We start from the raw sequence: 53,871 nt of genomic DNA on the forward strand, positions 1-53,871 counted from the left end.
AAAAGGATCCTAAAGTAAAGGAACAGTTTTATAATGAGTGGAGATACCTTTGCTTCTGGCCTCTAGAGCTCCACAACAACACTCCTGCTCTTAGGCTTCTTTTTAAAAACCACTCCTAAAAGTTACAAAATGACACAGGTGTGCCTGCATGCAGGAACTCACACAAACACACCCCACTGCTTGCTATTGATGTCGCCAGCTCTCGGGTATCATACAGCTGCATTTTGCACAGCATGCAGTTAAGAGTAAGAAATGTCTTCTCCCCTGAGGAACAAAAATATTACCGTTTGGAGTGCTGGAAAAAAAGTGGGACATCCATGCAGTGAAGGGAAAGACCCTTGAACCCCCTACAACAAATTACTGTGTTAACTGTATGGGGGCAGGGGGAGCTCCTCTGCTAAGGCTGTTGTAATGTGCCCTCCCTTGCGTGCACTGAATAAAAGAAAATAAAAAGATTTCCTGAAGGGTTGTTCAAGGGCACCTGCAAGACCTGGATAGAGGAAAATGTAATTTATTTGGAGAGAGCCCTCCCTTCCCCGTGAATGCTTTAAGGGATTAACTAGGTTAGGATTAAATTACTATACTTGGTCATCAGGATCCTGTAGGGTTGCATTGCTATGCTTCCTTTGATGGCGGTTCTCTGTTTTGCCTCCCATTGTTCTCTGTTTTGCCTCCCATTGTTCTCTGTTTTGCCTCCCAGTGGCTGGGAATTTGCAAGGGAAGGGTGATGGCCAGAAGGGCTTCCCGGAAGTCTTTGGTAAAGGCTCTAAAACCCCTTCTTTCAAACATGGGTAGATATATTAGTGCTTCAGAGCATGAGCAGAGTGTCTTTCCATCCCTACTCTTGAGGCAGGGGGACAGGCCATTGGCCCATGTGTGCACTTTATACTTTGGAGGGGAGTTGTGCTCTTTTGCTAGAGGCATTTGAGCATAGGCTGGACAGCCACTTGTCAGGATGCTGCAGCAGCATCCTCTATGAGAGGCCTTCCACTGGGCAATGGGTTGAAGTAGATGACCTCTGGAGGTCCCTTCAAGCTCTGTGATTCTCCTGAATTGCTGCAGCCAGCTGCCCCACATCTATATGGGATCCAGGGACCTGAAGATGTGCTCTCTTCCTCCCCTCCCCCCCCCCCGAGCCTTGGTGTTCCCTTTTCAACATACTGATTTCTTGGTGTTCCCCTCTCTCTATATATAGAGCTCCACTCATGTACAAAATTTTCAGTTTGTTCCTGATTGAACCCTGAAGAGGGTGAAGGGGACTCTGGCTATTTAAGAGCAGCCCCGCTAGATCTCATCAAAGTTCCACCTAGTCCCTCCCATCCCCTTCCACAGTGCGATTGGAAGGTCAGCAGTTCGAATCTGCATGATGGGGTGAGCTCTCATCGCTCTGTCCCAGCTTCTGCCAACCTAGCAGTTCGAATGCATAACCTAGCAGTTCGAATGCATGCCAGTGCACGTAGATAAATAGGTACCACTGCAGTGGGAAGGTAAATGGTGTTTCTGTGTGCTCTGGCACTCATCAGAGTCCTCTGTGCTCCAGTAGCGGTTCAGTCATGCTGGCCACATGACCTGGAAAGCTGTCTGTGGACAAATGCAGGCTCCCTTGGCCTGAAAAGTGAGATGAGCGCAACACCCCATAGTCGCCTTTGACTGGACCTAACTGTCCATGGGTCGTTTACCTTTTTATCTTACCCACTCCCTTCCACAGTGAACAATTGGATGCATTTTCTTTTTTAAGTCGCTTTCTGCATGTGCTTGGAGACATTTTTTAAAAATGGCACTCTCTGCATGCACCCAGAGGCGTTTTTTAAAATAAAAGGCAACTTTCTGCGTGCTCTCAAGGGCACTTTTTAGTAGCCGCATGCGCTCAGAGGCCATTTTTTTTTTTTTACAAAGCCACTCTCTGCATGCGCTCAGAAGCACTGCTTCGAAGCACTTCAGGGCAGAGGCTTGGCGTTGAACCTCTGTGCCGGAGCTGAGCCGAGCGTGGGAGAGGGCGCCCTCGGCTTTTTTGTCCTCCGCAGGGCGGAGCCGGGCGCGGGCCCGCGGGGCGTGTCTCCCCACCTCCTGGCCGCACCTGGCCCCTCCATAGGCTGCGGCTGCGGGGCTCCCTCCTCGGCGGGCTGGGCCGGAGGGATGACAAAGCAGCCGTGGCGGCGGCCAGCCCAGCTCAGCCCTCCCCTTCCTTGTCCTCTTCCTCAGGCTGCCCAGCAGCGCCGCTGTTATGGCAACCAGCCCGCCTCGCCGGAGGAGCCGATGATGGAGCAGCGGCCATGGCCCGAGCGGCGGCAGGAGCAGCGGCGGCGGGAACCGAGGGCGGCGGCGGCGGCGGGAGCGGCGCGGGGGCCGCGGTGGCGGCGTCCGAGGAGCGGCCGTCGGGGGAGCCGGCGGAGCTGTCCCTGGAGGAGGTGCTGAAGTCTTACGAGCAGCCCATCAACGAGGAGCAGGCCTGGGCCGTGTGCTTCCAGTGCTGCCGCGGGCTGCTGCAGCCCGGCCCCGTCGAGGAAGGCGCGCCCGAGCAGGAGGCGCGCCGCTGGGGGCCCGCCGGGCGCATCCGCGACACCGCCGACATCCGCCTGCACCGGGACGGCGCCGTCTCCGCCTGCGGAGAGTACGGCGTGGCCGGTGAGTGGGGCGGCACCACGGAGCCGGGCCGAACGACCCACAAGGGCGGCGGCGGCGGCGGGGCTGGAGCGAGGGGAGCGCCCCCCCCCCGACTCGGGCAAAGCAACCTTCTCGTCGGTTTCTGCTGGGCTGTCCGGGAAAAAGCTTTAGGGACGGAGGCGCTTTGGAGGGACTGCGGCTGAGCGCTCGGCCCCTCCCCCGTCTTCTCAGCCCGCAGGGATTAAGTTGGGGGGGGGGAGCTTTTAGCTAAGAGCTAAACGCACGGCGAGTGCTTGGGGGGGGGGGAGAAGCAAAGAGGGCTTCTGTGTCCCGCAGTCCCGTAGCCACCCCCTCTTCACCTGCTGGTCCCTACCTGAGAGGCTAGTGGGCGGGTGTGTCCAGAGCTCTAGACATAACGGGGAGGTGGGGTGGGGGCGATTCCTTGGCAAGGGAAGAGCCTGCAACTGAACTGCCGGGCTAATACCCTCCGTTCCTTCTACCCTCATTTCCTTAAAAAAAAAAAAGGCTGGAAGTATTCATTGGTGATTTGCTTTTGTGATTCCTGTTTTAGAATCTACTAATATAATAGTGAAGCCCTCCAAGTACATCTAAGCAGGAAACAAATATATTGGGGGGGGGGGATAACCTTTGGTGTGCAGAGGTAGATTTAAGGGGTGTGTGTGTGTGTGTGTGTGTGTGTGTGTGTGTGTGTGTTTCCTTTCTGAGCCTGAGATGTGTTCCAGAAGTAAACAAAAAAGTGTTATGGTGGGAAGTGAAATCTTGCTTCAGCCAGATAAGGGGCATGTAAAGACTCTCCATTAAAAAACCTGGACTTGTTGTTTCTGAAGGGCAAAAGGTTTTAACAATTTGGTTGGTTCTGAATATCCCAAGGGAAGAACTGAAGGTGAATTGTGGCTGGGGCCAGCCTCTCCCCATGTGCTGACTTAAAGCTGTTTTCTTGGAGCCTGAAAGCAGCCTGTTCCCAAGTAGACAGAGGGAATCCTAAAGGCATCAATCTGTCAGATGTGATGGCATTTGAGGACGTCCTGTTTTGTAGGAGTTGGTCTCTGTGCATTTTGTGTTCCTGCCGATCCTTGCATATAAACAGACAAAACTTAATTCTTTGCAAAGGAAATTGAGAAGCAGAGAAGAATTAATTCAGGTTAAGTAAGCTGAAGGAACTGTTTTCTACATGCTCTCACTTCTGTGAATCAAAAGATTGTGTGTGTGTGGTCTCCACTTGAAGGTGAAAGGCACTTAAACTGCAGGAAGATAGATACAATATCATCATGCTTTAAAACCAAATCAAACAAGCCTCCTAATGGAAGACCCGCCAGGTATGTTGCGATTGCCTTAAGCACTGCAAGGCTGTCCCAGGGCCAGCGCTAACATGAGGGAAGATGAAGCAACTACCGCAGGTGGTAAATGCTATGGAGTGGGTGGGGAGTGGGCAGAACTGTGTGTGCCCTACAGCCTGCTTAAACTAACCTGCTGCCTTTGAGTGCAATTGTGGAAATCTAAGAAAGCTGTCAGTCTGGTTGACTTTTGTACGTGGGGGCGGGGAGGTGCAATCCTGGCCATCTCAGGCAGCAAAATGTCTTGGACCGCCCACACGTTGCTGTAGAAGAACATTTTCCTTTTTAAAAGTTTTAACACTGTTTTATTTGGAAATTAAAGCTATACGTATTGTGATAACATGACAATATAGCAGCATATTAACAAATCCTTATCCAAATTAATTATATAATTTTATTATGTGTTACCCAACCTATTTGCATGCTTTTCTTTTAAAGCAAACCTCTTTCCTGCCCCACCCCTCCCCCACTTGCCTGCTGTCACGCAAGTCCAAAGTCTAAGCTTCCCTGTACACCTGCAAACTGGGTGGGGATCCTGGATTGTAGTAAGTCCTGGATTATCTTTCATGTGTGAGCAAAGAGATCAAAGTATCTCCCAAGGACACACTTCACATCCTTGGTATGTTTATGATGTGTGTAATTACACCAACGACCAATTTGCAGAGTGTTCTCATGTGCTAGCGTAAACAGAAGCCATTGAGTGCTTGAGTCACGCTGCTTGCCTTCATCATTTAGTACATCCATGCAAGGCAGGTGTAGATGTTTAAGAGCTATAGATTCTGCCTTGTTATCTGTCCCCTGGGTAGGGCAGTGTTTTGGCCCCAAGGGGTGAGCCAGGCCCTGTGTGGCCTCAGGGACATCAGTGTTTGGGTGCTTAGCATCTCACAGTTACCAGCCACACAGCAGGTGATGAGAGAATTGTGTATTGAATCACTGCAAAGCTGCTCCCTTTGTGGCTTCTCTGAAATGCAGCAGAGGAAACATTCCCACCAGCGATGCACATAACTAATGCACACACACATTCATTTATGCTCTTGCATGCATCTCAAGGCTTGGGACAGGCAGGAAGAGCTGCACTAGACATTTTACCTGTAAACCCACAGAAGGGTTTTGGGAATCAAATGTGAAAGCTACAATACGTATAAAACATTAAATACAACACGATATGAAAGCTATCAGAACTAAAAGAGACAGGATGTGTGAGACATGAAAGTGGCATGAAAGGGAATTAAAAAGCCCAGGGGGAAAGGGGGGTGCTTTGACTGGCAGCACTGAAATGATGTCAGTGAAGCCTGTGGAGAGCACTTGCACAGTCAAGAGGCCACCAGCAAGAAGGCCCTTTCCCCTGCAGCCTGTTGACATACCTTAGATGATGGGGAAGCCAAAGGACAGCCTCTGCTGAAGGTCTTAGAGTGGGGTATCTAGTGTGGTGTCCTCCAAATGTTGTGGGACTTAAACTCTGAGCAGCCAGCTGACCAATGATCAGAGCTGATGGGAGCTGTAGTCCAACATCTGGAGCATCACAGGTTCCCAATTCCTGTCTTGGAGTATGGGCAGGCAGGTGTTGAGATGAGGTTTTAGACTACAACTCCCATCACCCTGTCCATTGTCTGCTGACTGAGGTTGATAACAGTTGCAGTCCAAAAATTCTGGAGGGCACCAGGTTAGCGATGGATGATGTTAGATTTACCAGGGAAATGAATGGAGGAAACTGACATGCATGTACCCTGGGTTCTCTTTCAGCTGCTTATCTCTCTCAATGGAAAAAAAATGCACTTCTTGCCTAGTTCAAACAAGCTGGGGACTTACAGGTTCTGGGCAGGTTGGCATCCTGCCATGTTTCCTGTTGGAGGCAAATTGCTGCTCTTATATGAAATTCAACAAAAACAAGGAGGTTCCATCTCCTCAAACAGCTACTGCTCTTTATCTCAGCCATGCCAGTAATTATTTGTATTTTTGAAGAATGTGTCCTGAAGTTAGGCTCCAGCTATCAGGCAGCAACTTGTTCCTTTGGGCATCCTGAGTTCTTACGTTGTTAACTTGGTGTTCTCAGCCCATAAGCAGAGGGTCTCTAATGAAGCTGAATGTTGGAAGATTCGAAACAGACAAAAGGAAGTGCCTCTTCACACAGCACATGGTTAAATAATGGAAATCGCTCCCACCAAGGCCAACAATGGCCACCAACTTGGATGACTTTGAAAGAGGATTAGACAAATTCATAGATGTAAAGACTATCAATGCCTGTTAGTCACGATGGCTATGTTCTGCTTGCACTGTTGGTGGGTGCAGTATTGCTCTAGATACCAGTTGTTGGGAATCACAAGTTGTGAGGCTGCTATTGCACTCAGGTCCTGCTTAGAAGCTTCCCAGAGGCATCAGCCTGGCCACTGTGAGAACAGGATACTGGATTAGACGGGCTATTGCCCTGATCCAGCAGGATCTTATTATGTTCTTATGTGTGCGCTGCACATACATATATTTACCACCCCCTCGGTTCCCTTTATGCATCGGATGAATCCTGTTGTCCACAAAAGCTCTTGACTTCACAGCTTTATTCTGTGCCCCATTCCCCACTTAAGGTAGGTCTGTGGTGGATGGAAACAAGAGGCAGGATGAGCATGTCTGTCTGACACTCATGTGCTTTGTACAGAGCTTGTGTCAAGAGGGAAGGGCCATGGCCCAGTGGAAGAACATCTGCCTTGCATGCAGAAGGCCCCAGGTCCCATCCTCTCCCCACCATCCCCAGGTAGGGCTGGGAATGTCCTCTGCCTGAAACCCCGGAGAACCAGGTCTATGTAGATTATCCTGAGCTAGATGGACCAATGCCATGGTCTGATTCAGCATAAGGCAGCTTCCTAAGAGTAATTCACAAAGAATTGAGGCAGCAATATCATGACTTCCTCTGTGTGTATGTGTGCGTTTGTGTGTGTGTGTATGTCCCTTTTGTGTGTGACTCTCCTGTTGCGCAGCTGAAGAAATGAGGATGTGCCTACATGCAAAGAATTGAGATGTTCTCAACTTCAAAGCCACTGTCCTGTTGTCTAAATTTGACGACCTTCTTGTCCTAAGCTTCATGTATCTGAATCAGTTTGGCTGCTGCTACTTTACCAATCCTCACCAACAGGCACCGAAATCCTTTCCATTGTGCTCATCCCCCAGAAAGCACTTCACAATCCCCCATGTTTTGACATCTCTCTGGTGTCTGCAAAGGCAGGTAGCAATTCTATTTCAAAATTCTAACTCTTTCCTGCTAATCCCAAGAGAATGAAATACTGGAAGGAATGCATGGGGAAGGTAATTGTTTTCTGTTTTGATGTTCTTTGTCATGTATGAAAACTCTGAAAGAATAAGAGGTGCCTGGAGGGACAAAGCAGAATGGAACCTTTTGCCTTTGTCCTTGCAGGGGCTGCAGCTGGTTGCCTTGGAGTCTGCAGGAGTAGCTATTGCTGATCTGCTTGTTCTGATAATATTTACTTAGAAGCATTACACAGAGTGCCTTAAAAACTGGTCTGCCCGGTTCTGGGCTATACATAGCCTAGCCTATGATTGTCAGCAGCTACTAAAGGGTCACTGACTTCTTGACCTTCAACCAACGATGCAAAGCGAAGGTGACTCTTTTGGTGCATTTAAATCATTCCAGCCCAAGAGCTCTCTCTCTCTGCCCACAGGCACCACTGATGTTTTAGTGGGGAGGAGGCCAAGAATTGCATCAGTTTAATGGTCCCTGAAGGAACACGGTGATGAACAGTAGCAGTATATAGCAAGGAATCTTTGCTGCAGTGGAGAGAAGCTCAGTTCCTAGCATGTTACTTTCCAGCATCCATGGTATCCTGAAAACCTTGCTTTGTATAGCTAGGGGTGCTTCCAGAAGGACACTTCTTAAAAATCATATATGGGGAGTTCAGATCTGATTTCTACGTTTGTGTGTCGCACATGGCTTCCCACTATTTCCCATCCACATTAGAGCTTGATGGGATGTATCTGTGCTGAGCTGCTTTGCTCTTCCTCTCTGCCATGTCTCCCCTGCCCTCCTCTACCTTTTCTGTTCTGAACATAAGAAGAGCCGCTGGATCAGATCAGGGGCCCATCTAGTCCAGCATCCTGTTCTCACAGTAGCCAACCTGATGCCTGCAGAAAACCTGCAAGCAGGATCTGAGCAGAAGAGCATCTTCCCCTCCTGTGGTTTCTAGCAACTGTTACTTGGAAGCATTTCTGCCTCCAGCTGTGGAGGCAGAGCATAACCATCCTGGCTAGTATCCTCTGATAGCCCTCTCCTCCATGAATTTGTCTAATACTATTTGAGAGCCATTCAAGCTGGTGGACAACATCACTGCCTCCTGTGGGACCAAGTTCCTTAGTTTTAACTATGCACAGCATGAATAAGTCCTGACACTTTGGGGCACACCTGCAGGTATTTTTGCATCTGTGTGCACTTCTGAAAAAATCAACCCACTGGAAGTCTGCAAGACCAAATGTAACCAGCCTTTAGGTATCACTCTTAACAGTACTGTAGTTAAAATGCAGACTTGTGCTTTTGAGGAGGGTGGAATTTTTCCCATTATTTAAAAAATAATCTTAATGGTGAACCCTTGCACAAGAACAATGTTTAGCTATATCAGTCTGCAGTTTGATTTGGTGAAGGTGTGATGGGTAAGCAATATCTAATAATAATAATAATAATAATAATAATAATAATAATAATACCCAGTAGGCCTCTGTAACCATTAACAACACAACCACCTGTCTTCCTCAGCCTACCCCAAAAGAGAGCAGCAATTAAATACTGGAATGAAGAGTCTTGTGCAAGACCAGTACATAATTTTGCGAAGTGTTTTTAAATCTTGATGTATGGCACTTTCTGCTGCAATCCCCTGCATGATCTGTGTGGAGATTCTGAGAGAGCAGTTCCTCTAAAATTCAGAGGATTTCCTGTTGAAATCCAGGTGTGCTTTCAGTCTGTGGAATGTAGGCATGCTTGCAGATTGTGCTCACGTAAGGAGCAAATGGAAATAGGGGCATGGCCTTAGAAAAAGGCTACTCAAAGTGGTGGCACAGAATAGTGCCAGTCCATAAGCCATCAGCTGCCAGACTATGAAAACATCACAACGCAAGTTGGGTGAGATGCCCCAGGGACCAATATGGTGATGGTTTCTGACACATTGGGGCGGGGGGTAGGAATTGCTGGTCTGCCACATCAGATAGTTTGAGAAGCAAGACTAAATTCTGTTACAAATGACTGGGTTGGTTCCCCACCCCTTATCTTTTTTCCTTTGTCCATCAGAGAGTTCTGTAAAGCTCTAAACCTTGCTTATATCTACTTCAACCTAATTTAAATATACTATTTACATACTGTCTCCTGCCCTTTTGAGACCAACAGAGAAACTGTAGTGACTGAATTTCCATGTTGGGGACATTTTAATGCCAAATGCAAAGAGAAATATTTCCTGCTTAGCCTCTGCAGCTCCTCTTTCAGGTACTGGTTGATAATGGAACTGGAGTCAAGGGTGAATTGTGATATATGAAAGATACTAGGAACTGAGAGAGGGGCAAATCCGTTCACCAGCTGACTTTGTGCCCCTTTTACAAGGTAGCAAATTTGAGCTGCTGCTGCTACTTTCTTTCTTTGTGTGTCTGGGTTTTTAAAAAGTTCTTCTGCCACAGAATTGCTGTGTGGTGCTGCCTACAGAGATGTTTAGGAGATGCCTTAATGTCTCTGAAATGTCTCGGAGTTGCTGAGAATCTGCTGAGTCTGTTAGACTGCGCTTTGCTGATGCGGCTGCCCTAGCAAGTTATGCCTCTTTAACAGCTTTTGCTCCTGTTGTCCTGCTGATAAATGGAGTACAGGACACTTGCTCCATTCATGTGGCTGTATGAAGCCATGCTCAGCTTTCTTCCAATGCAAGGCAGCCAGTCTGGTGCAGCTCCAGATATTTTGGAGGATGATTCCCATCATCCCCAAGTAGGATGGGACCTGTGCAGTCCACATCTGGAGGGCAGCATGTTGCCTCCCCCCACACATCCTAGAGGTAGGGCAACCTTCCCCAGCCTGGTGGTCTCCAGGTATTTCAGGCTACAGCTCCCACCTGCCCCAGCCAGGACAGCCATTTCCTACTATAACACCTCTCAGCCGTGATGAGGGCACCAGCTTGGGGAAGGTTGTAGTATTTGCAAAATTTTGAGAGCATTGATTGTTGGCTATGGAATTACCTCTAAATAGAGATGGCTTATTTGAGCCTTCTTTCCCCAGCACCTCTTGGACAGAGCGATGATGGGAAGAAATAACAATAGGCTATATTGTTCTGATTTATATCCTCGGACCTTTGCCCATAATATTCCTCAGAGCAGCTTACAATCCTTTTCAGTATACAGTAAAAACAACTTTTTGTTGTTGTAAGAAGCGCTGCCACCACTACCACCACCAGGACTACCCTTCCTCCACCACCTGCAACCAAACAAACCCCAAACCAGTCTAAACAGCATTAGGCAGCCCTGCAGAAAGCATCCTCGACCTCTGTTCTATGCATGCTAAGAGAGAAGGAGAGCTTCACCCTTCAGTGTCACTAGAGATAAGAGGCACTTGTGTGGGCCAGGTTGACCTCTCTGCAGGGCAGCCTATAAGTGGCTCATTGATTGGGGAAATGGCAGGAAATGGGGGTCTGAGCTCCCTCGAGTCACAGGGGGCATGACAGCAAAGTGGCTCTGAAGCACTGCGGACAATTATGGAAAATGGAGCAGGGGGAGCCTGGCTTAACTGCTTTATCCCTGCCTGGGAATGAAAACCTGCTCCATTTAGTGCTCTTCCTCTCCCCCCCCCAAAAAAAATAAGGCTCTGCATTCATAAATGGCAGGTTCTCTGGGGACTATGGTCCCCAAGTGGGTGAATTTAATGGCCTGCCTTTTCAGGGCTAATTTCTGTCTTGCCTAAGATGCACTTGGAAAAACACTTTCTGCCCCAGAGAGCCTCTTATTTGCCTTTTTGACTGTTGGTGCACCAGCTGCCACGTGTCTTTTTTCTGTTTTGTTTCTTTTCCAAAACTCCCACCACTTGTGAATTTTTGCTTCTTTCCCTCCCACCTCTTGATATTTGGAGTTCACAGCCTGTCCCTTGCAGAAGAGGAGGAGGCTGCTGCTGCTGCTCTTTTAACGTTCACAGGCAAATCCTGATTGTTCATGTTTCATGTATGCACTTGAGCCTGATCTACAGGTGCAGCAGACAGAGACTTTCAGCCATGCAGACTTCCACCACCCCTTCTTTACCTGTGTGGCTCTCCATGATGATTCACTGCCAGCCAGCCAGGACTGAAGAAGGCAGAAGACAGAAAATCATCATCAGTACAATGACAAGCCATAGTTCTCCCTCACCATGGAGGGTAAAGCAATAATAAACAGGGCTTTGTAATTATTATAATACCTCAAGGCAGCTTACAGATAACATAGGAACAGCTAAAAACATAGCAGGGTGAGAGAGTCATTAAAAACATTTAAACACCAATAGAATAAAAACTATATATGAACATAAAAGATTCTAAAGGAACAGGAAAAGAAAGATTTTTTCCTGTCTGACCAATGAAAAGAGACTTGAGGGGAAACTGATGAGATCTCAAGTCCCCATAAAAATAGCTACTGGAAGTTAGTTTTTGTTTTAAAGAGTTTCAGGAGAGAAGCATTGCTGGGCACTTGGCTTGAATAGGGTTTCCCAGTCTTTAATCAGCTTGGGTTGGGACAGAAACTGTGGCTGTGGGGAAAGGGGAATACTACTCGTTGCCCTCTGACCCTAGGAGATGTGAGTGTTTTTTATGTCAGTGTGGTTCAGTCTGGTCTGCATCAGGTGATGTGTTGCATGCATGATGCTGAGTGGGCTTTCTGTGAGCACCCCAGTGCTGTAGCTGAGCCAGCCAATCATTTTCCTTGAGAGAGCTGTGGCTTTGGCACCACCTCCCTTAATGCATTGAAATATTAATCTCTTACCCTTGGACTTGGTTCTTAAGCTGTCCTGTAGGCCTCTTTGGACAGTGTCTACAGCACCCTTTGAATTGCTGTCTGGTCTGTAGTAGCAGGGAATATGGACTCCTGCTTTGATAAGGGAAGGAGGCTGGGTTGGAATCCCACAAAGGTGCCCAGGTGAATCTGGGTCCTTTGAGTCTAGCCTGGCTCTTGTGGTTGGGAAGAGTGTGTGTGTAAGTGGGGCATGTGAACAACAAGGTGGTATAACAACCCCAACTTGACAATATGGGATATGGTTCCAAAAGGCAGCAATCTTAATGGTGTCATTTTCCTCTTGCAGAGCTCCCATTGACCTTGACACCCTCTGCTGAAGCACAGGTACGTTGTCGATTCCCTCCTAGGAAATAAGGGGTCACTGAAACTTGCCCCCAAAAGCCAGCATTATTGGATCACTCTGGTGACCTGCTAAAAAGCTTTTATCTCAGCATGTGGGTGAAGTCATTCTGCCTTCAGCCAGTTGAAAGACAGCATAGATTTCAAGAGATCAGTGCTGAAAACCTCAGTCTGCTAAGAACATAAGAGCTCTGGAGCTGGATCAGGAGAAAGACCCCACCTTCTGGTATTATGAGAGAGGGAGAGATATGCCTTCTGCAGGCCATGCATTTCCTTTAAAAGTTCCTATCATGTCTTTCCAACGTTATGTGAATGAAAGCGCCTTAAAGTGGTGCAAACAGAACCCTTCTGATTCCGAGTGATTTCTGTGTGTCCTCCTCCTGAGAAGACCTCTGGGAGAGGCTCTTTCCTCTCCCTTCCTCCCCCCCTTCCCAAACTCAAAGCAGCTGCACTCCACCATCAGCCCATCTCTCCTGGGTGCCTGTCGCCTTGGTAGCTAAGCCCAAGCAATGAATAATTCACAAATGCTGAAACATAACTATATTTAATGAGCTGTCCCAGGCCAAATCAAGTCCCTCCTTGATCCCATTAGAAATGGCCAAAATGGTAGCTGGGAGACTGGAATAGTTTGGCTTCAGATGGGCCAGGAACCAAAAGCAGCCAGCAAGGGAGATCCTTCGGCAGGTGCCGTGCACCTGCTGGATCTGGTTTGGAGATCTTACAAGGGTGGAGTTTAGGCCCCTTTAATCTCTTTGCACACCCTGAAGATGTGTGTCTCCCTCTCCCTCTTTCCCCACGTTCTCCTCTTAGCCTCCACAGCTCAGCTCAACTTGACATGACAGTATCTTTGTTTTTCTTCTATCAATGTACACCTCTTCCCTTTATGACTGCCCACCCCCCACTCACGTTTCCCACAGGGGAAGGAAGCCAGCTAACAGTGCAGCTTCTGTTTCTGCTCAGAGACTCTTGGCTCTCTACATCAACCCTGTTCCCTGCGGGGGGCTCATGTTCCCCTTGACTTCTAGATAATGGAGCCCTGGTGTTCATGGTGCAGAGAGCAAGGAAGACAGGAGGGGGCCCAGAATGCACACCTTTGTTTGGGAAATAAAATGATTTTTTTAAAAAAATCATTTCAGTAAATCTCCAATACCGTGGTACCTTGGGTTACATACACTTCAGGTTACAGACTCCGCTAACCCAGAAATAGTACCTTGGGTTAAGAACTTTGCTTCAGGATGAGAACAGAAATTGTGCTCTGGCCGTGGAGTGGCAGCAGCGGGAGGCCCCATTAGCTAAAGTGGTGCTTCAGGTTAAAAACAGTTTCAGGTTAAGAACAGACCTCCGGAACGAATTAAGTTCTTAACCTGAGGTACCACTGTAATACCAACAGTAACAACAAGAACAGTATACAACACAATACCAGCAACTAAGTGTTGCAGTATATCCTCCCTCTCAAAAGGAGTGCTCCTGTTCAGAGTTCCAGCCAGATACTGCCTCTGAGAAGGGCATCCCACTCCCCACCCCAGACATGGCACCCGGGGCGCACTGCCCCCCGCCCCCCTTGTGACTCCACTGGCTACATGTAGCCACATCTTCTGTTGATTTGTCTAATCCGCTATGGAAGCCATTCAAGTTGGTGGCCATCACTTAATTTTGTATCCTAATGGCACAATCTCACCTAAACAACCTTTTTGCCTTAATCACCTGTGTCTGCTTGCTTGCAGATGGTGCAGTCTCTCGGCTTTGCGATCTACCGAGCGCTGGACTGGGGTCTGGATGAGAATGAGGAACGGGAGCTCAGCCCTGAACTGGAGCGGCTTATTGACTTGATGGCCAACAGCGATTCAGAGGACAGTGGCTGTGCCACGGCAGACGAAGGCTATGGCGGGCAGGAGGAGGAAGAGGAGGCTGTGGCGGAGGGCACCCTGAGGGCCGTGTGCACCTTCAGCCAAGCCATGCGGCTATGTGCTATGCGCCTCACTCAGCCCCAGGAAGCTGAGGCCCACTACCAGGCTGTCTGCAGAGCCCTCTTCCTGGAGACGGTTGAACTGAAGGCTTTTCTGGCCAAGATTCGTGATGCCAAGGAGGTGAGCAGTGCAGTGGGCTGTGTTGCTCTTGCCACACGGGCATTGATGGGAGGGCATGCATGGCAGCATCAGCGCTGCTTGACCCCAAGAAGGAGCATGCGTGCGCTTGTGACATGTTGTCTGCTTGCTAGGGGTGTCAGAGATTTCTGCTGGAAACAGAAACGGGAGTAGAAATGGTTGGTGTTCTCTTGTTTGTCCCATGCCTGGAATGGAAATCAAACTGTGGCATAGAGTCTATATTCACTACTGGCACTTCCAGTCCACAAATGATGCATAGTCTATTATGTTAGGATACTGCCAGGGAGACAAAGGCCATCATGCAGCCTACACGTCTTCTCCAGACGGTCTCTCGGTCCCCCGTAGAACAGCATCAGTCAATTAGCGACATGAGCTTCAGACACATTCCAGGACTCATGCACGCCCTTTTAGCAGAGATTCCACAACGGAAGATTCACCCAGGAGAGCATAATTACAGCTTTATTCAACGTTGGTCAGAACAAAGGAAAAACATGACTGCTTGCTTTCACGCCGAGGAAACAGACAGAAAACAAAAGCTATATACAAAACGGAAACTCCCTATGAGCAGGAAGTACGCAGGCTTGTGACACACAACAGCCTGCTCCCTTTTTAAGGAGGAACGGAAATATCCTAACATCTTACTCTCCCCCACCCCAATTTGCATTGCATTTCCTTTGCACTGAGATGAATGGGCTGGAATAATGTGACTACTAAAGAGCTTATAATCCCGCTACCACCGACATTGAAACCCATAATGCAGTTTTTAGTAGAAACTGCAGCAGAAAGGAAGCAGTGCTGCTTGTGATGAATGTAGGGTGGGGATGTAGCCCTTTTGCATCCCTCCTATTCACATGGCAGCTTGGAGAGTTACACAGTGACATGTCTCTGCCTGCAAGGAACTCACAGTTTTAAAAATGCAGTAGGGAAAACAGAGAAAGGGAGAGTCAAGGGAGGAAAGGAAGTTCTGGGGCAAACAACAAACTACAAGCCTTTGGCTTGATTGGAGTTCAGGACATGCTCCATGCATGACAGCATTGCAGCTTTGTTGGAAGATGCACTCCATGGATTACGGCGTCACTGCTTTTTGTCTGAAGCTGCAACATGGATAAGCTTCCTACACAGCAGCTAGAGGAAAGATAAGGATGCTCCGAACCCTGCAGCCACCTGTATCTGCAGAGCAGTGACCTTGTTGCTCTGGGAAGGGGAGGCATCAATTGTCTGTAGAGCTGCAGCTGTTGTTAAAGAGGCTGTTTTCTGCCTCATTGAGCTTATGAGGCTGCTCCTTCTGCCTGTCAGCCTGATGATGGCACCTGTGTGTCCCAGCTTGGTCTGTGTGCAGGCTGCCTAAATTGCGATGGGTAAGCTGGGAAGAGGGGGCATTCTGGTGGCAGTTGCAGAACAGGGTAGATAGGGATGATGATCCTGTGGGTGCCAGAGAAGGGAAGCTGTATCTGGGCTGGAGCACAAAGGAGGTGGCTGAGTAGTTAACGGCACGTGGGCTGGGGAAGACGGACTCAGTGGAGACTGACTTCCCTACATCCTCGTGGATTGGAGATGCATGTTGCAATTCCTAGTTGCTGGCAAGGGGCAGTTTTCTTAAAATGTCTGGGGTTCCCTGGCTTTTTTAGTTTTTTAAAGCAATGGTATCCTGGATAAGTCCCTGGAATTTGATAGTTAACAATCTAAGGCTGTGATCACACCATACATTTAAAGCACATCCCCCCTTTCAACAACCCCCTGCCCAAATAATCCTGGAAACTGTAGTTTATCCGTCAGAGAACTATAATTCCCAGCACCCTTAACAAACTCCCAGGATTCTTTGGTTGGGTAGAGGAACTGTGCTTTAAAAGTATGCTGTGTACACAGCCTTAGTCACTGAGCTTGCTGATTAATGAACAGTGACATTGCCCACCTTGCGCAGACTTTGCAAGAATTCCAGGGGAAGGAGGGGAGATGGAGAGAGTAGGCAGTGGGCCACATCCTGATGCACCACTTGTCCTTCCTTCTCTACCCAGTTCCTGGTCTCTCACGTGCAGCCCATCCCAGTTGTGTAAACAGAGATCCTTCCATGAGAATTAGGCACCTTCCCTACTTCCTTCAGCTGTTTCCTTGTAGAGACTTGCTGGGCTGTTGTAAAAAAACCAGCAGCAACAGCACCTCCTTCTGGCCAGTATCTCTGATCGGCAGCAACCTCTAGCCTACTGAGCTGCCCTCCTAGAATCTCAGGGAAGCTTTTCTTCTGGGAATGGGCGGAGCAGCAATTTGCATTCCTCTCATTCCAAAGCTTCTAAATGACACACCTGCAAAGAGACATCACCTGTCTCCTGGGAGGAATAAAGGAGGGCAGGCAGGCAATGCTTTTACCTGGCTCTTCCAGCACAAAATAATAAGTGACATCCTTGTGGGCTTGTCTCATGGGCGGAAACCTATTAACGCTAATTAACTCGTTGCTAATTAATAACTCTACAGCCAAACAGTTCAGAAGGGATCATGAGCTACTCTAGGAAACGATTTCATGGAGACCCAGAATTCCTCCTGGCACATTTTTGTCTCTCTGGAGGAGTGAAGTCTGGCCATCCCTGCCCTTCCTGGGGATGAAATGTAACAATGTCTTCACAGCCACTGTCCTTAAGTCAGGGATGGAGAACATGTGTGTCTGTCAGTTGCTGTTAGATGCCTAACTCCCATCAGCCCAGTGGGAGTTATTATTAACATGTTAGAGGAATTAGTGGTTAATAAGATAAATGCCTTGTTTACTGTTCAGTTCTTCATTTGATAACCACAGCCTCTGCCTGTTCCATCTGTCTGCAGCAGAAATATGATGTGGGTTTCTCTAGCAGGAGCTGACAATAATACATTGCAGATTTGTTAAGTGGAAATAACTGTTTGTACGATCGCATCGCAGTAAAGCAGCTTGGTGCCTGTAGGACGCCAAAAATATGGCCCTGTGTCAATTAGTGTCTTTTTGGGTGATGGATCTCAGTAGATTTCACATCCTGACAGAATCTAGAAAAACTAACAAGTCCCCCTGGACTGTTGGTCAAAGGGCCTGTATTCCACTGCCACTCTCATTGGTGACACTCTCTGGGGAGATGGCTGAGTGGCCTGTGCAGAAGGAAAAGCTAGCCTGTTTTTGTTTCTTGTGGTGTGCAGATGCTGACGAAGCTGAAGGATGAGGACGAGAAGCTGACGGACCGATCAGCTGCAGATCTAGACAACCTGAGGAACACAGACTGGGTACAGAGTGATGGGGGTGGGTGGGATGGGGGAATGTCACCTGGATAAATGGCTGGTGGCTCTGGGCTAGCCCCAGTGGGCTAACCATGGCAAGAGCTTCAAAGCTGGCCAGTGAACTTCAGTTTCTTTTCCTTGGACTAATCCTGGGGCTGCCAAGAGAGGCGCCCTGCATGCTGGTCCTGCTAGGTGTGGCATCAATTGCTACTCCAGCTTCACCTGCTCCAAACTGGGGGAGATTGCAAGGAGGGAATGTATGGGCCGTGTGTGTGTGTGTGTGTGCGCGCGCGCTGGGGGGCTATGTGACACAATGGCCTTAGGTAGAGTTCCCCAAGGTGGACCCAAAGATGGATTGCAGAGGCTCTTTCTGGGGGAGGAAGGGGCACGAGGTTCATGCCAAGCCATTTCTCGTCAGCGACTGATATTTCTCTGCCTGCTGCAGGCTCGGCTGTGGGTCCAGCTAATGAGGGAGCTCCGCAATGGAGTCAAGCTCAAGAAGGTCCAGGAGAAGCAGTTCAACCCCTTGCCCACTGAGTACCAGCTGACGCCCTTCGAGATGCTGATGCAGGACATCCGGGCCCGCAACTATAAGCTCCGCAAGGTCATGGTGAGTGAGGTGGGTGGGTAGGTGTCCCTGGCTGTTTTGATCACTGCAGCAATAGGGCCCCTTTTCCTTTTCCTTTTTGTCTCTACCCCTGCCTACACCTCCCATAGCCTGGTCCTGCTGGACTATGTAAAGTGACAGGGAAATGCCCTGGAAAGAGTGGGATAACACTTGCTTTGACATCAGTGCCATCTAACCTCCCCACAAACAAATCAGAATGAATGCTCAATAAACAGGTTGCTCGGAAGCGCCTTCCCACTGTGTGGCTCCTGGGAGTCAGCAGGTAACTGGCTCTGCCCCCTGAGCCACCTGTTTTGGTTCCCCCTGATGGACCCACTAACAGGGGGGATTCCCACAAGCCTCAAGTCTGCCCATGTCTGGGCCATAGACCGAATCCATCCATCATGCTCGGAAATATTTCCAGAGACCCTCTCGGGAGGGAGCTAAAACTGGTAGGATCACACATGTAGCTGTTCACACTTTCAGAGTTTCTTACGGCATTCACCAAAGGCAAAACTGGGGACAGGACAGGTGCTGGGAAAGAGGAACACTTGGATAGCATCCAGCTGCTAATTCTTCCTCTTTGGGGCATCTACCAGGTGGACGGCGACATTCCTCCCAAGGTGAAGAAGGATGCGCATGAGCTTATCCTTGACTTCATAAGATCTCGGCCGCCCCTGAGACAGGTAGGTGGAAAAGGTTATTCTCAGGAAGAAGCCCCCTGCCCCCAGTTTTGGGTTGGTCCTGTAGCCTGGCAGGGGTTTGCTTTTGGATCCGGGGAACCAAACATTATGAACTTAAGAGGCTGCTGATTCCCTAGCCTAGCAGATTGGCAGGGGACTCTCCCGGTTATTTACCCACTGTTTTGCAATCTCCATCTGATTTGTGGGTGGTTCAACTATTGGGAAACCCTTTGAGAACCTCATGCCAATAAGGAGTGTGGTCAAGGTGGGCATGGCCACCTAAGGTGTGTCTACACAGTGTCTGCAAGAGAGGAATGGGCATCTTAGGTCACACTCTGGGTCCCTCCAGTGTTTTCTTCTTAGGGGGACTGTGCTGTGCGAGGAAAGAAGATCCTCCTGTGAAACTCTATTTACTTTTTTCTTGCCACTGCTGTGTGACTGCCACTGGCAAAATCACGAGGGGTCTCAGGTTGGGCAGGCAAATAAATGCCAGTAGGGATGGGCAGACCTTGCCCACTGGCCAACAGTTTGCCACCTCTGTCTCAACTGGCTGTGCCAGGGCTTGATCCTGGGGCTCTTCTGTAAGCTGAGAGTGTGTGCCCTGCAACTTGACCGATGGGGATTTTACTTGGACATGTGGAACTTCTTGTGCAGTTGCTGTATCTTGGTTACTCTGTTACCTTAGTTTTGTGGGATCAACATTCCTTATGGATCCTTAATAAGGAAGGTGGCAATTAACTATATAGCCCTTCTGAAAATGAAAAACTGCCCTTCCGACCTGGCTGCAGGCTTCGGAACGGAGGCTGCGCCCCATTCCTCAGAAACAGAGGACGCTCCATGAGAAAATCCTGGAGGAGATCAAGCAGGAAAGGAAGCTCCGACCTGTGGCATCACGGCACCAGAATCAGAAAGGTAAGCCTGCGATGATGAGAAAGGCTAAGGGGAATCCTTAATGCTAGTGTGCAACATGTTCATCAGTAAGTACATGGGGCCATTCAGGCCATATTTGTATAAGGTATTTGTATGCCACTATCATTCACATTTCGATGCTGGGTCCAGAAATTACGTGGGAAATGGGAGGGGCAAAAGTTGGGACCTAAGTTATTGGGTCCAGTGGGAAACTCTGAACTCAACAGTGCAAATCTCAGAAATGTCTAAGTGATCAAAAAACCTGGAACAACTGCAGAGATTCCGTTTTGTGGAACCAGCTGTTACTGGGACTGGTGGAAGATGGCTTTGAAGCTGTCTGAATGTCTTGGATCAGCCAAAACATACGGAGGGCACCAGGTTAGGGAAGTAGAGTTAGTTACACAAAACACTCTCCAATGAGAGGAGAAATGTCAGTCATGTGCCCAGTGTATTCCAAGGGTGGTACTCAATGCTACTCCTGCTCAGAGTAATGAACATGACTAAGTAATTTCAATAGGTTTAGTATTCAACTCCAGATAGATTTTTTTTTAATAAAAAGGAGAAGCAATGTCAAAATATTCAATATGTCTAGCAATTTATAGATAGAAAGGGGCTGTATCCAATGTTCGTCCTACTCAGAGTAGACCCATTGAAAGTAATGGGCATTTTAAAGATGTTTCATCACTTGCTGTTTTCCTCCCTGGGCTTCTTTGGGTGGAGAGGTGGGATATAAATAAATTGGGCACATTAATTTCAGTGGGTCTTCTCTGAATGGGATTTAGGTGGCCCCAACTCTAGAAGCTGTTGTGCTGCTGCTGGGCCCTCATGGTGCTGCCATCCTTGTTCTCCTCCTCTTCCAGGGTTTGGCTCCCTCCCCTGCATCCTGAATGCCTGCTCCAGCAATGTGACCTCAACTTCCTGCATCAACCTCTCAGATGTCTCCGACGCCAATGCCCTGCCCCAGCGCCAGAGGCCTAGGGTCTTGCTGAAGGCTCCCACGCTGGCAGAGATGGAGGAGATGTTGACCTCGGAGGTGAGAACCAAGCTTTTTGCCTCTCTTGACACCTTCAGGAAGAAGAGTTCTTTAGCCTGCAGGAACTGGTGCTGTGCTGCAATGGAGACACTTTGCCACCCTATTGCTCCTTGGTCCCAGCCACCATGTTGCCTTGTACTGCACATGGCGCCCGGAGGTGTCTGGAAATGGTGGGGATGCACTTTGTGGTGGTGCCTGTGGAATCAGCCTTCAACTGCATTGCCTGATGTTACCAGTTGGCAGTAGGGATGGAGGATAAATTAGATTTTAATGAGAAGTTACCTAATGCACACTTCCTGAACCGAAATAATTACCATTTTAAATTTGTACTGCTACAAATTTTGCAATGCAGTTCTCCAGCCAAACAGTCATGCATATATGAAGGAGAAGTGAGCATTGCAATACATAACATACAAAAACGCATTATGTTAGAGAAAATTGCTTGCAAAAGTGTACATATTAGTCAAAAATGCTGATTTTTCAAGAGGATTAAAAAATATATTATTTAAAAACCACAAACTGCTGCATAAATGCGAAAAAAATTAGAAAACTGAAATGGGCAGATTCACCCATCTCTGCCAGTCTCTGGAATTACAAACTTGAGAGTGTTGTTGTTCTCATGTCCTGCTTGTGGGCTTCTTGTTTGATTGGCTGTAAGAGCAGATCCTGGAGTAGATGCTATGCCCGCCCGCCCCCCAGCCTGACCCAGCTGCTGCAGAGATTTTCTGATGTTCTTGGGCTCAAAAGCTATTCTCTCAAGTGTGACCTCTTGCATCGAATAATACACCTATTCCTGCTCCCTTTTCTCTGCAGGAAGAAGACTCTCCAAGCTCCGAGGCTGTACAGGAACCAGGTCCACTGATGCCCCTGAAGCGTGACCGCTCCTTCTCGGAGCAAGACTTGGCCCAGTTTCAGAGCGAAAGCGGTGGTGGCCAGCCTGACTCAGAGTATTTGGGACGCAGTGGGTCTGAACCGAGACCCCGCTCAGGTACCGAGAGCCCTGCATGGACCAGCATGGAAAATACGGGCAAGTGCACTCCCCACCCCCCACCCCCGCTTTCCAACTCCACCCAAGCCTTTCTTCCTAACTCTCCACACACTGACACTCTGGTTCTAAGTTGGTTAAATGCATGGTGTGTTTGCAACCTGAGGGACCCAGCAGCTCTGCACTAAAATAGCATGAGTCCTGCACTGACCAATGTGGAGGAAATGGGCAAGTCTGTCTCTGTCTGTCTCTCAACGTGCACATATACCAAGATGGCACTGACTCTGGTCTTGTTGGCATTCTGTCTTCGTCCTCCAGGTTCGGTTCCCGCCAGCTACCAGCAGGCTCCCTGTGGTGCCAGTCCTTTCCCCCCCAAGCATGGTGTCCTCAGCTCTGTGGACGAGAAGTCAGAGGCTGGTTCCAGTACTGCCTCAGATGTCAACTTGAAATATTTGTGGCTGGTAAGTATTCGGTATGAATCAAACTCTCATGGAGTGTGGTGTTCCTGTGCACTGGGTAAACTCCCAGCCTCCTGATGTGAGGCTGGACAGGGAAGGAGCACCTGTTCCCTGTCCTGGTCTTAGTCTGGCATGCCCCAAATGTGCAGTAAGCTGAGATGTTGTCACAACCTGGATGAAAACTTGCCTAGAATGAATGGCATGGGTGGAAGGGAGGGAGAACTGCAAGGTACCTGTAAGATTTGGAGCATGGGCCCAGAGACTCAGATTTGCCTAAAATACACTTATGCTAATTTATATGTATAGATACAGATTTACAAGTTAAATATGTCACAAAAAGCAAACCAGACAATATCTTTGCTCCAGATCACTCCAAATAAGTTCTTCCTTTTTCTCCCACCCCAGACAGTCCCAAATTTGTTCCTCTGCCTTTAATTAATTTCCTTATGGACACTGTTCCAGATAGTCCCCTTCATTTAGTTCATTCATTAGCCCCAAAACATTGAGAGATAAAGTCATCTTAAATTAATGTATTCCTCCAATTAATATTACACCACCAAAATGCTTGTGGCACTCAGGAAAAAGGTTTGGAGCCTGAGCCCCTTTCCTCCACAGCCTTATCAACACCCCAGTGGGTGGTCTGAATACACACTATGGGGCTGGAAAGATCTGTCTGTTTCAGTTTTCTCAGGTTCCCATTTTTTCAATCTGCTGGAAACAATTTAAAGAACAGCGTCATATACTTAGAGCCACCCCTGATTTAAGGGCTCTTCCGCTGAAGTAATAGGTGCAGATCCAAGTTTTGCTCTCCTGTTAAAAAGGAGCTAGCAGGGGAAGAAAGACTTGGTCAGAGTGAACAATACTGGGCTAGTTGGACCAACAGCCTGGTGGTCAAAGGTGGCTCCTATGTCCTTCTGTTCTCTCCTCTCTCCAGCAGGAGTTCAGCCACCCTGTGGAGAGCCTGGCACTCACTGTGGAGGAGATGATCAATGTGCGGCGGGTGTTGGTGAAAGCAGAGATGGAGAAGTTCTTGCAGAGCAAGGAGCTGTACAGCAGCCTGAAGAAAGGGAAGGTGAGAGTTGGAGGGTGTGGGACTGGGTGTCTGTGTGTGCTGCTGAGGGGGGGGCCTCTTGCACTGAACAATAGTCAGCTTGGAAGCTCAAGTGTCTCCTTCCCCCCTCCCCTCTCACCACTCAGATCTGCTGCTGCTGCAAAACCAAGTTTGCTCTGTTTTCCTGGCCCCCGACTTGCCTGTTCTGCAAGAGGTGAGCAAGCTCTGTTTGTGTGGTCCAGGCCCGGGAGTGTTGTTGGTTGATGGCTGCTGAAGGGGCTCCTTCCTTTGATCTGATGTTGGTTTCCCCTTTTTGGTTTTAGGTCTGTCTGCAGCTCCTGTAGTCTAAAGGTAAGAGACTCTTGGCTCTGCCCATGACAGGAATATTCCCCCTGGTGCAAGAGCAAAAGGTGAGCCCACTTGTGGCTCAGAAGATGGTTTTCTCCCATCTTCTGAAGATCTACACCGGATAAGGGCCATCCAGGTATCATTGGACTCCAACTCCCATCAGCCCCAGCCAGTATTGTCCATGGCTAAGAATGATGGGAGCTGTAGATTGAAAACAGGTCCCCTATCCCTGACCTACAATAAACATCTCGTTCAAAATACAGTAGGATACAGTGCTGGCCCTTGCTGTGGTGATGACTCCCTGTCATGACAGTGATGTTCAGTGCTCCTGCTCTTCACCTTTGCTGAGAACCTTTCTTATGTCCTCCTAGATCAAGATGCCTTCAAAGAAGCTTGCCCATATCCCGGTCTATGCCCTGGGCTTTGAGACCCTTCCAGGCTCGTTGGGTACAAAGGCACCTCCATTCCGGAGGAGGGAGGCTTTCCAGTAAGTAGGACCCCTACACACTCTCTGCATCTGTCTCCCCCACCCTCAGTTCATTCATGAATGCACTGTGCTCTGTATGATTCCTGGTGGAGTTAAGGGCCTTAAATAGAACAGTGCAACGCTACCCCCTTTCCTCTGTCATCCAGGATTGGAGACAACAGGCCTTACTTCGTTGCAAATGCTTAGGGAGAGAAATTTGCCATTGCAAATTTTATGTGGCCTTAGCCAGGCCCAAGAAGGATATGAGGTGGCAAAGTTTCTTCCAGGGCACTTGTGTGCTCATGATTCTATGAATACACCACAAAAGACTGGATTAGTTTTCTTTTAAATAAGTCGTCTACTATTTATGGGGGTAAGCTTGTTTGCAGAGGTCTTACTTGAGCTACAGGGGGCTGAGAGTTGATACAGCTGAGCAGCAGAGCTCTGCATAGAGTGGAGCTGGTACCATCACTCTGTCTTCTTGAAATCATGAAGACATTTGAAAGCTGAGGAGGCTGGGGTTGTTTGCAAGACGGGATTCAGGTGGCTTTAGAAATAAGTTACTACTATATTAATGGACTGAACTAAATAGTTGCACTAGTGGGAGCCAGCAGATAGAGTCTCACTAGTGCAACTAGGTATTCCTTCCATGCTCCTCCCCCACAAATTAGCCATGGGGAGTTGAAAGTACCACCAGAATAGTGCATGATGGGAGGAGAGTGGAGTTCATTCCACCATGAAATTGGAAATGCTTACGCCAATGGAACTATTGCCTTAGCACAAATCCACCTAATAATAATTGTCATCAATATTATCATCATCACTCAGCTTTCCACCAAGGAGCTCAAATTGGGGTACTTTGTGGCTCTCCCCCTCCCCATTTTATCCTCACAAACAACCCTGTGAGGTAGACTAGGCTGAGAGGTAGGCTAGGCAGTGCACTTCATGCCTGAGTGGGGATTTGAACCCTTATCCTGCCAGCCCAGTGTTCTAGCTGCTACGTCAGTGTCGTCATCCTAGCTGAGCCAGGGGGCTGTCAGTCACCAGGCTTAGTTGTCTGTCTTGGGGCATTTGTGACGGATCCCCCTCTGCCCCCACCCCACTTGCCTTTCCAGCTCCTTGCAGGGCACGTGCTGGCGCAGCGTGGAGGAGGAATTCCCGTACATCTATGCGCATGGCTCTGTGCTCAAGGATGTTTGCAGTGACTGTTCCGGGTTCGTCACGGATGTCGTCAGCTCCAGCCGCAAGAGCATGGACATCCTGAACACCACCCCGTGCAGGAGCCGCAAGACCCAGTCCCTTTACATCCCTTCCAGTTAAATGACCCTCCTCTGCTGCTGGTCTCCTCCACAAGCCCCCTGCCCTCTGCACCCAACCTTCATTCTTTGATCCTCTGTATTTCCCAGCCCCCAGCAAGGAGGATGCAGGGGCTCTCTGGCCAAGGAAGCTTCAGCTGGCTTTGTCTGGACCTGTTGCCTCCTGGCTTCCTTGCTTCTCTGTCCAGCCCATCTCCTCCTTTCCCTCCATCCCAGCCTCCCATGAACATCCCCTGCCTGGCCTGCCTGCGTGTGTACATATATACATAACCTTATAGAGACACTATATTTATATCTGTTGATCAGCTGCTGTGGTCCATGGGCTACGTTTGGTCTGGGAATGCCCCTGCTTGGCAAACGAGGACTCTGCTGAAGTCTTCCCACCAACAACCTTTTTTGGATTGTAAGAAAGACGGATGTGGGGCAGGATAATTCCAGAGTGTTTGGAAGCCTGGCCATCTAAGTTGCTGCAAATGCAACCTTGAAATCCCAGATGCAGCCACCCCAGAGGATGACCTTGTTCCCTTGAGGGCTCTGCCCTTTCAGTCATACTAGCAAGAGAAGCTCTCTCTGAGATGTCTTACCTGTGCAGCTTCTAGTCTTATGGGAAGCAGGCCCATTGTGCCATGACCTGTCTGCTGCTTTCCAATATCTTCCTCCAAGCTGTTTCTCCTCCCCCCCCCCCCCGCCCTTCTCGGTGATGTCTTGATTATCTGCTCCCTCCCAGCACCAAGCAGCAGGAGGTGCTTTTTAAAATGTGTTCAGACTATCATTGTCTGTTTTCTAATCCCTAGTTTTTTTGGGCTCCTTGGGTTTAGGAGGCAAGGGGTAATTTTTGTAATCATTTAGACAAAGGCTGAACATTTCCCACACAGTGGGTTTTGTGTGGCTGCCAGAACTACAGTTGGGGGGTTGCATGGCTGCTAGGGATGAGCCAGGCCCCGACAAGAGTATCAGCTGTGTGTGGCAGGATCCTGCAGGCAATGTCTCCTCGTGCAGAAGAGGACTCTGGCTCTCCAAAAGCTGATAAGATGAGCAGTCTATTTCCACATGTCCCATACCCCCACTCCATTCAGGATTGCCATGAAAATAGAAAACAGAGGTGCACAACGGAGCTCTCCCTGTGAGGACAGAATGAAAGCCAGATCCAGCCCATGCCAGGCCTGGGCTAGGGTGAGTCTTGCCACTGCCCTTAAGAGAATTTGGAGAGAGGAGATTGGGATATGCAGGGCTGCCCCTGAGTCTTTCAACCACCTTCCCTGTCAAACCTGCTGCTGTGGTGGCCAGCACATGTAAATTGGCTGTGCCATGGCATACTGAGCTCATCTTCCCTTGATAGCTAATTTCCACACCCTGGAAGCACCCCAAAAACAGAGGCTGTAAATGCAAAATCCACAGCCCTAGTATGCCAAATTAGCACATCAGCACTATACATTTAAAACACTATGGTACTACTTTAAATAGTCTTGGCTTCCCCCAAGGAATCCTGGGGCATGTAGTTTGTTAAGTGTACTTAAGAGTTCTGAAGAGACTCCCATTCCCCTCACAGAGCCACAATTCCCAGCATTGTTTAACAATCAATCCTTTGCAGGGAATTCTGGGAACTGTAGCTGGGGGGTGGGATGCAGGTCGTCTTATACCACTCAGCACCCTTGACAAACTACACTTCCCAGGGTCCTTTAGGAGAAGCCATAATTGCTTAAAGCAGTATGATACTGTTTCATATGTATAGTGCAGATGGGGCCAGAGACTATTGAGTGTGGCTAGCGGAATGGGGAGTGGATCAATTTATCTTTGACAGGTGGATAGAGAAGGGTCTTGCTTCTCCTACCCTTTTGTCTTTTCCCTGGATCGGTTTTATTCAACCTGGAAGGCAGCACTTCTGCCGTCTCTGGTCTGCTTATTTCTGCCAGGGATGATGACAGATCTGCCTTTGAATGTTCAAGTGTGAGACCAGGCTGGGATAAGCTAAATTCCTCGCTAGCAATGGCAGCCCAGTCTTCTTCCACAAGTGAACCATTCAGTCTTCTGAGCAGCAAAGACAGCCAATACCCTGTGGCTCCCTAAGGATGCAATTTATTATGGTATAAGCCAAAGGTAGACAACATGGTGTCCTCTGGGAGTGGTGGACCACAACTCCCATCAGCCCTATCCAGCATGGCTAATGGACAGAAATGATGAGAACTCTAGTCTACCACATATGAAAGGTACCCCAACATACGTTTTCATGGACTAGTGGACCACTGCATCTGACAAAGTGGATTTCTAGTCCCCAAAAGCTGATGCCATAATGAATGAAGTCTTTAAAGTGCCACAGGACACTATTTTTTATTTTATTATTTTTGTTATATTTAGCCTTGTAGCTCTGGGCTTTATTCTGTGGCATGGGCCATGGGCTGCAAGGTGCCAGCCTGGTGTTGCCCATTTGTCCTGTTGAGAAAGTGGGCTTCAGTACTGCCACTTGGGCTTGGCAAGAGCCTCCATGGCTCCATTCCTGCATGTCACCTACCCACAGTGGCTCTGCTGCTCAGGATCTCAACCGGCTACTTAAGACAACCTTGGACCACTTCTGTGGCTCAGAACTAGCACCATCTCCTGCCAAGCCTGCACACAGTCTCAAAAGCTGCACACACACACACACTCTCTCTCTCCCCCTTCCTCTTCCTGCCCCAGGGGACGTAACTGCTTCCTAAAATGCCACTAGTTTTGTGTACAGCACCATAAGAGCTCCACATTTTGTATCTTGCCAATACTTGCAAACGCCAAATATACAGTTCATGCAGTCGGTGCTTTACAGTGGAACAGACTGTGTACCTGCAGGTGCACAGCTGGATGTGCAAATACCTACTTGTACAACCAGTCGGTTATGGGGTGAGGATTAAGTGCTTGTCAATTTGCACATGATGCAAGTGGAAAAAGCAAGGACTGAGTTACACAGGGGATTGAGAGAGGACATTGTAGAAACAAATCAGGTGGAGTGTTATGAAGGTCAAAGAGGAAGCCAGGTGTTTGCAGGTGATTGCTCAAGCCTGTTTTTCCTCGGTGCTGAGAAAGGAAGGTAATCCAGCTATAGGAACCGCTAGTGCTTTTCACTGCCACTGCTACTTCTATTGCTGTTTGTGCCAATCTGCTTGCTTGGAGTCTTGCCTTGGCTGCATCGTGCTGGCTGCTGCCTCTGGAGTTCAACATGCCTTATCACCCTGCTCACCTTCTTTGCAATAATTCATTGCACTCTGTGTCAAAAGGGGTGTGTGTGCTCCCTCCTTTTTCTTGTATGTTCTGCCTGCACTTACTCTCCCCATCAACAAATGTTTTATACGCAGCCTGTATTGTAAAGAGTTGTAAATAAAATGTAAAGTGAAACTGATCTGGTGGTGTGGCCTTGCTAATAAACACCTCTGGGCAGTGAGAGGTTTCAGATTCATCCAGCTCTAGTGGTGACTGATGGTGCTTTCTGTGATATATATATTTGCACATATATAAAGGGTTGAGTGGGAGCATTAAGACTCCAAGAAATCCTGTTCCCCAATACCGTAACTTTGGATTCTCAGTGAGCAAGTCAGGCCTCTACACCTCTTCCCAGCTCCAGACCCAAGACTGCCAGATTCTGTTGTTCTCTTTCACACCTTCATGATGTCAGAGGCTGAGAACTCCTACCTGAGTGACAGCTTTTTCTCTAGAAACTGAGAAGTGGCTTCCAGGTGTGCCTATATATGCAACAACGTCCTGGATTAATAAAAAAGCAATAATGCAAACAGATAATTTCTATTAGTCCTAAATATTTTTATTGCCATTTTCCTTTTTACAGTGTCTCCCAGTTACAAGGAGTGTGATAGCAAAAATCTGAAATAGCATTTTGATAAAATAGAAATCACTGTTAGTTATTTCTCTTACACTTCTAAATGAAGTAACAGTGCCTATCACCCAATTTACTGCACTCTGTAGCTCAGGGGGGAAAACAAGAGCAACAACAACATCAGAATATACAAGATCACTGTGGTATTTATACATGTTTCTACATTTCCCAAGCTTGAATGAGCAGTTTCTTCAGAAAGCCAACTAAATTAATAAAAGGCCAAATGAAAGGGTATAGAGTCTAGTTTTGTTTGACCTTGCCTGCGTTTCAGTTGATGAGTAATCTTTTCCACAACGGCAGTTCTAACCACATTAAACCAAGCAGTCAAAGGCCCAGATACAAGAGAACGATGCTCCTTTATTTTCCTCAATCTCAATATCCACCCCAACTTGGGTGACTTTAAAAGAGAATTAGGCACATTCATGGAGGGCGCGGCTATCGACGGCTACGAGCCACGACGCCTGGGCTTCCTATCCGTAGTTGGAGGCAGCGATGTTTCTGAATACCAGTTGCTGGAGACCACAGGAGGGGAGAGCGCTCTGGTGCTCGGGTCCCGCTTGCGAGAGCTTGGATGCGGGACCAGATGGCCGGATCCAAGAAGCTCTTCCTTCGCTCTTAATTCCAGCTGGAATCGAGGACCTGCGGACACGCAGCCCAAGGCGAAAGCTTTGCTCTGCAGCCGCGACTTATTGCCGCACGGTCCTGGTGGAATCAAATATATGACCTGCGCAGGCAAACGAGGCATGCTCAGAGCCGCCCGACTCGTCGGAGGCGTCCTCTCGGGCAGCGACGCGCACACGTCACGAAGAAGCGCCTCTGCTCTCTTTCGGGTCCTCCAGGCGGCTTCCGGTCCGTCGGCTTCTCTTGCCCGGGGTGCTACGGTTCTATTATGTCGCGACGGGCCTTGAGGAGGCTGAGGGGGGAGTCGCGGGGGCAGTCGCCTCTGGGAGGCCTCGATGTGGGAGGCGGCGGCGAGGAGGAGGAGGAGGAGGAAGAGGACGGAGGAGGTGGAGGAGAAGGCGAGGTGCCGTCGTTGTCGGGGGCTGGAGGCAGCAGGAGGCGGCCCCGGCAGGAGCCGGCGGGTCGGGTCACCAACCTCTTCGAGCTGGTAAGGGTCGGGTCTGCTGAGCTGCCGCCAGTGTGGCCCTGAAGCGGGAGGGAGGAGGCTTGCCATAATGGCTCAGGAAGAAGGAGAAGAAGAGGCAAAGGCCCGCCGCCCGCTTCAGCTTCCGCTGCTTTCCCGTAGTAGCCTGGCAGATGTTTCCAAGAAGCTCAGAAGCGGCAGGGCGTGATGGCAGGCAGCAGGCTTTTTATGCTTCTGAATGCCAGCTGAGAGAGTTGCTGTTGAGCTCCGGTCCTACTTGCATGCTTCCCATAGGCCTCTTGATGCTGTTGGACTAGATGGCCCTTTGGCCTGATCCAGCAGTTAGGCACTTCTTATGTTCTCCCTACCCCAGCAAATGGTATTCAGTTGAATACCCTCGCAGTATGTGGAGGTTCCACTGCTGGCTGTCATAAAGGTAAAGGGACCCCTGACCATTAGGTCCAGTCGTGACCGACTCTGGGGTTGCAGTGCTCATCTCACTTTATTGGCCGAGGGAGTCGGCGTACAGCTTCCTGGTCATGTGGCCAGCATGACTAAGCCGCTTCTGGCGAACCAGAGCAGCGCACGGAAACGCCGTTTACCTTCCCGCCAGAGCGGTACCTATTTATTTATTTGCACTTTGACGTGCTTTCGAACTGCTAGGTTGGCAGGAGCAGGGACCAAACAATGGGAGCTCACCCCGTCGCGGGGATTCGAACTGCCGACCTTCTGATCGGCAAGCCCTAGGCTCTGTGGTTTAACTCACAGTGCCACCCGTGTCCCTAGCTGTCATAGCAAATCAGAATTTCCTGACTGATCAGCCCTAAGGTCATGTAGTCCAGCATCCTGTTCCCCATAGTGACCAAGCAAATGCTTTTGGGAAGTTTAGAAGTAGGACCTGAAGGCAACAGTCCCCCTCCCCCCCCAAAAAATGACTTTGTATTGGGAAGCTCTATGTGCCATGAAGTTGCTTTCTTAAAGCAAGCTGAGCTATTGGCAAATATTGTGTGGTGACATGAAGTTAATTTCTCCATTGCATGAAATGCACTTTCCTGTGACTGCTGCTAGTCAGCTTTGTTTCCTGGCCCTGCATTCTAATATTATAAGGGAGAGAGAAATAATTGGGCCCGTTTAGTCTCTTTTCTTCTCCTCCCCCCCCCCCCGTTTTATAAATTTGGAAAGCCATCTTATATAGAATCAGGCCATTGGTCTGTCTAGCCCAGTAATGTCTACTCTGAGTGATAGTGGCTCTCTGAAGCATCAAACCAGAGGGCTTTCCTGGCCCTGCTTTCTAAAGTGTGTTTTACAAGAAATTGAACTTGTGGTTTTCTCTATCAAAGCATGACTTATCACCAGGCTGTGGTGTTTCCCTTTTATATGATAAGTGAAAGAATCCACACCTCTGCATTATTCTGCTATTCTGCAAAATGAAACAAACATAACCTGTGCTTTTATTTCACGGAATGATTAGGGAATGTGTCCTATTTGTTCAACTAGACTAATTTTTACCTGCACAGATAACCAATGAAGAAGCAGAGGATGATGTAGCATCTAAAGAGGACAAAGATGATTCCAGGCTGCAGGAGGAGGGTGACACAGGGAACAAAGAAGGTCTCAAGACTGACAGGCGGAGAGAAGGAGACGAGACAGAGCAACCGGACCAGATGGCAAGTACCCTGTAGGCAGCTGGGACAGTAACACACATAACTGTGCAAAAGAGTAGTGAGTGCCCCAGATGTATCCCTGGAAAAGGCAAGGTGCTCTTTCCTTGGGAAACCTTATACATATAATGTGAGGCTGTATAGATTCTGCTTCCTGGACAGGAAGACTGCTGTGACATAAACTCCTGACAAACTTTACTTTCAGGAGTCAGATGTGCTACATGATTGCATCTCATTCCTAGGATAGCCACTATGCAAATGTGTCCTGTGTGTTAGAATGTGTGAATCAAGAGATGATTGATTTAAAAAGAAATGCTGAAGTAATGCTGAAGTTTTTCTCAGAACTAGATCCCTTAGTTATGTTTCTGCTTCTGATTTGATGCTGCAATATATGTATCTTAATTGTACCATTCACTTTTATTTTTAAAAGCCTATTTCAAATAACAAATCACGAAAGAAAAAGAAGAAAAGAAAGAATAAGAAGAATGCATCTGGCGAGTCTCTGGTAAATATGAACTAAGTTTGTGGGTTTAGCACCCAGAGGGGGATGCCAAGTGAGGCTGGCTAATGAATATAGGAAGGATAAGACAGGGCTGGATGAATGGAACCCTCCTGGCCCCCTTGGGATTTGAAATATTTATATACCCTTGTGTAGGATTGGCTCTTTAAAATGTGGTGGGAACGTAAATTCCAGCCCCAGTGAAAGCTGACCAGCTAGATGTAGTGAACAGAGACTAGATGTCGTGACAGATACACAGCCACACCGTATTGGTAGAAGAGGGTGAAGAGACGTGTTCTAGGACAAGTTAAAGCAGTATGTTTGGGTATGTGGAAGGCATTACAGACATCTTTATCAGGGGCTGCATCTCAGAAGATTGCAGCTTTCTTTGTAAACTTTTATGTTTCTTAACAGTGCCCTGGAGACGAGGACGATGCAGAAGACATTGAAAGCATCCTTGTGAGGATTGAGAACTCCAATGGGCCACCTTGCCAGAGCCAGAGCACAGTTATCACGGACCATCGGCCTTTGCTCTACATAGAGCACAGGTAAGAAGCCGAGTCTTACAAAGGCGTTTTCCTAACCTAGGGACACTTGGGACTGGGAGCATGTTGACCAAATGAAGTCTGTGGCTTGTGGAATGTTTTGGGAGGAACCAAAATTCCTGCACAAAAGTACTTTTGCTTTAGAACGGAGGTGGCTAAGCTGCAGCCTTCCATATGTTGCTGGCCTACTGCTCTCAGCATCCCTGACCATTGGCCATGCTCAGTGGTCACAGGTTTCCTCCTCTGCTTTAGAGAGTGCTGTTAGAGCTTTTGTTGCTTCCTTTTTCCATTTGTTTTGCATTTAGAAACCATTCACAGAAGTCCTTTATCTTCCTAATAAAGTCCCTGTTTTATATTGTCACATCTGCATGTATTCTGTGTGCTGTGGAGGTTTTGATATCAGGAGTTTCTGGAGATGCTCTTTATTTGCCAACAAAGTACCTTCCAACATGCAGACAGTATGTCTTCCCCAAAGATGAATGGGAAAAACAATCAGGGTCAGTGAGCAACTCATGTCTGGGAGATGAGGCATGTTTTGCCACCTACCTTAGATTTTCCCATTTGCTGCTTTGTAAACTATTAAAGAGATTGGAGAAGGACCTGGTTGCTGCTGTGGGGAGTAGGAGTCCATGCTAGATGGCAGCATATTATAGTCAAGGTAGTACCCGTCAGATGTTGTGGACTGCAGCATGTTGATGAGTATTGGCCATACTATCTGGGGCTGATGGGAGCTGTGGTCTGCAGCATTTGGAGGGCACCATGTTGCATATTCTTGACTTAAGGGCATGTCCTCCAGCCATACCAACCAGCACTTCTTGCACCTCCTGTGCTGCTGCTACAACGGTGTCTCCAAATCCTTGGCCTGTCAAGTTACACCTGGGAAGGGAGAGCTGAAGCAGCTCAGTAGATGTTCCGTGTGTATGTGTGTGTTGTTCCTCCCAGAAAATAAGGCATGCCTCACAGGAAGCTCAATGCAAATACAATGAATTGTTGTCTTTTAAAATCATACATGTGTGGTGTATCCTCAAAAAGTGGGAGTGGTTGTGGTAGGCAATAATTGAACAATGGAACTTGAGCATCTCTTCTTCACCTTCTCTGGTGGCTAAATTGTCTAGCCTCTTTCCTATTTCAGCTTTTGCTTCTCCCCAGACTCCATGCACTTCTCAATAGTCCTCCTAGTTTTTGGTAAAACTTCTCAACAGTCTGTGGAAAAACTGAACTTTTTAAAGAACAAACAAACATATTTTTATTAAGGATTTCTCGGTTTACAAAAGTTATGTGCAATGTCTCTTTTTTCCAGCTACATTGTCTACAGACCAGTTTCATTTGCTGAGACATTAGTGTAACATTAGGAAGAAAAGGGGGAAAGAGGTGGAGGTGGCATGATGAGTGGGCGTTATGTAGAAGGGCAGATCAAATTACAAGCTTCCCTCAGTTTATTATTACTGCAGCATTTTACATGAAAGTCGCACCATTTTCACTCTGACCATTGAAATGTCTGCCTTAAGCCCTCCTTTCACTTGGGGGGGCGGGGGTAGTGGACCTGCCTGCATATTTCAAACCTTTCTCCTCAACAGGGGTCAGAAATATATTTTGATCAAAACAGAGAGTTACATTCTGAGAGGTCAGAATTCTGCACCGTATTTCAGAGAGTGCAACTGAATTTCAGCCCTGTTTACAGTTGCTTGTAGGATTGCTGGCAGTTTAGTGGTGTGTTAGATGTCTTGCACTGTTTGATCAAGAGAGGGCAGTATTGGCATTTTCTGTTTAGAAGCTATTTTGTAGCAATACTGAAAGGGCAAGGAGTAGTGAGATGAAAATACCGTATTAAGCTGCCCTGCTTCTTGCTGTGTTTGTTTACTGTGGTCCCTATTGCTTCTGCCCTTTTAAATATAGCCTCTGCTCCTCCAGTAGTAGAGATAAGTGAAACACTCAGAAGAAGTATGGAAAGAAATGTAAGGCTAGGTAGGTTGTTTCAGCAAAGGGGTTGCTGAATATACCTTTTGGGGAGGGCATCTGCCATGTCTCCCTTCCTGTAAGCTTGAATCTGTCTCCCAGAACATCTTCATCAGGGATAGGAGAATTTGTGGCCCTCCAGATGTTGCTGAACTCCAACTTCCATCATCCATGACCATTGGCCAGCAATCTGGACAGCCATAGGTTTCCTGTCCCTGACTTACGCCTAAACAAACTGAAGCAAATTGGTGTTTGTCACCTGGCTGCCTCTGGCTCCATCTCTGCTCCTTCTCTTGTTGCATAAGAAGAACCCTCTTGGAACAGGCCAAAGGCCTGTCTGGTTCTCAAAGTGGCGAATCAGATGCCCAGGGGAAGCCCAGAAGCAGGACCTGAGCACAACGGCGCTCTCCCCACCTGCTGTTGAATTTTATATTGTAAGCTTCTCAGGGCAGAGACCTGTTTCTTGTTCTTTGTATATAATTAATAGAAATAATTTAAATAAATAAATAGGTGGATTTGTATTACAAATTTTTTCCAGGAACTTGAATCCAGAAACAGAGCTGAAGAGATATTTTGGGGCCCGAGCAGTTCTTGGTGATCAGAGGTAAGTTCAAACTCTAGAAGTGTGAAGCATGTGCATAGTTAGGTCCTGTGGGAGACTAAAGCATCTGCCAGTTGTCCTATAAAAAACATACTTTTTGCTTAAGCCTCTTAGGCTGAGGAACTCTGAATGCCTCTTGCTTAAGACTCCACTTTTAGACTGTCTCTGAGACAAGGGATGTTGTGGAGATCTCAGACATCACAGAGTGCTGAAGACGAGGGAAATGGGACCTCAGCACAATAGCTTCAGTGTTTCCTTAGAGATAGTGTCAGTTTTTAACCCTTTGTGCTAATCTAAACAATCTCTTTAAAGCCCAGCCTACAAGTGTGAGGTGCCTGGATGCAGACAAGTACTTGTAGGTCATTCGAATGTGGTAGGAAAGAGGACATGGTGGTGACTTTGAACCATGATTATGCTGCTGTTCCAAGTGCAGGAAGCAGCCTATAATTTCTTCAGGAGGGCAGGGAGCCAACACAGATACCTGAAGGTTCAGGAGCCATGGTCCCAGTTCTGGTAGGCACAAACCAGTAGTGTGCTGCTGTCCTAAATACCTGTCCTGTTGAGCTTCTTTTCCCTCACCGCCTTGCCATTCCCCAAGTATCAATTAACCAGCTGAATTTACTGAGGCACTACATATGACTCTCTAGTTTGTTTACAAAGAGCGCGTGAGCAGCTTGCAGCGTTGGACTTAAACAAGTTTCCTCTCTGCGTGGGAGATCTTGTGGGTGTTTGCTTAGTTTTGGTGCATTTTGTAATTTTTTGTGCTGTGCTAGTTGTTGGTGCGTATAGTGCTGCTTGCTTCAGCAAGATAGCGGCATCTACTGGCAGAGCACAGCAAAGTGTAGAGCAGCCTTCACTAACCTGGTGCCCTGGTTTGGACTACAGTTCCCATCAGCCCCAGTCAGCAAACTTGTACTGACTGTGGCTGATGGGGGTTGTGGGAGACAACAGGTGGGGAAAGGCTGAAACAGAGAGAAATCTGCTAATGAAAAAGATGGCTTTCTAGTTAGGTGGGAAGGAGATGATATCTGACCTTCCTAATTCTGAGAGACCAGATTATATTTATGATACACAAGCAGGTAACCACAGGAGGAAGCCAGGGTAGGTCAGTCACATGACAGAGTCCTTTCATGGTAAAAGAAGGCTCCAAATGAAGCCATCAGCCATGTGGACTAGAAGACCAATCGGGAAATTAGATAAGGGCTCAGGTAAATAAATGCCCCTTGAGACAGGGCTCATTGGAAATCTGGGTAGGAGATGAAATGCTGAGCCATCATATGAAGCAGATTGAAAATTGCATTTTTTGTTCTGTTTTTAATGTTTTAATGAGGGGGGAATAATGTGTGTATTTTTATTGTTTTATTGGAATGTGGCCACTCTGAGATTGTTTGCATTAAAGAATGGGATATAAATTTTATAAATAAAATAAATATCAAAAGTAATTTTCATCAGTATGTTCAGCTAAAATAACATTGTATTTTAATATTTTGTTGGAAGCTGCTCAGAGTGGCTGGGGAAACCCATCCAGATGGGTGGGGTATAAATAATAATAAATAATTATTATTATTGTTATTATTTTATTTTGCCTGAGTGTCTCTGTTTGTTTGTGTATGTGTATGTGTCTCTGTCTGTGTCACTGTGGTAAACCTTGTGGTATTCATTGGTCTTGCATTCAGTCTCCAAGTTCTATTTCTTCTGCAGGCCACGGCAGAGGCAGCGCCAGTATGTCCGCAGCACATGGCTGACAGTGCCTAAGAACACTTGGCCACGCCATAGCAAAACAGGTGAGAGGCTTTCCCCGCTTCCCTCAGGTGCTCTGTGGACTCCCACTGGCTTTACACCTGCGTTGGAAACACATGCCTGGTTGCTGATTCCATCTTCATAGCTGTTACTTTAGTGCAATCTTCCCCTTCCACTTAGTTTCCTCCAGATGTTTTGGACTAGAACTCCCATCATTCCCAGCCAATTTGGGGCAGGCTGCTTTATTTTGTGTGTGAGGAAGTACATCTTCACATGTCAAGTAGCAGGACCTCATGTGCTGAGCTGACATGTAGGAGCAGTGTTTGTATGTCACTCCACCCACCTTTCTCTTTATGTGACCAAAAGGAGGACTCTTCCTCTGTGCCTGGAGTCATTGCACAGTCTAGCTTTCTGGAAGATGTCGGAAAGGAAAATTTATCTCCTTACCCAAGTATCTATAACCCTGACTGCCCACGCTTCTTTGCCTGTGTGCTTGCTTGGAGCCTCAATTTGTTTTTAAGTCTGGAGAAAGCAAGAATCCTTGCTTTGGCGCAAGAGCAGGAAACCTTTGACCTTCCAGGTGTTGCTGAACTACCACTCCCATCAGCCCCAGCAAGCATGGCCAGTAGCCAGGAATGATGGGAGTTGTGGTTCAGCAACATCTAGAGCAGCCTTCCTAAACCTTGGGTTCTTAGATGTTGTTGGACTCCAACTCCCCCTAGGGAGTCAACTAACAGAACTAGTTAAGTTGGGTTGGGCATGTTCCCTTAGGTGCTGTAAATATATTGCATCGTGCATTAACAGCCCTCTTTCTCTCCCTTTCCCATCCCCAATTCTGCCTAGGCATATCCATGGCGCTGCTAGAAACAAAGCGAGGGGTACAACACTTTGCATTTGAGCACCATCGAGAATACCAGCAGGTGCAGTTCAAGTTCTTGGATGCCGTGGAGTCCATGGATCCAAACAATCTGGTGGTAGGTTCTCAATCGGACAAGGCCCTGCTGTGATGATCAGAACCCACCTGTAAGAATGGCAGCCATTTTTGCTGTTGCCAGTACCTGGTCTCTGAACATCCAGCAGTCTGCCAACCTGTATTGTAGCAGGCGATTGCGTGTTGAACGTTTTACAAGAAGGACCCTCCTACATCAGAGCAATGGTCCAGGTAGCTCAGCATTCCATCTGTGGAATTGCTCTGACCCAAGGCTGGCAGTGGCCACTGTAGAAGGTTCACAAGCAGGGCATGTATACTGTGATGTCCTTACACTCTAGTGGTCAGAGGTGGACAGCTGGAAAAAATGGTTGCGGCCAGCGTGGGCAAGAAGTGCCATGTCTTGGGACCAAATGAGATGTTTCTTTGCTCACGTAGTTTGCCATGGTTTGCAGGGGCAGGGAGCGAAGTCAGATTGTATCCCTTTGCCCCATAGCCACAGTCATGATCATAATTTCTCCTCTCCATGCACAACCTGATGGGGAGCTTCCTTTGGTATTCCCCATCAGCAAACAGAATAATTGAATTGTAGGCATGGGTGGGTGAGCGATTCTGGTTGTGAATGTGACAGGGGGAAATGGTTAAGAAGGCTCCTTCCCCTTCTGTTTTTAAACTCAAACACAGCAGAAAACAAACTGCATGACAAATGTCTTGTCTAGTTTGGTCTTCGGAGTACAGGACAATGAGTTTGTTATTACATGGAGATATATGACAAAAAATGGCAAACCCTGCTGCATTCTGGCTTCTAGTCCTTCACGGTACATAGCATAGTCACAGATCCTGCATCCTTTTGCCCAGATCTTATGCACAATGTTTGCCCATGTTTGTAAGATTTGGACTGAAGGGTTCCGTGACTAAAGAGACCCTTGTTGGTGGTGGGTTTCTAAAGCATTATCTGCTGCCATGTTTTTGTGTCTTGGAATATTTTGCTACTAGTGACTGATGTTTTCACTTAATCCTTTTCCAAAAGCAAGCTATATTGGTAGCATCACAACAGCCTGAGGCAGTGAATTCCAAAGGCTGACTCTGTATTTTGTGGGAGGGTAGCTGGAAGTTCCTCCTTTGTATCTCTCTTTCTGAAAATTCAAAAATCACTTTTGGGATTGCGATATAATTATGTTCGTTGACGCTTTGGTCTGTACTCCTGGTCCTGTGGGGAATCATAAGAGTTGGAACGAAAGCCCAAGGGTCATCTAGTCCAGTCCTCTGCAATGCAGGAATCTCAGCTAAAGCATTCATGACAGATGGTCATCCAACCTCTGCTTAAACACCTCCATTGAAGGAGAGTCCACACCTCCCAAGGGAGTCTGCTCCACTGTCAAACAGCTCTTACTGTCAGAAAGTTCTTGCTGGTGTTTAATCTGCTTTCTTGTAACTTGAAGTCATTGGTTCGGGAAGAGGCAGTCTGTTCTGTTACTCTATGGAGCAGAAATCTGATGTGGAACAAGGCTCTCCTGCAGTGCAGAGGTTGCCCTGCCTGTCATAAAGGAACTTCATTTCCACATTGGGCTTGCAGCCATTGTTGTTGACCTGGATGAACTCATCCATAAAGCAAGCCCCTGGCTGAGGACGCCCCTCCTGTCTGGGAGAGAAGGTGGGGGTGAGCAAAGAGAGCACTGAGTGGATTCTAACAAGCAAGATTTGAATAGGCAGCTGTGCTATTTTTAAACTTCTTTTTCCAGATTTGAAGAAAGGAGTGCCTAATTTCTCTTGGTACTTTAGCAGAACAGGCTCTGCTTTGAGGCTTTACTGACCATATCCTGGTGAATTAAGTTGGGCAACAACTTTGATGGTACACACAAAGCAGGCAAATCATTCTTGGCCTAATATTAGCATAATCAGGACATTGAGCTTGGAGAGCCCCCAGCCTCCCCCCCTTCCCCTTCCCCGATGAGGGCAAACACAGCTCTTTGAAACTTCACTGTTCTGTTTTTTAGATAGAAGACCCTTTGTCTGGGGAAGACTCACGCTTTGCACTCTCACCACTCATTGCTTGGGCATGGGATCTGTGCTTGATGGGCGTCTTTGGCTTGGGGAAAAACAGAAGGCAGCAGCTAGAAGCTGCAGCTTTGCAAATTCAGATGACACTCAGTTGTCGCAATGCAAGCCTTGGCACAGTGGGTCATGGTCAGACCAAATGTCTGCTGAGTTCAGCATTCTGTGGCCTACAAGTGGTCAGACAGAGACCCCACAACTAGAGCTGGGTAGTCCTGTTATTTCCCAGCTAATTGTGATCGGGATAGGGGTGAGTTGAGGTTGCAATTTGCAGGCATCAAAGCTTATGCTGTGTGCAGCCCCTTAGGCATGGTACGACCCTGTTCTGTCCTGTCCCACCAGCATGTGCCACCCCCACACCACACTGCAGCTACCTTTGCTTCCTTCAGCTCCAAGGGGTTAGGCCCTTGTTGACCAATTGACTAGTCAAGGTGTCCTAGTGTAACTCCTCAGGTCATCAACTGCCTCACAGTACAAGTTCTGAAATTAGTTGTCTCGTATGCATATGGTGGTGCCTAATCAGGCTGACTGAAAACTTTGTAGTGATCTTGGTCAGCCCCTCCCCACCCCCACCCCAGAGATCCCTCTCTAATCTTAGATCTGTTTTCTTGCACCATTCACAGTTGATGGGCTTGGGAGTTCATTCAAGGTGAAGTGCAGCCCATTGCAATTTCACTTAATACACCACTTCGGAGCAATCAAAGAACTGAATGTTTCACATCTTGGAGTAATTGTTTGTTCCCTAGCCTGTTATTATGTAGCCGGCTGTTTTCATGAAAAGTCATCCTCCGGATCAATAAAATATGAAGAGAAGGAAATGGCCATGTCACAGATTTCAAAATGGTTGCTTCATCTGTCTGCTTTCAGCTTTTGCTCCAGATGAACCCTTCGCATGTAGACTCACTCTTACAGCTCAGTGACGTCTGTCGGATGCAGGAGGACCAGGAGATGGCCAGAGACCTTGTCGGTAAGAAGCTGAGGGCAGCCAGAGTAGAAGCTGGGAGGGCTGTGCTGTCTTGCTTGAGCTACTCCTGGAATTATGGTTCTCCCCAAAACGGAGGAGGGAGTCTAGAAGGATGCATGTGTTCTAAAGAGGGCCATGCCTTCCAGAATAGGGGATTGTGGGAGCCATATGTGTCACCAGCTAGTAATCCAGAGCATTGCTCTTCACTCCCTGGGATGCAACTGTTTCATAGGACACCTGGATTAGGAAGCACCTTCCACTTCCTCTTTAGAGTCAGACTTGAAGGGAACAGGGCCTTCTCATTTGTGGCACCTCATCTATGAAGTCCCCTTTCAGTTCATCGTGTTCCCACTCTAGCCATTTTGACAACAGTAGAATACTAATTTTAGTAGTTCTAGCATTTAGTGGAATCTGGGTTTAATGCTGATTTGACAGAAATGGGTTAACAATATTTTAACAACAACAAAAACTCCAAAGATGAGTGGTGTCTCCTGCCTCCAGGACAGGGGTAACCAATATAGCGTCCTTCAGATGTTATTGATCCACAACTCCCAGCATCACCAATGGTCAGAGATGATGGAAGTTGCAGCCTACAACATCCAGGTGGCATCATGTTAGCTACCCCTGCTCTGGTGCTACAGGAGGGAACACACACACCAATTTCCTAGGTAGCTTGGACCAGAGCGGGATTGCACTTGCTGCTACCTCTGCCTGACCTTTTTGCTGCCACCTAAACATGATACCCACAACAGCAAAAACCAACACTAAAACTTGCTTACTGTGTGTTATTAAATCTGTATTGCATAGTTTGTTTACATTGCATAGTGTATATATTAGATTTCTGTTCTAATACTTCAAATGCATTTGCATCATTCAGGCAGCTTGCAACAGTTCAAATCACAGTATCATTAAAAATCTACAATATTGTTATGTCGGTGCTAGAAATGGAGGAAGGCCTGTCCACCACAGCTGAATACCAGTTGCAGAAAATCACAGAAGTGGGGACTGCTCTTGTACTTGAGCCCTGCTTGCTGATTTCCCATAGGCTGGCCCTGTGAGAACAGGATGCTGGACTAGATGGGCCATCGGTCTGATCCGGCAGGCTCTTCTTAAGTTATTATGATCTAAGGCAGCATGCAAGTTGGTAGGGAGGTGGTATCCTGCACCCAAGCCTTATGGGCTTAAAGTATTAAAATTTAATACCTCGCCTTGTTTTTGAAGAATATAATCAGTACATGAAAGGCTACAGAAGGTGACTCAGCCATGCCCCACTCTTGGTGCCTCTTTTGCAGAAAGAGCCCTCTACACCCTGGAGTGCGCCTTTCACCCAATGTTCAGCCTCACCAGCGGGACCTGCAGACTGGACTACCGGAGGCCAGAGAACAGGTAAGAGTCCCATTGACAGTGCCAAATGGGAGTTTGCTTGCTCAGTCAGGACTTCTCACTCTAAAGATAGATTACTTCTTTGCACAAGCCAAGAAAGGAGTTGAACCAGAATGTGCTGCCCTTCATGGCTGATCAAGCCTGTTTATGCCCTTTTTCATGCCCAGACTGAATTGTTGTTATATTGTTAATCATTAATATTTGCTTTTTTGTTGTGCCTCTCAGAGCCTTCTATCTGGCTCTGTTCAAGCATATGATTTTCCTAGAGAGGAGAGGTTGTCCTCGCACCGCCCTGGAGTTCTGCAAACTTATTCTGAGGTAACTACTGGTTCTTATAAGGCAGCTTTAGGCCTCTGGTCTGTCTTTTAGACTGGGTGGGAGGACTGACCAGCACACCCGTCTCCCACCTCTACCCTGAGCAGGGGTGTGTTTACATACTGAGCCCTTAATTTCTCCAAAAGTTTTTAAGGGGGCAGTTAACTCCCTTATGTAGACATGGAGAAGGGTTGATTAATTTGCTGGTTGGCCTTGACTATTGCTGGTTGGTTTTGCAATAGACTCACATGGTTTTTAATCTCCCCACCCTTGCATTCCACTCCCATCTCCAAAGCCTTGATCCAGAGAATGACCCGCTGTGCATACTGCTGATAATTGATTTGCTGTCACTACGAGCAAGAGAGTACGCCTTCCTGACACGCATGTTTCAGGAGTGGGAGGTGAGTTGCTAGTGGGTGGCCCTGGTAGGAAGTGTGCTGAGAACGGAAGAGTCTGGCTGAGTTGCCAGAAGGTCACCCCACCACCTGCAGAAGAATTAGGTGTGAGTCACTCTGGCCACAGCCTGTGGTGCTTCCGATTCCTCTGGAGCTGGTCGTAACTGCAGCCTGTTCATGAGCAACTCTTATAATGCAATTTACCACTAGAGTTACTGTTGACTTTCCGTGTTTGGTTTTATGGACTGTTAATGTGTTGCATTTAATTGGTAATTTTCTTTGTGGCCCCATTTAGGGTCAAAAGATGGGATACAAGTTTTTTTAAAAATCAGCTCAGCTGTCAAGCAGATACTTACATAGCTTCTCTTTTCCCCCCCCTTCCCGCCCCCCACCTTTAGGGTCATCGGAACCTGTCTCAACTCCCAAACTTTGCCTTCTCGGTCCCTCTGGCATATTTCTTTCTGAGCCAGCAGGAAGACCTCCCAGAGTCGGAGATCAACCAAGCCCACGAAAGAGCTGCCAGCCTCATTCGGCAGTCACTGGTCATGTTCCCGAATGGTGAGTCTGTCTGTGTCAAATGCTCAAAGATGGGTGTACAGAAGGCCGCAGCTGTGAATAAAGCCCTTCATATTCCCTCAGCAGTGGTGGCTCCGGGAGGGCAGTAATGCTAAACCTCAGAGGGGGGTTGGGTTGCTTTAATCAAGATTTCCCGTGACTGGTCGTCTCCTCTTTGTCCGCGCTTTCCCTTCAAGACACTGTCACGCTTTAGCCAGGAGCAGCACATGGGTCCTGCCTTTCATCATGCTGTGACTGCCTGGTCCCTGGGAGGGGCCTGCCCAGTTTCCCCTTCCAGCCCCAGGCTCCAAAGGGATATAAGGTCTGCCAAGAGAGCCTTGCATGGCTGAGCAGGGAATGTCTTCTGCTCCAAACAAAGGGAGTCCAGTTTGGGCTGCTGACCCATGACAAGGCACACCCTCTCTGCTCCTTCACAGCGACTTCAAACAAAACCCCTTAATAATTAGGGGCCAGAAAAAAGTTCTGTTGTGTGGTTTTAATGGCACCTCACTCCTTGCAAGTCCATTTCATTCATAACTTTTTTCTGTGGTGGGAAGAATAAAAAAACAAGAGGCAGAGCAATATTGTGACCCATTTTGAGTACCCGTGCAGTAGCATTTGTGGCGGTTGGAGGTCTTTCCCTCTCATTTCTTTCTCTTCATGCCTCTTCCAGTTCTTATGCCTTTGTTGGATCGCTGCAGTGTGCAGCCAGATTCCACAGTAGCATCCCATGCATTCTTTGGACTGGACGCCCAGTTGAGGTAAGGCGTGTGTGAAAATGCTCTTTGCAGTCCAAGAACATGCAAGTCTTACAGGAATGGGGTGAGGCGTTTTGTGGTGTCAGCAGCTGAATCTTCTTATGGAGTACTAACAAGATTGGAGGGAGGTTTTTCAGAATACCAAGGGAAGCATCAGAACCAGAGGATTGCATGTCAGCAACGTGAGGTCAAACTGAGAATCGGTTGCTGACAAGGGTGCTCGTGTTGTCAGTTTCTGGGGCCAATGGCAGTCAGCAGGAGAGCAGAAGCTTCTTCTAATGCTTTCAGCAAGCATCAAGGGATCTCTACAGCAAAGAGGCCGGGCAAGTTTCTGGTTCAAGACGGTCTAGTCTGTTGTTGCTACAGTGTCGGAGGGGCAGGTTACAGTCTATGGAATGGACATAAGGATGACCTCTGTGTCTGACCCTTTCCCCCAGGACAAGGGCAGGATAAAAGTGTAATGTGTTGTGCCCTGCTAAAAGTGAAAGTCTTCATCAGCCTTGACGCCTAGTAGTGGAACTGAGGCCTTCTGCTCTCGTTTCTCTTCCTTTGAGTTGTCCTCAGCAAGTCGACCTCTAAGGCAGCAAAGTGCTTTAAGCTGCCATGTTTAAAGGTGTCTCTTTTTCCCTCTGCAGTTCGCCCCCTGTGCTGAACCAGCTGGTTGCCCTCTATCTTGGGAGGACCCATTCCCTCTGGAAGGACCCGGCTGTCATGGCCTGGCTCAAAACGAACGTGCATGAGGTGTTGCGGATGGTGGATGCCAAGGACCCAATGTTGGAGGAGGCTGAGCAGAAGTGAGTCTCTGCACCTGGTCCAGGCTGATGGCGGGCAGAATTCATTTCCGCTCTGGCTCCAAGCATTCCCTGCCATATTCTGCTGACTCCTGCACCCTGTTACCCTCCTGTTGAGAGAAGAGAGCGTTCAACAACCAGAGGGTGGGGGAGAGACATAGCTGGACAGTGGGCTGTGCTTGGTGCCTGCTTAGATGTGCCAGCTAATTTGAGGCTGGTCGGGAAAGAAACCTTTTTGAAGCTATCAAGAACTGCTACCTGGGCTGACTGAATGCAGCTACTTTTGGGGGATTCTGGCAATCTGTGAGCACCCCTGGGTGCCAATATGTTTCTGCAGAGGAGGCCTTTGCTTACGTGTGGCTGGGAAAGAGAGCTCTGAGGGATGCATATAGCAAATTAGAGCCACTTCTCTGAAATATTTTTGGCCCTTAGGCGAAAGGCAAGGTACCAGAATGCTCCCAGGAATGTCTACCGCCATGTGATCCTCTCGGAGATAAGGGAAGCCACAGCAGCATTGCCTCCGGTGAGAGAATGGATGAGGCAGCAGCATAGCTGCACCTCACAAACCTATTTTTATGGGGGTATCTCTTCCTTCTTCTGATTCTGCTCAATATGTCCTTTCTGGGCTCCCATATCACAGTTATCTGGGCATAAGGAGCTGGCTGGCATTGAGCTGCCAATGGCCCATCCTGTACAGTGTTGTTAGCTGGAGAGCAGAGGCTTCCCCCAACACTGTTGCGTGATACCATTTAATGGGAATGTCTGGGACCTTCTGCATGGCAAGTGTGCACTGTGCCTCTCGTCAGTAAAGGAAGCTTAACAGCTCTGCTGCCAGGTGGGCCCCTCCCACCCACAAGAGGCCTTGCTAGCCATCCCAGGGCTGCACCTGCCACCACCTTGAGAGCAGCCATATTTCTTCTTTCACAGTTCTCCCACCTTTACAAAGTCCTCTTCTCCTTTTGTCTAATATTTCTAGATTGTTAGCCTACAGGCAGGAACCCGTTTTTGTTTTTGTTTTGATTGTTTGTTTGTTTGTGCAGCACCTAGTGCATATTTGGCACTTTATAAGTAATCCAGTAGGAAGCAGCAAAGGGAGGGAAGCGAAGCAGGGCCACTCCATCGGCTCTGCCCAGAGATCAGCTACATCAGGCACCTCTCCCTGAACTGTTTCCACTCAAGCTTGCCATTGTGGGAACAAATATTTTAATTTTAAGAAGGGATGCCTGAATTTGCTTTTCTTTTCCCTTTGGGGACGTGTATTTTAGATCGTAAGCCTACTGACAAGGATTGTCTTGTTAGTTACTGCTCTTCTGTAAGAGCCTGTAGGAGCCTATTTGCTGAAAAGCAGGGTAAAAAAATGCTACAACTAAATACAAAGATGGTGATGAGTTCTGACCTGGATTCAATTTCCCTCCCTCTCTCAAGGAAGTGACCTCCCAGCCGATAATGGGGTTTGACCCCCTGCCACCTCTGGACTCCATTGTTTCGTACACAAGGCCAGAAAGGTACCACCTGTTGCTGCTTCCCGCATACCTCCATCCAATTCAGTAGCTTGGATATTTACTTAGGTCTGTGTCAGCCTGGGGTAGACAAAAAAACCCAGAAAGGACCAGAAGTGGTCCAGTTCTCTGAATCTTTTAAACATGCATTGTGTTTACGAGTTTTTATACAGGCAGTGGAAGCTGGTCCATTAGGGCAAATGGGGCACTGCTCCACCAATCTCAGTCTTCCCTGAAGGCCCTGCGTCCCTCAGTAATCTCCCCCGTTTACTTACAACCAGCCCAGCAGGTATTACTGCCTGTCAGCTTCTTCCTCCTCAGCCTCAATGCTGCCCTTGTAGAACTCAGCAAGGAGAAGGATGGGGACAAAACTAGAAAGCTAGAATTAGTTGGCTCCACCTCTCACTTAACTCTGGCTCCTCTTGGTCTCCCTGCTTTCTAGTCCCAATGGACACCAGTCAGCTGCCTTATTCTAGGCCAGCCTACCTGCCCATCGTGCTCATTATTGTCTTCTCTGAGTAGCAGAGGTGCTCTGGGGAATCAGGTAGAGAATGTTCTTTCCCATTGCCTCCTATTGGAGATAACAGGGATGGAACCTGGGACCTTTTGCCTGCAGAGTAAATGCTTTGCTCATAAGCTGTGGTCCATCTCTTCCTCAGTGCATCAAAGACCCACCCACCCTTCCCCATGTCACTTTGTTCTTCCCATGAAGTGGGCCAAATATTTATTCTTTTTACATTGCCTTTTGTATCCCATCGTTCCTCCAAGCAGTTCAGAGGACATAAAATCTGCCCCTTGCCCCTGTGATTGGTCGAGGTTTACCCAGTGAGTTTCATAGTTGAGTGGGGATTGGAACCAGAGTCTTAGCTTAGTCCAGCACTAAGATCTGTTACACCAGACTGTCTTTCTGGATAGTAGTCCAAAATTGCACGCTCCCTGGATCATGAAGTGCCATGACGTGCCCTCTCTCCTAGGAAAGAGGAGGAGGTCCATTTGTGACCAGACTTTCTCTTTTTTTTCCAGGGCAACCCATCCAGCCAATGAAAGCACTTTATCTCTCTTCTTTCGCTCACTCTTGCCAAACTTCAACTTGCAGGTATGTTGAGTGTGAAATGACTGGCCAAGGTAAGGCAGATATGCAGGTGGTTGCATGCTTCTGAGTACTAGGTGCTGGGAACGGCAGGAGGGGAGAGTGCTCTTGCACTTGAGTCCTGCCTGCAGGTTTCCCATAATGGGCACCAAGTTGGCAACTGTGAGAACAGGAGGCTGGACTAGATGGCCCCCCTTTTGCTTGATCCAACTCTCATCAGCCCCATCTAGTATGCTTCTACAATCCAGTCTGCCAGGTTCTTCCCCCGAGAAGACTGGAGTGTCCAGGCCTTCCTCCCTAAGTGTATAAGGAGCAGAAGAGATGGAGAATTTGCAGCAAAGAGACTGAGATGAGCTTCTTTCTAGCATTTCTTCTGAGGACCCCAAAGACTGGGCTGGTTCTCCTTCAGTGCCCAGCACCTCTTCCAGTCAAACTGCCTTGTATAACTCCTTGCCCTGTGCTGTGTTTCAGGGAGAAGTCAGAGCCGGTGGAGAGGAAGAGCCGGGTGCAGGACAGAATCTGAACCAAGGTGTGAACAGACTGATGGCAGCCATGCGGGACATGCTGGCAAATATCCAGTTCCAGGAGCCACCACGGGACGACAACCCCGAGGGGGATGGGGGAGAGTGGGACTAGGCCCTTGCACCCCAAAACTTCCTTTCTGCCCCTTCTGTAACTTCCCTTGCCACAAAATAAACAATCATAAGCCAGAGGGGTAGAGTGTCTCCGTGCCTTAAACATGCACACACCAGGAAAAAAGGGCATGGTTATCATCTTGGCACAACTGATAGGGCAGAAATGGCCCTTTGCTCTGAAAGCTGCACACAGTTGCTTTCATGAGATCCAGGTTTCGCTAACATGCAACTGTCCTGCCTAAGGAGAGGAGCTGCAAGCAGTAGGCTGGGGAGGCACACATGCCCCCATTTCAATTCCTTTCACAGATAGATTTATTGTGTCAATTGCCTTCCTTTTCTCAGTGGCTCCTGCCAGTGAAACCACATAGGCTAGAGCACCAGCCTTCAACTATTGGATCAAGACCCACTACCAGGTCATGGCCTGATCCAAGGTGGGATAGTGCAACAGTAGCAGCAACACCACCATATAACTATATGGGGGGGGGATGTGTTACCAAATGCATGTTCTGGTTAAAGACGAATCCTGGATTTGGAAAGGTTGAAGACCATGGGGCTAGTGTTTTAAAGTCACTTGGAGGTGTTCTGCTAATCAGAAAGGCTCTTTAGTGCAATTCAGATATGCTTTGTGGGAGGGAGGATATAGAAATTCTGTGTCAGTGACTTGCTCTATCAAAGTAAGCAAGATATAGAAGATCTGTGTCTCCTCATGTTGTTATTCAAGGTTTAAAAATAGCTGCCTGGAGCAAACTTGATGTTGGGGGAGGAAGTGTTTAAACTTTTTCACTCCCTGACCTTTTTCATGAATGTATTGTCCACTCCAGAGCTGTTATTAGTTCCTTTGGGAAAAGACGGGTACCCAGATTGTAGCTGTCTTGTTTCCCCACTACATGACACCCCAAGTTTATTAATAAGTGTATTTGTCAGGGGGAAGGAGAGGATTGTGAAAATGGGGGCGGGTTAGGCCTTCCTCAAGCACTGTGCCCTTGATCCAATGTGTCCTCATGCCTGCTCTTAACATGCTTTTGGGACATCTGCTGACATCTTTTGTCATTTGGCTCTTTCTGGGCACCTGTGCTTGTGGCCTGTGGGATTGGCAGAAGGGATGTTAGCACCCTAGTCTCTTACTCTGTTCCTGCCTTTAAAGTGTACATCACAAATCAGCTGGATAGTGCAATTTACACGAGCAGGAGTGGCTGCCATGCTCTGAGTTTGACCAAATAATACAAGATTCTACTGAAAATAATGAGGATAAAGTTGTTGTTGCTGCTGCTGCTGCTGCTGCTGCTGCTGCTGCCACTACCCTCAGAGAATGTCCACAGACTTGCCCTGGAGCTTAATCAGTGTGAGCTCCTCAATATTTTCCTGCAGCAGAGTAGGTGACTGGCAGCCCCCTCTAGTGTGTGCAAACCCCAAGTCTCTTCTTTCTTCAAGGGACCAGCACCTACAGTCCCACCCAAACGTTACTCTGGAGCTATTCTGCATTATTTCTGCTCCCCTAGTAGTTGTAGCAGAAGCAAAAGTGTCTGCTGCATTCTGACTGAGTTCTGCTGTGGCAACCAAACCTTCCAGCAGGCTGGCCTCTGCACTGGGCATGCTTGACTATTGGCCCTGGCTTTGCAGCCTTGGATCTGACGCCTCCTGAGTGGGAGCGGCAGGGGGTGGGACTGTGTTTTGCCTGCCTCTCTTGGCATCAAGGCAGACATGGTGCATCTGCTCCTCTCTTCACACTTTGAAGTGCTGCCTCTGGCTTGACTCTCAAAGGCCTCATTGATAAAGCTGTAAATAGAACTCTTGGCCGGTTGCTGGCTTAGAGGCATGAAGACATCCGCCAAAAAGAGGATGGTTATAAAACGTATTTTCTCTCCCGGCTCAGCCACCAGGCTCTGCTCCCAGCCAGGCAACCTATGCCAGTGTTTTAGGGCTGCACCAAGTGGTTGATTAGCTGATTAAAAACATTTTGATTGACTGAAAACATGGCACCTGATTAATTAGGCAAAGCATTTTTTAAATGTTAATTATTCATGATAAATATACTTCTTTTCATTGCAGACATTCAGAGGTTGGTTTTCAGTATGACTCATTCTGGAGTGCCTGGCAGATACCCTCTCTATTTAAGAGCACATCAAGCCCCTGCTATGAATAGTGACTTCAGGAGGGGGGGGGCTGACACTGGAAGGGCGAGAGCAATGAAATGACTCTAACTGGCAGCTGCAGCCTCTTTGGTTTGGGGAAGAATTGGGATCAGAATGCTCTTGCATCAACATTTCATTTGGCTTGGCCTTTTGTGGGCTGATAGAGGAGGTTAGCTTGGACTGTTTAATTGGAACTTGGGAGCTGGTCTAGTGTGCCACTGCTTTGTTAGTGTGTGTAGGGGGAGGTGAGTTACAGAGCAGGCCATGTTTATGGGGATATAGTGTCTACAGTTTCCAAAGGGCAGGACACCATCCTCACGCCTCAACCAACTGAACCCATGGGAGTCCAAGGGTCTGCTTAAATTGCAGCTGTTTCTTACACACACCTCACATGCCTGGTGAGGGATTCTCCTTGCAAAGACTGAAAACAAGAAGTGGAAGGAGCATAAAACCTCCCATTCTGTCTTTATTCTACTCTTCCGCCTTGCACAGGACTGGAGTAGTTTGGTTAGTGCTACAGCTTGATCCAGATGGTTGCGCTCACATTTTCAGAGGGACAGTGACTGTTGCTGCTGCTTTGTCCCTGTGTGCTCTGCTTCAACCTGGGATCATTTTCATGTATGCTGGGCAGCTTCTCTCTCTGGAAGAATACCAGCTTGTCAGGGGAGAATATCAACTGGGACTGTGATACAGGGGTGAAAGTGTTAAACCCCCTTCCCTGTGTGCTGCAATCCTGATCCTCTTATTATAAAATACCTCTTCAGTGTTCCCCATGCATTTAATGTCTGCAGCTGGTTCTCTGAATTAGCATCTTAAGAACATCACCACATACTTTGGGCAGGCTAAAAATGCTTCTGCCCTAATTCAAAACCCAGAGTCTTTAAAGGAAACTACCCCACTCACCCTGGAATGCTGCAGCTTCTCTCCAGTATGAAGTGGTTAGCAGAATAGGGGTCAGCATGAGCTGGGATCTCTCTGGAAATGGGATGTTAGAGCAGATGGGACATTCGTCTGAGCCAGCAGGAGTATATGATTGCTTGCTTACTTCCCCACCCTTTACTCTAAAGTCCATGGGCAAGTTGAAACACTTCAAAATGGCAGATACACTCTAAGGATCAGCTTGTCTATTAATTGTCCACAAAATATGAAATGACTTCAAGTTATTCTCAAGCCATTTTTACACGAAAGCATGTGTTTTGCATGAATAGGTAAAAAATGGAGTTTGTTGTCCAAGTAGTTCCCACCTGGTTTCTGTTTTCCCATCATGGGGGCTGTCACAAGGGTTTGCCTGTTCTTGTACCGAAAGTTCACCCATATTTATTAAAGAGGAAAACCTGCCCCATACCTTAGGAATATAAGAAGAGTCTACTGGAATGGCTCATCTTATCAGCATCCTGCTCTCACCCTGGCTATCCAGATACCGGGGGTGGGGGTGGGGAGTGGGGAGTAAAGGTAAAGGACCCCTGGATAGTTAAGTCCAGTCAAAGGCAACTATGGGGTTGTGGTACTCATCTCGCTTTCCAGGAGCTGCGACAGAGCAACGGGAACTCACCCCATCGCGAGGATTCAAACCACCGACCTTCTGAACGGCAAGCCGAAGAGGCTCAGTGGTGTAGATCACTGCACCACCCACGTCCCTACCAGAGGGAAACCCACAAGCAGGACATGAGTTCAACAGTCTCAGCTCCCTGGTGGTTCCCAGTGAGTGGTATTCAGAGGCCTACCACCTCCAAGATGGGAGGTAACACACAGCCATCATGACTAGTAGCCATAGATAGTCTTATCCTCCATGAACTTGTCTAGCTCTCAGGGCCATCCCCGGATGTTTTGCCGCCAGAGGCAAAAGAGAAAACACTGCCCTGTCACCACCTCTTCCTCTGTTGCCCACCCACTGCTGTGCACCCACACGACATCACATGTCTGCCTACTGCCACCTGCCAGCCACTGGGCAGTACACAGGCACACAGAGGAAGAGGCTGACAAGTGCAGGGAAAGCTCCATGGAGTAAATCAGCCGCTCTCCCAGCTTTCTGGAACCTGCCACCCTGAGGGAACTGCCTCACCTCATGGGTGGGCCAGCCCTGCTAACTCCAGGTTGGTGGCCATCATTACATCTTGCGATAGCCCTTGTATCTACAGGTGAAGGGTGGTATGCAAATTTAGTACATAATAAATACATAAATAAATAAATACAGCAAATTCCAGACTTTAACCACAGTAAGCGCTGGGTGGATAAGTATTTTCTTTGTCTGCACGGAATCCTCCAACACTGAGCTTCGTTCAACGGACCGGTATTATAAGAAAAGGATAAATACTTCTCTCTATCAACATTTTAAACGCTTCTCTTCTGTCCTCCCTTACTCGCCTTGTGTCTAAACTAAAAACCTCCAACTGTTGTAAAGGTAACTGGAAAAAAAGTGATCTTGAACATAGTCACTGATTTTGTTTTGAGCAAATGAAATAAATATGACCCCTTTAGGGTCATAAATTCTCTGTCTTGCAAAACAAAGAGCCCATCTTTTGCTAGCGAGGAGAAGCAGGCCCCTCTTCATGATGTACCACGCTGCTTTGAATTACGTAGGCAGTATCTTGTGAAATCAGCCAGTGAAACATGCAATGCTCTCTCCACAGAGTGAGTTGTTTGTGTCTCGCACGGCATGTCACGCAAATAGTTGCATAAGAAGTCACACTTGTATGTCAGACTGTGCTGCTTACAGGGCGAGCTTGACTGCCTTTTGCATGCTCTGCCCTACTAGGAATTGCTAACCCAGAGCTGGGGGAAACGGGACCAAGGCAAGGAAGTATTAGCATGCACAAATGTTGTAGTGTCATGGAAATGTGATGCTTGTGCATTGTCTAATAGGTGAAATGAGGAAAGTTCTGAAATGGAACTTATTTGGGCTGAGTCAGAGCCAGGTTTCGCATTTGCCTCTGAGTGGCCA

The 53,871-nt window shown here is 48.0% G+C and overlaps 2 protein-coding genes across 3 annotated transcripts; both read left to right on the top strand.

The window, feature by feature from the left end:
* The first annotated feature begins 1,983 nt into the window (after window positions 1-1,983).
* Window positions 1,984-28,855, top strand: SPIRE2 (spire type actin nucleation factor 2). Of its 2 annotated transcripts, none has more exons than XM_081920179.1 (15): window positions 1,984-2,625; window positions 12,244-12,281; window positions 14,021-14,383; window positions 17,555-17,638; window positions 18,078-18,242; window positions 18,839-18,925; window positions 19,711-19,834; window positions 20,692-20,864; window positions 21,678-21,852; window positions 22,168-22,310; window positions 23,242-23,379; window positions 23,505-23,572; window positions 23,682-23,709; window positions 24,078-24,193; window positions 25,288-28,855. In XM_081920179.1, exons 1-15 carry the CDS (start codon window positions 2,274-2,276, stop codon window positions 25,490-25,492), a joined length of 2,259 nt encoding a protein of 752 aa, XP_081776305.1. In that variant the 5' UTR covers window positions 1,984-2,273; the 3' UTR covers window positions 25,493-28,855. The 2 variants fall into 2 exon arrangements, with proteins under 2 accessions (XP_081776305.1, XP_081776304.1); XM_081920178.1 differs by having other exon boundaries at window positions 2,159-2,625; window positions 23,245-23,379.
* A 1,319-nt stretch (window positions 28,856-30,174) lies between these two features.
* Window positions 30,175-48,875, top strand: TCF25 (TCF25 ribosome quality control complex subunit). The gene is made up of 18 exons (XM_081920180.1): window positions 30,175-30,452; window positions 31,946-32,095; window positions 32,520-32,594; window positions 33,003-33,136; window positions 35,628-35,693; window positions 37,392-37,474; window positions 38,274-38,404; window positions 41,281-41,380; window positions 42,670-42,763; window positions 42,986-43,078; window positions 43,371-43,476; window positions 43,869-44,028; window positions 44,699-44,786; window positions 45,419-45,577; window positions 46,007-46,097; window positions 47,000-47,079; window positions 48,097-48,169; window positions 48,635-48,875. The coding sequence occupies exons 1-18, from the start codon at window positions 30,234-30,236 to the stop codon at window positions 48,797-48,799; spliced, it is 2,067 nt and encodes a 688-aa protein (XP_081776306.1). The 5' UTR covers window positions 30,175-30,233; the 3' UTR covers window positions 48,800-48,875.
* Window positions 48,876-53,871: the final 4,996 nt, after the last annotated feature.

The sequence above is a fragment of the Podarcis melisellensis genome, assembly GCF_964234715.1.
Source record: "Podarcis melisellensis genome assembly, chromosome: 8".
Taxonomy (NCBI): Eukaryota; Metazoa; Chordata; class Lepidosauria; order Squamata; family Lacertidae; genus Podarcis; species Podarcis melisellensis.

Bases quoted from the DNA above. Each gene is read 5' to 3' on its own strand.
- SPIRE2 (XM_081920179.1), top strand. From the start codon at position 2,274: ATGGCCCGAGCGGCGGCAGGAGCAGCGGCGGCGGGAACCGAGGGCGGC. The intron at 12,282-14,020 runs GTACGTTGTCGA...GCTTGCTTGCAG, and splicing joins CACCCTCTGCTGAAGCACAG to ATGGTGCAGTCTCTCGGCTT. The intron at 19,835-20,691 runs GTAAGCCTGCGA...CTCCTCTTCCAG, and splicing joins ACGGCACCAGAATCAGAAAG to GGTTTGGCTCCCTCCCCTGC.
- TCF25 (XM_081920180.1), top strand. From the start codon at position 30,234: ATGTCGCGACGGGCCTTGAGGAGGCTGAGGGGGGAGTCGCGGGGGCAG. The intron at 33,137-35,627 runs GTAAGAAGCCGA...AATTTTTTCCAG, and splicing joins TTGCTCTACATAGAGCACAG to GAACTTGAATCCAGAAACAG. The intron at 43,477-43,868 runs GTGAGTTGCTAG...CCCCACCTTTAG, and splicing joins GCATGTTTCAGGAGTGGGAG to GGTCATCGGAACCTGTCTCA.